Source organism: Triticum aestivum, chromosome 3A, assembly GCF_018294505.1.
Source record: "Triticum aestivum cultivar Chinese Spring chromosome 3A, IWGSC CS RefSeq v2.1, whole genome shotgun sequence".
NCBI classification, from domain to species: Eukaryota; Viridiplantae; Streptophyta; class Magnoliopsida; order Poales; family Poaceae; genus Triticum; species Triticum aestivum.
The window spans coordinates 43,432,760-43,504,848 of NC_057800.1; positions in this window are offsets into that span (position 1 = coordinate 43,432,760).

A 72,089-nucleotide genomic window follows, 5' to 3' on the forward strand; every position below is an offset into this window, starting at 1 on the left:
TCTTGGAGCGCAGGGCAACCTTGGACGGCACTATTCAGAAGCACGTTGAGCTCGCCGCCAACGCCGCTGCTCCTCACACGTCGGTTGGTGACCCAGCGCACTAGGGCGTGAGGATGTCATTGAACATTGATGGATCCATATGTATTTTTATCTTTCCGTCGAATCCATGTAGTAGTATATGATACTACAGTAATTATCTTACCTTTCGCATCAACTTCATAATTTTCGTACGTACTCCATGCATGAACATCGCCAGAACCAAACTTCTCATTACTCTAGGCAAAATCGTTATTTTCTATCTATTGGCCGCGCCATGGAGCAGAACCAAATTTTACAAGTTACGAGTTCAAAAGGGAAAGCCTGCCGTGTTCGCGTCGCACCCCACACGGTTGTTCCGGCACGCCGCTCAAGCGGGAATGCGTGCGGTGTTGCATTTTCACTTACAAGTGGGACCGCAGTTGAGCAAACCGACTATCGGCAAACCCCCACCCCACCCACCGCGCGATGGCTGAGAAAAGAGGACAGGTGGGAGAAGAGATGGCTGTAGCACAGACTCCAAGAAAATTGGTGTCGGATGAGACTCGTGTGGGTGGCGTGTGCCGTACTGCTAGACGTGAATCCTAGTTATGGCCCATGCCACCCCACTATATTGAGCCTATATCGAGGTACGTAGAACAAATTTCCTGCAGTCCATGCTCAGCCCTCTTCTATCTCTCTTCTCAGCCAGCCAGCGGACGCGCGGAGCCCATCATCTGTTAGCTCACATGCGGCCCCACATGTCAGTGAAAACGCAAGAGGACCCACTGAACCTGCACATCTTTCACCTCGACGTGCTGGCGATGAAAAACAAATCCAATAAAGATCTTCAGTGGCCGCTTTTGGAGTTACTCAAGAGTATAAGATTCTATTTACAGTTTAACCCAAGATGCACATCTCGTGGCTTGAACTACCACTCTATTTTCTTTCATGACACGACCTGGATGCTGGATGTCCCACGTGTCGGCAAAAGGAGGAAGAACCCGACCAAATCTTCGGTTCTGCTCTCGGATTAGACTAGTTGTGCTAACTAAATTTTTTTATTGTGTACTCCCTCCATTCCAAAATACTTGACTTCCATTTGTCTAAAAATGGATGTACCTATATACTAAGACATGTCTAGATACATATATATTTTGACAAATAGAAGGCATGTATTGTGCAACGGAGGGACTAGAATGGATGCAAGTTTTTGTATTGGGAAGAAGAGTACATCCATATATTGATAGAGCGCTATTTAGTAGATGTTCTACCTTTTAGCTAGTATAGAATAGAGGCTAGACATGAGACTAGATGCGAGGAAGCAACGTCTACTTCTTTACACTCGAAGAAGAAAGAAGCACGCAAGATCGAGCCTCCACAGATCAACAATGAATGCATCGAGAAGGCACTAATCCAACTTACAGGAGTAGTAAAATGAATTCTTGTGGTTCTTGTTTTCTTTGGTCTTGCTTTTCTAGTCAAAATTATCGTTGGAGTTCGTGCAAAACGGAGGTGCGTTTGGGGTCGTGTGTTGGAGTTGGCCTTACAAGTGGGACCGCAGTTAAGGAAACTGACTATCGGCAAACCCCCACCACGCCCGCCGCGTGATGGCTGAAGTTAGAGAAACCACGAGGTTGAAGAGATTGCTCTAGCATGGACTCCAAGAAATAATATGGTGCAGATGGATGTCATGGGGGTGGCGTGTGCCGTACTCCTGGACGTGAATGCTTGTTCTGGCCTATGCCACCTACTACTCCTACTACTTACTCCTACTATATAGTAGTACTACTATCGAGGATTCGAGGTGCTGGTTACGTACAGCGAACACATTAACATATGGCTACAGTAAAAACACCCGCCCGACGCGCGAATCATGTGAAGCTAGTACTCCGTCTAGGTGAATAAGTCGTATTAGAAGATGCATCATGACCTAGGTGCAAGCAGATTGGTGGAAAAGAAGAATATTTCTATCTTCTAAACACAACATTTAATCACATCAGTGAAGAGGATGCCTTATTAGCTACCCATGCAGGCCATCGTAATTCATAGCATGCAAAGTGCTTTTATTTCTTGCCTAATAACCGTATGGACGTGTTGCATGCATTGGTCCTTGCCCGAGCAAAAAAAGGGAGGAAAGGGGTTTCCACGGGAGACAACGCGGCAGAGGTGTAAGCGCTCGCTGGCGAACAAGGCAGGGCGGGCATCGAGATGGAAAGTTAATGAACGTCGCCTAAACATTTTGGGAAAATCTAATTTTCGTAAGGTGACTTACAAATAGTATACTACTATTGTTGATTGGCCTCATCCGATAACCTGTTGCAATGCATGTAAAATTATGTATTCGAAAAATATTTTTTTGCCTCGTCGCTCCACTCACTCAGAGAAGCGACTCGAAAGCCATTCATAAATTTAGTAAGTTTATCACAGGCATATCATTTTATTACATACAACAGGTCATCAACCCACATCGACAACGAGGATACATTATAAATACTAAAGTTTTCACCACACAACAAATAACAAGCCATGAAATGAACTTCAACTCAACCATTCCGCGGCGTTGGAAACGCTTGCTTTGAACCACAAGTGATTCTCTGGGATGGTCCATCCATTGTTGATCTGGAGACCAACGCAGGACTGATCATCCAGGCTGAAGCGGCCTACTATATCAGTACCAGGGTAGGGAACCGCCCAAATGTTTGAGGCATAGACACAGTTGCTTCTCATAATTGTGTCAACAACAGTTGGATCGCCTTTCACCATCATCGGATAGTTTTGTCCAAGGAAGAGCAAGTTTTCTCCAAGACTATCAATTCTGTACCAGGGAGAAGGAGTTGGCGCTAGCACACTAGTATCCATCCCGAATACCATGCAACGGGTGTTGGAATAGGTCCGGAGAGTGCGACCATGGGAGACTACACCTGCTTCCTTAGTAGTAACATCATCAGTGGGCTGTATACACACAAGAAGAGGTGATCCATCGGAATTAGTTGCCAGGCGCCACAGAGTATATGGGCGCTACTCTTCCTCATGCTCGTGATCATCACCATCATCATCTCCCCCTTGGTTATAAAAATCTTCAAGTATAGGTGGTGGGATATTCACAGGACCTTGGAAACACAAGAAGAAGGTTAATTAGTAAAGGGAAACTTGCTAACCCGCATGCATGTGGATGAAACAATTATAATTACGGTGGAAGACAAACATACCGAAACAAAGAGGATCCCATCCAAAAACAGTGCCACGAGTGGTGGCAGCAAAAACAAGGCCCTCGTATTGAATTGCATCACATTACTCATCCGTCTGCAGAAACTGATTTTTGAGCAATATCCATCGAGTGAAACCATCAAGGATGGCAACAAGCTTGTCGAAGATAGCAACAACTTCATAGTCGTTGTAATTCCAAGAGCGGTTGGGAACTCGACAAATTGCTATCTTCCATAGAAGACAGTCACCATGATCGTATTTGAACGTGCGTAGAATACTGGTGTGCTCAACCTCTGGGCAGTCTGAGATTTTTGGAAGTGGAACCCGGTGACGAGTGTACACATTTACAAGTTCCCACACGCAGTTGTACCCAATATAAACAACCCAATCTCCATTTGCGCCTGCCCAAGCCTTGCCCTCAAGCGATGGCATCTTAACATCACACGTATCATTATCAAGCGGCATCAACTTGCACAGGGCAAGGTCTCCGTCATCCCGGCGCCAGTCATCAGGGTCACGGCGAAGAAGATAGGGGATATCAAACCGCTCCTGGACCCTTGGGTTCCTCGCAATGATGTTATTAGTTGAGTCGAGAATGAGCTTGAACGAACCTGCCATGCTAGCCGAGGTGATGACGTCGCACCGATCAATGAGTTCCTCCACCACGTCATCTTTCAGATCGGGGCAGGAATAACGGGGTCGTTTCCGGCCTGTTCCCTCCATGGAGAAGACGATCGAACAATGGCAGAAGAAAGGGTGAAGGGCTGAAGGAAAATGGTGGAGGGAGAGGAAGAGCGCGCGACAGCAGTTCCAAATCGAGAAGGAAAGGCGAAGAGTCGGTGGACGGTTGCGAGTTTGCCACGGTTCACAAAGAGGCGCCCCGGCCTACACGTCCGTTCGGAAATACTCCTACTACTCGCCGTCGTCTTACTAATATGTTGGAATGGGACCACATGTCAACGAAACATGGTGTGTAATTTCTCGTCAAAATGCGATCTGGCCGCATTGGCCCGAGGTGCCGCATTAGTTATCGACCTTTATTTTTTTAATGGCGTGCCGATCAGTTTTGAAGCACGACTAACTGGTACTGTACGCAGAGAAAATATAAACTACTCTACCACTACCCCACCTCCAGCTCGTCAAGTGGGTTTCCCGCTTGGAAGCCGAAGCTTCGGTGGACCAGCCGGCATGGAAAGGGCCAACACGCGCGAGCAACATGCCCTATCGCACCTCTGGCAAGTCCGAGGCGAGGTGGAGGACGCCGGTGCCGGCGTTTAGCATGGACAGCAGATGGCAGTCGACATCGTCTAGTTAGCTAAGAGTAAGTTAGTACTTGTATGCTACTAGAGTGTTAGTGGGAGTAGATAGTTAACTTGGCTATGATGGTTGTCAACGTGGAAGTTCAGTACTCTATATGTGGATCAGACCTGTTACTTTGCTCTGAATGTTGAACTTTCCGTTTGAATGTATGGAATGGGCTGTTATTTTTTAAATGGGTTGTATTTGTCCTCCACTATTTAGAGGCTGACTTGTGGGCCTAGCAAGTTGACGCGTACACAATCAGGAGATGATTGTACGTGGAGAGGATGACAGCAGGGACCCGCCAAGGTCATGGCAGTACGCAAGCAAGTGCCTCCTTATTTCAAGCCAATAAAGAATGGCTCCTCCTAGTGGATTTCTGACATCTGGGTCCCATGCCATTGTCAACGTAGTCAATAAACGAGAGAATTGCATAACGAGCGGCTGACACCAGGGACCCAGCAGCTCGCCCAGTTATTTTTGTTTTGGCTTAATTTTATAAATGCCACTTCAAATCTGGTGTATCCGAGAAATGCCACTACAATTTCCAAACTTTGAAAAATGCCATTTCATGCCATTTCTAGTGGCATTTTTCAAAGTCTGGAGTGGCGTTTTTCAAAGTTTGCAAACTGCAGTGGCGTTTTTCAAAGTTTGCAAAAATTGCAGTGGCACTTTTCAAAATTTGGAAATTGCAGTGGCATTTTTATGAATCGCCATAATTGGAGTGGCATTTATCTAATTTGTTTTTGAGACGGAAGCAGGGTGTCAACTGGGCTGTGCGGGACACTCTGTCCTGTCTAGAAAACCTTTTCTTTTATGTTTACCACAGACCAGCCCAGTAGTTTTTTTTTCTTTCTAAAAATGGCTAGCCCAGTTTTTTTGTGATTTGTCAACTAAGTCGCTTTATCAGGCCTGTTGGGCTGCAAATCTTTCAAGACGAGGAGAGCTTCATTCGGCTGGCCGAGAAAATGGCCTATCAGTAATGAGAAACGGGTTGTACATTTTTAAAACACATCAAACCGGCAATTATTTTCAAATATCTTCTTTTCATTTCGAGATTTTAAATTGTATTGATTTTTATGCATGGACAATTTATTGGATTTTATATTGATATACATTTATTTTTAAAATCAGTCTGAATGTGACTCGAAATTTCGGGATTAAAAACAGTTCAGACCGCACCGACATATGCAAAATTTCGTATAATTTTTTAATCGTGGCCACAATATGGGATGTAATGCTAACATAAAGAATATGGGCTCCAAAAAAACCCGTAAGTATTAGCAAATGGGTTGTAAATTATTTGAAATAATGGCAGATGGGCTGTATGCTGTTTTCCACAGATTTGAGGCTTTCCACAGATGGCATGTATACTGTTGGATGTCCATCCAATGGCCGTCGTGCTTCTTCAATCTCTGCTCTTCTTGCTCCAGCCGCTCCAACAAGCGCCGGCGGGACTGCCTGCTCCCTCCTCCCCGCGGCCGGCTGTGCTGCCGCGCAGGCCTCACCGCCCCACCGTACTCCCATCGCTGGCCTAGCCATCCCTCTACTCACACACCTGCTGTTATTCTCCGGCGACGACAGATGAACCAGTAAACCCTCGTACAGTCGTACTCCCCTCCGCGTGGGAAACAAAGACAATGGCCGAGTCTTCCCTGCCTCCGTGTCGTTCCCTTCCTAGGCCTCGCCGTCGTCCACCACCCTGGTGCTCTCGGCGTGGCGTGGTCAGTGTGGTCAACGACCGACATGCATCTGAAGCGGACTGTACGTGGAGAGGCTGACAGCTGGGTCCATAGCCGCACGCAAGTAAATGCCTACTTATTTTGCGCAAAATAATGATTTCCTCCACCTGACATCTGGGACCCACCGAAATGGCCTATGTATTTCGCGAAAAAAATGTTACTGCCGATAACAGCTCAGACCCACCAGCTATATCTTCGCACGCAAGGAAGTGCCTCCTTATTACGCACAAAAAAATGAATACTCCCCCTGCTAGCTGGGACCCAGTATAGTGGGCCTACTAAGTTGACAGGGACGAAGGGCTTTGTAAACTTAGTCAATATGCGCGATTCTAGCTCGACTGACCGTACGATGTCCATCCAACGGCCATAGTGCTTCTTCAACCTCTGGTCTTCTTGCTCCAGCCGCCCAAACCAGCGCCGGTTGTGCCGCCTGCTCCTGCCTCCCGTGGCCGGTGTGCTGCCGTGGAGGCCTCACCGCCCCCATACTACTCCCACCGCTGGCCAGGCCATCCCTCCACTCCACTCACCCACACCCCCTGTTATTCTGCGGTGACGGCAGCGCAACCGAACCAGTGAACCCTCGTACTCCTCTCCGCGTGGGCATCCACTACCGCGTCTTCCTCGGCTCCGCGTCGTCCCCTTCCTAGGCCTCGCTGTCGTCCACCGCCGTGGTGCTGTCGGTGCACCGTGGTCAATGTGGTCAACGACCGAATTCCATCGGAAGAATACTGTACGTGGAGAGGCCGACAGCTGGGTCCATGGCAGCCGCAAGGAAGTGCCTCCTTATTACGTGGAAAATAATTATTCCTCCACCTGACAGCAGGGACCCACCGGACGCGCACCAGTATATCGCGAAAAAAAAAACGTTTTCCCCTGACTGCTGGGACCCACCCAACCGACCACCGTATTTCGCGAAAAAAACGTTCCCCCTTCTGTCAGCTCGGACCCACCGGAAGTGCCTCCTTATTACGCAAAAAAAATTGAATACCCCTGCTAGGTGGGACCCACCTTGGTGGGAGGCTGACTTCTGGGCCTACTAAGTTGACGGGGACGGAGGGCTTTGTTAACTTAGTCAATATGCACGATTCTAGCTCCAGTGATCGTACGATGTCCATCGAATGGCCGTAGTGCTTCTTCAACCTCTGGTCTTCTTGCTCGAGCCCCCAAACCAGCGCCAGTTGTGTCTGGTGCTCCTGCCTCCCGTGGCCGGCTGCGATGCGGCGGAGGCGTCACCGCCCCCTACTACTCCCAACGCTGGCCAGGCCATCCCTCTACTCACCCACACCCCCTGTTATTCTGCGGCGACGGCAGCCTCACACCGCAGCAAACCAGTGAACCCTCGTACACCTCTATGCGTGGGCATCCACTGCCGCGTCTTTCCCGGCTCCGCGTCGTCCCCTTCCTAGGCCTCGCTGTCGTCCACCGCCCTGGTGCTCTCAGCGCAGCGTGGTCAACATGGTCAAGGAACGGCTTCCATCAGACATGGACTATACATGGAGAGGCTGACAGCTGGGTCCACGGCCGCAGCAAGGAAGTGCCTCATTATTACGTGCAAAATAATCATTCCTCCACCTGACAGCGGGGACCCATCGGACGGGCCACCGTATTCCGCACCCCTGACTGCTGGGACCCACCAGCTACATCTTCGCACGCAAGGAAGTGCCTGACAGTCGGGACCCACCTGGTCGAAGCGTACGTAGCGTTGTCATTCTGGTCACGAACGTGTACGTACATATATACTGGTGGATGTAGAGACGCGCACGTGTCATAGTAGAGCCGGCCAGGGTGCAAGAAAGAAAATACGGCCATGTATGTGTACATACGGACGGGGTCTCGAACGCCTACTCGCGCATACATACGGCGAGGGCTTGTTGACATGGCTGGGTCGGAACGGAGAAACAGCGTCGTCGTCGTGTTCATGGGGAGGCAACGCAATGCGTCGTTATCATGGGGAGGTAACGGAATGTGTCGTGTTCATGGGGAGGCAACGGAATGCGTCGTGTTCATCGGGAGGGCTTGGATGGAACAGGCGATGGAAACGAGGCCTGGCGTACTGCAGAACGGAGGAAACGGCCTTGTGTTCGACCGGCCACGTTCGAAACGGGATCCTGATCATCAGGAGAGATCTGGCGTACCGCAAAACGGAGGAAACGGACCTCCTACGGTTGAAACGGGGGTCCTGTTGATCGGGAGGGGTGTGGCGTACCGCAAAACGGAGGAAACGGACCTCCTACGGTTGAAACGGGGGTCCTGTTGATCAGGAGGGGTGTGGCGTACCGCAAAATGGAGGAAACGGACTTGTGTTGGAGCACTACGGTCGAAATGGGGGTCCTGTTCATCGGGAGGGGTGTGGCGTACCGCAAAACAGGACTCCACGGGATACTGTTCATCTCCACCCTCGACCCCCTCCAGCCTCCACGAGCTACTGTTCATCCACCGTCGACCTCCTCCAGCCTCCACGGGCTCCTGTTCATCCAGCCTCCACCGTGCGCTACTCCACCAGCTACTGTTCAACCACCCCTCCATCGTCTACTGTTCATCCAGCCCTCCACACAACGGGGTCCTGTTCAACCACCCCTCCACGGGCACCCCTCCACCGTCTATTGTTCATCCAGCCCTCCACACCATGGGGTCCTGTTCATCCACCCCTCCACGGGCACCCCTCCACCGTCTACTGTTCATCTAGCCCTCCACACCACGGGGTCCTGTTCATCCAGAGGCAACACCACCGCTCACAGTTCATCCAAACCCCCTCGCAACACTCACTATTCATCCCATCGATCGGATTCAGTTAGCAGCAGTAGCGAAGGAATCGCTCGATCGGGTTCAGTTAACAGCCATCGATCGATCGCTCGGGTTTAGTAACGTGTAGCCTGCAGTGCAATCGCTCGGGTTCAGTTAGAGGCCAACGCCTCGCTCGGGTTCAGTTAGAGCCAACGCCTCGCACACACGCGTGTACGTGTACGAGAGAAACGCGCATCGCTCGGCCCTCGACCTCCCACCGTAACCGGGAACTCCCCGAAATTTTCCTCCCCCTCGCTTCTACCACGGTTTTTTCCATCATGGACGGCCCAAAGAATGTCATGCAGCTGCGTCTCTGGCTCGCCAAGGATGAAAAGCCCATTTTTTGTCATGATTTTTTGTCATAGAAGTAGGAGCCCACCACATCTATGATGATACCGGGTTTCGTCACAATTATGGTCACAGAAGTGTCATATGTATGACAGAAAAAAATTCGTTCGGCCCAAAATGTCATGGATGTGTCTTTTTTTGTAGTGTACCCCCGACCCGCAGTAGGTCTAAAATTTAAGAGGGGGGCAAAGTTTGTACTTTCCCCAAATTTGAAACAAGCGCGTCCCATCTTCTGTTCAAAAAATCCAAAAACAAGCGCGTCCCAGACCGAAACATGGATCCCCCCCACCCGTCCGATTCCCCATTCGTACTTCGTGGGCGCCAAAACTACCTCTCCACCTGCTACGAAACCCCGGCGTCCTCCATCCTCCACCGCATCCCACCCATCAACCGCCGCCCTCCTCCATCACGCCGGAGCCGATACCCCGACGTCGTCGTCCACGGCAACCTCAACCGCAACGCCCTCAGTGGCTAGTAGTTGAAGCCGAGGCCGAGCCGTCCGTACCCGAGCCAGTTCAACCACGCCATCCCGCGCCTCACCGCTGCCGCTCCAACTTCGCCACCCTCCACCGCACCGGAGCCGTTCCTGCTACGCTGTCCTTCGCCGCCTCGGATCTGCTTCCCCTCCGCCGACATACGGCCACGACAACACAGTCAACAATTTGGCCATGGGTTCTTCCAAGCATGCACCCTCCAGAACATCGGTTTCCCCGGTAAAAAGTAGAAAATCGGCGCGACGTGTGGAGAGAACATCGGTTTCCCCGGTAACAAGAAGAAAATCGGCGCGACATGTGGAGGTGACCACACCGGCAACCGAAAAAGGTACTCCTCTTCCCTTACTCGTGCAAATCTTACGTCTCTGCTTGCGTGGTATTCATCCCACAAAAGACACTAGTTGACCGCTTCTTCTTGATACTAGATGTTCCTAGTAACACGCGATGCACAAGGTTTTTCCTCATATACTATTTCACCTTAGCTAGAGGTCCGTCGCCCCCCCTGAATTTCAATTTCCGGCCAGTTGATTCCCAATTAACGGAAGCATTCCCCGACATAACAGGCGCTAGTACGCCTATTACATCGGGGAAGCAGCGCCTTGGTGTTTATCTTAGGGGCGTGTGCGGCCTAGAGCTACTGGCGCCCGATCTGGAGGTCGGCCGGGATTAAAGGGATGGCCTGGGGGCACTACCAAGCACGACGGTGGTGTGAGGTCGATGGGAGGGCGGGGCGGCGGAGGCAGGGGTCTGGGCCGGTGGTCGCTGGCGGTTCGAGAAAGATCGTCAACAGTGACTGGCGGGAGGTAGACGAAGGCCATCTGCCCGTTCCTTATAGATTGGACGGTTCATTAAAAAAATCAACTGACCTATTTATTTTCAGTCGACTGTTATCTTATATATGACCACATGTGGTGGTGTGCTGGAGGAGTACCTGCATTTCCTGTGCTCATATATTACAAAATCATACAGAGTAGAATCTAATTTTGTTTGCCATGCAATGTTGTAGAGCTATCATATGCCTCCTGTCATTTATTTTTCAGCCACCTGCTATCTGCTACTTTTATAGTGCACTAGTTCTGCACACACTTCACCCATACTCTCACTGTTGTGTTTTTATGCAAGGGTATTTCAGACCCTACCTTGACAGAAGCAGAAAAGAGAAGAGAGAATTCGCTCCAGCATGGTATGCGGCTAGGCCAGACACATTTCAAGGCTTTAAAGGGTGTAGTGTCAGCAGATGGAGACGGGGAACGTAGCTCTAGAGTTGATGACCACGATCGCAATGAACCACCATCCCAGGTGCTTGCTTTAACTTCACGGTGTCATATGTGGTTGCATGTTCCATATGGTGTCTAGCTTGTATTCGAAAGGCCGAAGTCGGTAAGATAAGGAAAGATATTTTTTACATGAACCACCATCCCATGAGCACCAGAAGACAAATAGCTAGTCAGGGCACTAGCCGAGCCAGTGACAAGCCCAGCAAAGATAGGCATCACCTGGAAGCCAACTAAAAAGCTGCGATGGTGGCGAAGCAGCCCGCCTCCCACCAGGCTCTCAGGTCCTAGATGTTCATGCTCACCACTCCAGCCGGATGTCTAGCTTGTATTGCTTCCAATTTGGTTAAATTGCATCTGCTTAGCTTACACATTATACCTTTGAATATGACATTCCTTTATGTTTTTGGTATATACTAGTACATCTGTGTAATAACCATGTTCTTACATCAAACTAATGTTCTTGTGTATCCCTCATCAATCACTTATGACGAGGTAGGCAGGCAAGGGGACTACTCCTCATTTAAAGAATGCAACATCAGCCTCCCGACATGATTCTCAAGAAACAGAAATGCTAGATGAAGATAGTGAACGTAGGTCTGTAGTTGATTACAACATTTCCCCCACACTAGCATCGCAGGTGCTTGCTCTAACTTGGCAGCGTGATATGTGGTTGCATGTTGCATATGGTGTCTAGATTGTAATTCTTCCAATCTGGTTAAACTGCATGTGCTAGTCTGCTTAGCTTATACATTATACCTGTTAATGTGACATGCCTTCCTGTTTTTAGTACATGGTACATCTGTCTATTAAGCATGTCCTTACATAAAACTATTGTTTTTTTGTATCCCGCATCAATCAACATGACGAGACACCTTTAGTATATGCAGTGCGATATTAGTTGCATCTTCCATATGATTTATAGCATGCGCTACTTCTAATTTGTTGAAATTCCATTTATGATGGGACGCTTTTAACTTGGTAGAGTCATATTGGTTGCATCTTTCATGTGGTGTCTAGCTTGCATTGCTTCTTATTTGCTGGAATGGTTTCTGCTTAGTTTACACAAACAGTTGTGAACATGCCATGCCATCCTGTTTTTCGTACATATTCCATCTTGGTATCATGTGTTTGCCTTACATCAAAGTAGTGATTGTCAGTATCATGCATGAATAAGTTCTTAAGAGAGAATTTTATTGGTTTTTCTTGTCGGTTTTACTTGACAATTCAAAATCAATAAAGCGGAAGGAAGTTAGCAAGGCAGCGGATAAAGGTGCTCCTTCCGAATGGAGGGCCTCTACAGTTTCTACTCCTCCACACCCCCAAGATGATTTCCAAGACAACACATGCATAGACACTCAACAAAGCTGTGTTTATGATGAGCACGTCTCCCCTAGTGCAGCATCACCGGTGCTCCCTCTAACTTGGCACTTTTATATGTGGTTGCATGTTATGTGTGATGTCTAGCTTGTATTGCTTCTAATTTTGTTGAATTCCATCTGCTTACTTTACACATTATACTTGAATAAGACACGTGTTCCTGTTTCTAGAACATACAATATCTGTCTATCACACCATGTTCTTACATCAAATTACTACTGTTGTGTAACCTGCAACAATCACTTATCAAAAGACACGTTTGACTTCGGAATGTGATATAGGTTACATCTCACATTGTTTTCTAGCTTCTACTACTAATTTGTTGAAATGGCACTTATGACGAGACAGTTTTAACTTGGTAGAGTGATATTCGTTGCATCTTTCATATGGTGTCTAGCTTCCATTGCTTCTAATTTGTTGAAATGCCTTCTCCTTAGTTTACACATCATAAGCTGTGAATATGCAATGCTGTGAATATGCAATGGCACTAATGACGAGAAACCTCTAACATGGTAGTGTGATGTTGTTTGCATCTTGCATATGATTTAGTGAAATGTCTTCTTCTTAGTTTACACATCATAGTTCTGGTTATCTCTTCTGTCCTGTTTATCATACATATTACATCCTCCTATCATGTGGTTGTCTAACATCAAAGTTCAGTTCGTCTGCATCACACATCAATTTGTTCTGAAGAACTAAATTGTTATTCGTTTTTCTTGTTGGCTTGACTTAACATGGCACAGAGAAAGAGGAAGAAACACAAAATGGCAGGGAATGAGAAGCGGATGAATCCTGCAGATTCTGCTGGTACTGATGGTGCAATAGAAGGTCAAAGTCCAGCGGAAAATTCTACAAACACGGCATCCCATGCTACACGAGTTGCAAAAAAATACAAACAGAAACAAATATCTGCCACTAAACAAGCAGAGACAGCCCTAGTTCTTGCAACACCTACCACAGTACTACCAGCTGCATGACTTACTCATGCGTCAACTAAGCTAGCAGCACGTTCCCAAGCTCCCTTGCCACCTGACACTACTTCCCAAGCACTCTTGACCCAAGACGAGTTGGCAATATCAGATGAACCTTGTGAGCTTCAACAGCAAGAACGTAGTTGCTGGAGTCAAGTTACAGTTGCATGCTTCTTTATATGTAGTCTCACAGTTTGATGTACACTAACACTTCCTATGTTTGTTGTTGGACTAGCACCTAGGCGCAAGAGGAAACAAACATCAGGGATAATGCTCGATAGGTTAACTTGTTGGGGAACGTAGTAATTTCAAAAAATTTCCTACGCACACGCAAGATCATGGTGATGCATAGCAACAAGAGGGGAGAGTGTTGTCTACGTACCCTCGTAGACCGACAGCGGAAGCGTTATAACAACGCGGTTGATGTAGTCGTACGTCTTCACGGCCCGACCGATCAAGCACCGAAACTACGGCACCTCTGAGTTCTAGCACACGTTCAGCTCGATGACGATCCCCGGACTCCGATCCAACAAAGTGTTGGGGATGAGTTCCGTCAGCACGATGGCGTGGTGACGATCTTGATGTTCTACCGTCGCAGGGCTTCGCCTAAGCACCGCTACGATATGACCGAGGTGGAATATGGTGGAGGGGGGCACCGCACACGGCTAAGGAACGATCACGAAGATCAACTTGTGTGTCTATGGGGTGCCCCCACCCCCGTATATAAAGGAGCAAGGGGGGGAGGCGGCTGGCCTAGGAGGAGGGCGCGCCAAGGGGGGAGTCCTACTCCCACCGAGAGTAGGACACCTCCTTCCCTTGTTGGAGTAGGAGAGAAGGAAAGAGGGGGAGAGGAACAAGGAAAAGGGGGCTGCACCCCTTGTCCAATTCGGACCAGAAGGGGGGCGCGCACCTCCTTCCTTTTGGCCTCTCTCCTCTATTCCCGTATGGCCCAATAAGGCCCATATACTCCCTGGCGAATTCCTGTAACTCTCCGGTACTCCGAAATATACCCGAATCACTCGGAACCTTTCCGATGTCCAAATATAGTCGTCCAATATATCGATCTTTACGTCTCGAACATTTTGAGACTCCTCATCATGTCCCCGATCTCATCCGGGACTCCGAACTCCTTCGGTACATCAAAACTCATAAACTCATAATATAACTGTCATCAAAACCTTAAGCGTGCGGACCCTACGGGTTCGAGAACAATGTAGACATGACCGAGACACGTCTCTGGTCAATAACCAATAGCGGAACCTGGATGCTCATATTGGCTCCCACATATTCTACAAAGATCTTTATCGGTCAGACCGCATAACAACATACGTTGTTCCCTTTGTCATCGGTATGTTACTTGCCCGAGACTCGATCGTCGGTATCTCAATACCTAGTTCAATCTCGTTACCGGCAAGTCTCTTTACTCGTTCCGTAATACATCATCTCGCAACTAAGTCATTAGGTGCAATGCTTGCAAGGCTTAAGTGATGTGCATTACCGAGAGGGCCCAGAGATACCTCTCCGACAATCGGAGTGACAAATCCTAATCTGGAAATACGCCAACCCAACATGTACCTTCGGAGACACCTGTAGAGCACCTTTATAATCACCCAGTTACGTTGTGACGTTTGGTAGCACACAAACTGTTCCTCCGGTAAACGGGAGTTGCATAATCTCATAGTCATAGGAACATGTATAAGTCATGAAGAAAACAATAGCATCATACTAAACGATCAAGTGCTAAGCTAACGGAATGGGTCAAGTCAATCACATCATTCTCCTAATGATGTGATCCCGTTAATCAAATGACAACTCTTTGTCCATGGCTAGGAAACATAACCATCTTTGATCAACGAGCTAGTCAAGTAGAGGCATACTAGTGACACTCTGTTTGTCTATGTATTCACACATGTATTATGTTTCCGGTTAATACAATTCTAGCATGAATAATAAACATTTATCCTGAAATAAGAAAATAAATAATAACTTTATTATTGCCTCTAGGGCATATTTCCTTCAGTCTCCCACTTGCACTAGAGTCAATAATCTAGTTCACATCACCATGTGATTTAACACCAATAGTTCACATCTTACGTGATTAGTTCACATCTCCATGTGACTAACACCCAAAGGGTTTACTAGAGTCAATAATCTAGTTCACATCGCTATGTGATTAGCATCCAAAGAGTGATCATGTTTTGCTTTTAGGAGAAATTTAGTCAACGGGCCTGCCAAATTCAGATCCGTATGTATTTTGCAAATTTCTATGTCAACAATGCTCTGCATGGAGCTACTCTAGCTAATTGCTTCCACTTTCTATATGTATCCAGATTGAGACTTAGAGTCATCTGGATCAGTCTCAAAACTTGTATCGACGTAACCCTTTACGACGAACCTTTTGTCACCTCCATAATCGAGAAACATATCCTTATTCCACTAAGGATAATTTTGACCGCTGTCTAGTGATCTACTCCTAGATCACTATTATACTCCCTTGCTAAATGCTGTGTAGGGTATACAATAGATCTAGTATACAGCATGGCATACTTTATAGAACCTATGGCCAAGGCATAGGGAATGACTTTCATTCTCTTTCTATCTTCTGCCGTGGTCGGGTTTTGAGTCTTACTCAATCTCACTCCTTGTAACACAGGCAAGAACTCTTTCTTTGACTGTTCCATTTTGAACTACTTCAAAATCTTGTCAAGGTATGTACTCATTGAAAAAACTTATCAAGCGTCTTGATCTATCTCTATAGATCTTTATGCTCAATATGTAAGCTGCTTCACTGAGGTCTTTCTTTGAAAAAACTCTTTTCAAATACTCCTTTATGCTTTGCAGAATAATTCTACATTATTTCCAATCAACAATATGTCATTCACATATACTTATCAGAAATGTTGTAGTGCTCCCACTCAATTTCTTGTAAATACAGGCTTCACCGCAAGTCTGTATAAAACTATATGCTTTGGTCAACTTATCAAAGCGTATATTCCAAATCTGAGATGCTTGCACCAGTCCATAGATGGATCGCTAGAGCTTGCACATTTTGTTAACACCTTTAGGATCGACAAAACCTTTTGGTTGCATCATATACAACTCTTCTTAAATTAATCCATTAAGGAATGCAGTTTTGTTTATCCATTTTCCAGATTTCATAAAATGCGGCAATTGCTAACATGATTCGGACAGACTTAAGCATAGATACGAGTGAGAAACTCTCATCGTAGTCAAGACTTTGAACTTGTCGAAAATCTTTTGTGACAATTCTAGCTTTGTAGATAGTAACACTACTATCAGCGTCCGTCTTCCTCTTGAAGATCCATTTAATCTTAATGGCTCGCTGATCATTAGGCAAGTCAATCAAAGTCCATACATTGTTCTCATATATGGATCTCATCTCAGATTTCATGGCCCCAAGCCATTTTGCGGAATCTGGGCTCATCATCTCTTCCTCATAGTTCGTAGATTCGTCATGGTCAAGTAACATGACCTCTAGAATAGGATTACCATACCACTCTGGTGCGTATCTCACTCTGGTTTACCTACGAGGTTCGGTAGTAACTTGATCTGAAGTTACATGATCATCATCATTAGCTTCCTCACTGATTGGTGTAGTAGTAAGAGGAACAAATTTCTATGATGAACTACTTTCCAATAAGGGAGGAGGTACAGTTACCTCATCAAGTTCTACTTTCCTCCCACTCACTTCTTTCAAGAGAAAACTCCTTCTCTAGAAAGGATCCATTCTTAGCAACGAATGTCTTGCCTTCGGATCTGTGATCGAAGGTGTACCCAACAGTCTCTTTTGGGTATCCTATGAAGATTTACTTCTCCGATTTGGGTTCGAGCTTATCATGTTGAAACTTTTTCACATAAGCATCGCAGTCCCAAACTTTAAGAAATGACAACTTTGGTTTCTTGCCAAACCACAGTTCTTACCGTGTCATCTCAACGGATTTAGATGGTGCCCTTTTAACGTGAATGCAGCTGCCTCTAATGCATAACCCCAAAATGATAGTGGTAAATCGGTAAGAGACATCATAGATTGCACTATATCCAATAAAGTACGGTTATGACGTTCGGACACACCATTATGTTCTGGTGTTCCAGGTGGCGTGATTAGTGAAACTATTTCACGTTGTTTTAACTGAAGGCCAAACTCGTAACTCAAATATTCTCCTCCATGATCAGATTGTAGAAACCTTATTTTCTTGTCACGATGATTTTCCACTTCACTCTGAAATTCTTTGAACTTTTCAAATGTTTCAGACTTATTTTTCATCAAGTAGATATACCCATATCTGCTCAAATCATCTGTGAAGGTCAGAAAATAACGATACCCGCCGCGAGCCTCAACACTCGTCGGATCGCATACATCTGTATGTATTGTTTCCAATAAGTCAGTAGCTCGCTCCATTCTTCCAGAGAACGGAGTTTTAGTCATCTTGCCCATGAGGCATGGTTCGCAAGCATCAAGTGATTCCAAAAGCCCATCAGCATGGAGTTTCTTCATGCGCTTTACACCAATATGACCTAAACGGCAGTGCCACAAATAAGTTTCACTATCATTATTAACTTTGCATCTTTTGGCTTCAATATTATGAATATGTGTATCACTACGATCAAGATCCAACGAACCATTTTCATTGGGTGTGTAACCATATAAGGTTTTATTCATGTAAACAGAACAACAATTATTCTCTAACTTAATTGAATAACCATATTGCAATAAACATGATCAAATCATATTCATGCTCAACGCAAACACCAAATAACACTTATTTAGGTTCAACACTAAACCCGAAAGTATAGGGAGTGTGCGATGATGATCATATCAATCTTGGAACTATTTCCAGCACACATCGTCACTTCACACTTAACTAGTTTCTGTTCATTCTGCAACTCCCGTTTCGAGTTACTACTCTTAGCAACTGAATTAGTATCAAATACTGAGGGGTTGCTATAAACACTAGTAAAGTACACATCAATAACATGTATATCAAATATACCTTTGTTCACTTTGCCATCCTTCTTATCCGCCAAATACTTGGGGTAGTTCCGTTTCCAGTGACCAGTCCCTTTGCAGTAGAAGCATTTAGTCTCAGGCTTAGGTCCAGACTTGGGCTTCTTCACTTGAGCAGCAATTTGCTTACCATTCTTCTTGAAGTACCCGTTTCTTCCCTTTGCCCTTTTCTTGAAACTAGTGGTCTTGTTAACCATCAACACTTGATGTTTTTCTTGATTTCTACCTTCGTCTATTTCAGCATCACGAAGAGCTTGGGAATAGTTTCCGTTATCCCTTGCATATTATAATTCATCACGAAGTTCAACTAACTTGGTGATGGTGACTAGAGAATTATGTCAATCACTATTTTATCTGGAAGATTAACTCCCACGTGATTCAAGCGATTGTAGTACCCAGACAATCTAAGCACATGCTCACTGCTTGAGCTATTCTCCTCCATCTTTTAGCTATAGAACTTGTTGGAGACTTCATATCTCTCAACTCGGGTATTTGCTTTAAATATTAACTTAAACTCCTGGAACATCTCATATGGTCCATGACGTTCAAAACATCTTTGAAGTCCCGATTCTAAGTCGTTAAGCATGGTGCACTAAACTATCAAGTAGTCATCATATTGAGCTAGTCAAACGTTCATAACGTCTGCATCTGCTCCTGCAATAGGTCTGTCACCTAGTGGTGCATCAAGGACATAATTCTTCTGTGCAACAATGAGGATAAACCTCAGATCACGGATCCAATCCGCATCATTGCTATTAACATCTTTCAACTTAGTTTTCTCTAGGAACACATATAAAACATAGGGAAGCAACAACGCGAGCTATTGATCTACAAGATAGATATGGTAATACTACCAGGACTAAGTTCATGATAAATTTAAGTTCAATTAATCATATTACTTAAGAACTCCCACTTAGATAGACATCCCTCTAATCCTCTAAGTGATCACGTGATCCAAGTCAACTAAACCATAACCGATCATCACGTGAAATGGAGTAGCTTTCAATGGTGAACATCACTATGTTGATCATATCTACTATATGATTCATGCTCGACCTTTCGGTCTCAGTGTTCCGAGGTCATATCTGCATATGCTAGGCTCGTCAAGTTTAACCTGAGTATTCTGCGTGTGCAAAACTGGCTTGCACCCGTTGTAGATAGACGTAGAGTTTATCACACCCGATCATCACGTGGTGTTTGGGCACGACGAACTTTGGCAACGGTGCATACTCAGGGAGAACACTTATACCTTGAAATTTAGTGAGAGATCATCTTATAATGCTACCGTCAAACAAAGCAAGATAAGATGCATAAAAGATAAACATCACATGCAATCAAAATATGTGACATGATATGGCCATGATCATCTTGTGCCTTTAATCTCCATCTCAAAAGTACCGTCATGATCTCTATCGTCACCGGCATGACACCATGATCTCCATCATCTTGATCTATATCAATGTGTCGTCACGTGGTCGTCTCGCCAACTATTGCTCTTGCAACTATTGCTATCGCATAGCGATAATGTAAAGCAATTATTTGGCGCTTGCATCTTATGCAATAGAGAGATAACCATAAGGCTTTTGCCAGTTGCTGATAACTTCAACAAAACATGATCATCTCATACAACAACTTATATCTCATCACGTCTTGACCATATCACATCACAACATGCCCTGCAAAAACAAGTTGGACGTCCTCTACTTTGTTGTTGCAAGTTTTACGTGGCTGCTACGGGCTTAGCAAGAACCGTTCTTACCTACGCATCAAAACCACAACGATAGTTTGTCAAGTTGGTGCTGTTTTAACCTTCGGAAGGACTGGGCATAGCCACACTCGGTTCAACTAAAGTTGGAGAAACTGACACCCGCCAGCCACCTGTGTGCAAAGCACGTCGCTAGAACCAGTCTCGCGTAAGCATATGCGTAATGTCGGTCCGGGCCGCTTCATCCAACAATACCGCCGAACCAAAGTATGACATGCTGGTAAGCAGTATGACTTATATCGCCCACAACTCACTTGTGTTCTACTCGTGCATATAACATCAACGCATAAAACCTGGCTCAGATGCCACTGTTGGGGAACGTAGTAATTTCAAAAAATTTCCTATGCACACGCAAGATCATGGTGATGCATAGCAACGAGAGGGGAGAGTGTTGTCTACGTACCCTCGTAGACCGACAGCGGAAGCGTTATAACAACGCAGTTGATGTAGTCGTACGTCTTCACGGCCCGACCGATCAAGCACCGAAACTACGGCACCTCCGAGTTCTAGCACACGTTCAGCTCGATGACGATCCCCGGACTCCGATCCAACAAAGTGTTGGGGATGAGTTCCGTCAGCACGACGGCGTGGTGACGATCTTGATGTTCTACCGTGCAGGGCTTCGCCTAAGCACCGCTACGATATGACCGAGGTGGAATATGGTGGAGGGGGGCACCGCACACGGCTAAGGAACGATCACGAAGATCAACTTGTGTGTCTATGTGGTGCCCCCACCCCCGTATATAAAGGAGCAAGGGGGGGAGGCGGCTGGCCTAGGAGGAGGGCGTGCCAAGGGGGGAGTCCTACTCCCACTGAGAGCAGGACACCTCCTTCCCTTGTTGGAGTAGGAGAGAAGGAAAGAGGGGGAGAGGAACAAGGAAAAGGGGGCTGCACCCCTTGTCCAATTCGGACCAGAAGGGGGGCGCGCGCCTCCTTCCTTTTGGCCTCTCTCCTCTATTCCCGTATGGCCCAATAAGGCCCATATACTCCCTGGCGAATTCCTGTAACTCTCCGGTACTCCGAAAAATACCGGAATCACTCGGAACCTTTCCGATGTCCGAATATAGTCGTCCAATATATCGATCTTTATGTCTCAACCATTTTGAGACTCCTCGTCATGTCCCCGATCTCATCCGGGACTCCGAACTCCTTCGGTACATCAAAACTCATAAACTCATGATATAACTGTCATCGAAACCTTAAGCGTGCGGACCCTACGGGTTCGAGAACTATGTAGACATGACCGAGATACGACTCTGGTCAATAACCAATAACGGAACCAGGATGCTCATATTGGCTCCCACATATTCTACAAAGATCGTTATCGGTCAGGCCGCATAACAACATACGTTGTTCCCTTTGTCATCGATATGTTACTTGCCCGAGATTCGATCGTAGGTATCTCAATACCTAGTTCAATATCGTTACCGGCAAGTCTCTTTACTCGTTCCGTAATGCATCATCTCGCAACTAACTCATTAGTTGCAATGCTTGCAAGGCTTAAGTGATGTGCATTATCGAGAGGGCCCAGAGATACCTCTCCGACAATCAGAGTGACAAATCCTAATCTCGAAATACGCCAACCCAACATGTACCTTCGGAAACACCTGTAGAGCACCTTTATAATCACCCAGTTACGTTGTGACGTTTGGTAGCACATAAAGTGTTCCTCCGGTAAACGGGAGTTGCATAATCTCATAGTCATAGGAACATGTATAAGTCATGAAGAAAACAATAGCAACATACTAAACGATCAAGTGCTAAGCTAACGGAATGGGTCAAGTCAATCACATCATTCTCCTAATGATGTGATCCCGTTAATCAAATGACAACTCTTTGTCCATGGCTAGGAAACATAACCATCTTTGATCAACGAGCTAGTCAAGTAGAGGCATACTAGTGACACTCTGTTTGTCTATGTATTCACACATGTATTATGTTTCCGGTTAATACAATTCTAGCATGAATAATAAACATTTATCATGAAATAAGGAAATAAATAATAACTTTATTATTGCCTCTAGGGCATATTTCCTTCATAACTAAATCTAGAGGAGGAAGAATGGAGATCCGTTTTGAGGCAGGTTTAAAAAGGCCACGTGATGCTACAGAGTCAGCCAAGTTAGTATCAGAGGCAGCGGTTGCTGTTAGGTGTCATGTACATATCGTCCCAACATGGATTTAGTACAGGAATGACAAAGATGAAACCTAGTTCAACACCTTCCTCGACCATTTATCTGTAAGTATGGTTATGTATGGAAACTAGTAATATCGTCTTGCTCTGTCCAATACTTTCTAGGTTGCTGATAATGAGACTCCCATAATTTTCAACAGATGAGGTTCAAGTTGGATAGCCAAGATGATGCAACCAGACAAGCTTCCACCCATGTTTTCAAGTCTGCTCCGCGACAGTATCGATATATGTCGTGGTTTTGTCACGGCAGATGTCCTCTTGAAAGGACTTAGTCGTGGAGCCATCGCAATGGGTTAACTTGAAGGGGTTAAAGCGGACAAAGGGACGCAAGAGAGTTTATACTAGTTCGGCCCCTTCGATGAAGGTAGAAGCCTACGTCTAGTTGTGATGGAATTGATGGGGTTTCGATGACCAGGGAGAGAATATGCTTCGCCTAGTCCTCGAGTTGTTGTCTGTCCTCCTGAACCGCCGCCCGGGTTGTCCTCTTATCTACATGGGTTGACGCCCAGCCGGTTTACAGAGTCCCGAGGCCGGCTCATAAACGTGTCTGTCTCGGTCTCTGTTCTTTCTACCTTACATTGCAAGTTACCTATTAATGCCGGTTTATAGCTACAGGCCTTAAACCGGTTCTGGGCCCTGGGCTTCAAGTATAACAATTACTGATGAAGTTAACCCGGCCTCTCCAGGCCGGTTTACGCCCAGTAGTAATATCCCCAACATTAGGCCCCAGATTGATTTGAACAGGTTCATGTCAATCCTTAGTAAAAAACTTCGTCTTCAACATCTTCTCATAATTTGGTAAACCGCCGTGACGTCATCTTCTCTGATCGTGGTGAACCGGCGTGACATCATCTATTTAAAAAACTGTGTATGACACATCTTCATTAATGGGTCAACAATCGAGGCGACAGCTGCACCCTACTTCCAAATTTTCGTTCCTGACACTTATCTCCTGCCTTTATAAACAGGACCGAAGGGTCATTTTCTCTTTCCCCCTCGTGCCTTCTTCGCGTCGTCTTCCTTGCGCCGCCCAGCTTCTGGAGCTCCGCCGCCACCGTCGACCGTCGTCTCTGCTCCGACCTTGGCCGCTACATCACCCTAAACGCACCAGAACACTGCGGCGCTCTTCCGCTTCTTTCTCAACTCCGGTAAGTTCTCCGCCCTTTCCGCCATAGATCTGTTCTAGGGTTCCCAGGTTCTTCTGTGTTTGTCATTCGTTCTTTGTTCGTATGATGATTCTGATAAACTCCTAAATATCTGCATTGTATAGTAGTAGCTTTTAACCTTTATTTCCACTTATGCATCCCAAAACAGTAGATCTTATCCGAACCTTCACCCATTGATCCAGTATTGTTTCTTAGGCTTTGAATATATTTCCCTTTTCTGACATGCCTCAGATCCAAAACTACAACATAATCTTGTGAAACCTGTTTTCATTCACTTACTCATCTGCAGTCTTGACTCTTCAATGCGTAGACTAGGCATTTAACTTTGTAAAGAAAATGACAATCCGGTATATACCATTAGTCCCCTTGTTGAACCGCCAAATCTTTTACTAGGGCACTGTTGCATTGTTGAACTCCGGTTTATCGATAGCTGACCCCGGTTTAACAAATATGCATCAGTATGTATCTGTCCAACATGATCTTGAACCGACAATTTTTATATTGTAGATCTTGCCATGGCCAAACAAGTTTATGAATGCAACTGGGTCCCTTCTCGAGTGACTGAAGGTCAACTGAACAATCTGGTCAAAACAGGTGCTTTAAGTAAGAAAGACGCCATTCACTGGAGGGTCCCTGGCCCGGAATTTCCTCCTACGCCCAAAGACAGAGAAGTTGTTGTTTTTGCTGATCATTTAAGCCGGGGCTTCAACCCTCCCGGTTCAAAAAATTTCCGGGATGTCCTAGCCAATTTCCAACTGCGTCCACAAGATATCGGTCCCAACTCCGTAACTAATATCTGTCACTTTCAAGTGTTCTGTGAGGTATACCTTCAGGAGGAACCTATAGTAGATTTATTCCAGGATTGCTTTCATCTAAACCGTCGTACTGAATTCACAGACGGACCCAACACAGAACTGGGGGGTATGGCGATTCAGAAAAGGAAAGAAGTCACCTTTCCTCATGCCAAACTACATAGCCACCCCAAAGAATGGAATCAGACATGGTTTTACTGCAAGGACACCTCTCCTCCTGAAGAAAATCCATTGCCGGGTTACCGTTCTAAACATCTGAGCAACACACACCCTTTTCCTTAGAGGCTAACTGAGAAAGAGAGAATCAAATATTCTCCTCAACTATCCAAGCTTAGGGCTTTCATGGCAAACGGGTTGACAGGGGTTGACTTCGCCCGTTGCTGGATACTTGGAGCGTATTGCCCTTAAGCCAGCACCCCGGTTTGATGTGCGAGTATACAGGAGATGTAAAAGATGCTCAGCAGCACATTGACATCCATCTTATAGACGATGAGGTTACTGAAGCTGTGAAGAAGATATTGAATGAACCGGAGAACGTCTGTGCTCAAACCGGCCTACTCCCCTTTTGCGCCATCAACAAACCGCCAGCGGTAAGAATCATACCGTCCGCATAGCTGAATTGCTTCTGTCTAAATACTATCCGAAAATGTTATAATTTTTGACAGGGCGATGATCCGTTCTGGAGCAAGAAACCTCCACAAGACAAACCAACGAAGCCAACCCGGCAAAAGACCAAAGCTGTGAAGAAGCCTGCTAACAGGAAGAGAACTACTGCATCCTCCGATCCACCGGCTGACGACGATGTGGGTAACCCGGATCTTGAGGTAGAACTTTACTTACTTGGTTTATTTTTCATACGCCTTATTGATGATGATCATTACCAGGACGACGCTGAAGTCAGTCACGCCGATGCTGTAGAGGTAATCGTCCTTTCCTCTGATTCAAACCCTTTGCCTTCACTAAAAATCCGTCAGGCAAACCGGAAAGTTAAATTTTCTCATCCTCTTGCTTATTTGGACCCAAACTTTCTTGTGAAGACACACAGCACGAGGCTCGCCGCACAACCCGGCACAGCGGCCAGGTAGTTACCTCCGCCGGTTTACCGAACAGTCCGGTTCGGAAACGCCGTTGAGAGGTCTCTAACTCTCTTGTCACTGCATGCCCTAAAGTGGGTTGTTTTCGTCAACCTCTTAATCCGTCTGATTCCAATTATCAGGGCACTTCTCATTCATCCTCTAGCGAGTCATCAGCCACAAAGCTTCCACCACTTAAGACGGTGCTTGGTTAAGTTGTTCACTTGCTTTATCTTTGACATATTACTTTAACATATGTTGTACTAATACTTCTTAATTTCTCTCAGAGCCAAGCCCAGACCAAGCAAGAAAGCTCGCCTGAACAAAACGGCAGAGGTAAATACAGCTGCTGAACTGGACAAAATACCAGATCATGAAGAGGCCAATCTTGATGATGTGCTAAATGACCCACCACCACAAGACCATGACTTTGTTGCTGAACAGGCAGAAGTTGACACCACGGGCCCTGTTGATCAGCCGACCAGCTCTATAGTGACTGATAAACTAGCAAGCCCAGCAAAAAACACTGACAAACTGGCTTCCCCAATCCGCGCCGTATTGAACCGAGTAATCCTGTTGCTTTGTCAAAGCATACTACAAAACATGAATTCTCTTTGGTTGGCAAAGGCAAATGGAGTACCGACAGCATACGCCGCTCTGAATGCTGAAGATCTCCATTCCGGCTATCTGAATCGGCTGTACACCAGCCGCGACTATGAAGCCGATCTAGTTAATATGATGAAGGAGAAATGTGAGGTAACTATTGGGGAACGTAGTAATTTCAAAAATTTCCTATGCACACGCAAGATCATGGTGATGCATAGCAGCGAGAGGGGAGAGTGTTGTCTACATAACCTCGTAGACCGAAAGCGGAAGCATTAGCACAACACGGTTGATGTAGTCGTACGCCTTCACAATCCGACCGAGCAAGCACCGAAAGTACGGCACCTCCGAGTTCAGCACACGTTCAGCCCGATGACGTCCCTCGAACTTCGATCCAGCCAAGTGTTGAGGGAGAGTTTTGTCAGCACGACGGTGTGGTGATGATGTTGATGTTCTATCGACGCAGGGCTTCGCCTAAGCACCGCTACAGTATTATCAAGGTGGACTATGGTGGAGGGGGCACCGCACACGGCTAAAAGATCAACTGGATCAATTGTTGTGTCTCTTGGGGTGCCCCCCGCCCTCATTTATAAAGGAGCAAGGGGGAGTGCGGCCGGCCAGGATGAGGGCGCGCCAGGAGGAGTCCTACTCCCCCCGGGAGTAGGATTCCCCCCCTTTCCTAGTTGGAATATGATTCGTGAGGGGGGAAAGAGGAGGAGAGAAGGAAGGGGGGCGCCCCCTCTCCTTGTCCTATACGGACTAGGGGGAGGGGCGCGCGGCCCAGCCCTGGCCACCTCTCCTCTCTTCCACTAAAGCCCACTAAGGCCCATTTACCTCCCGGGGGGTTCCGGTAACCTCCCGGTACTCCGATAAAATCCTGATTTCACCAGGAACACTTCCGATGTCCGAACATAGGCTTCCAATTTATCAATCTTCATGTCTCGACAATTTCGAGACTCCTCGTCATGTTCGTGATCACATCCGGGACTCCGAAAAACCTTCGGTACATCAAAACATATAAACTCATAATAAAACTGTCATCGTAACGTTAAGCGTGCGGACCCTACGGGTTTGAGAACTATGTAGACATGACCGAGACACGTCTCCGGTCAATAACCAATAATGGAACCTGGATGCTCATATTGGCTCCTACATATTCTACGAAGATCTTTATTGGTCAGACCACATAACAACATACGTTGTTCCCTTTGTCATCGGTATGTTACTTGCCCGAGATTCGATCGTCGGTATCTCAATACCTAGTTCAATCTCGTTACCGGCAAGTCTCTTTACTCGTTCTGTAATACATATTCCTGCAACTAACTCATTAGTTGCATTGCTTGCAAGGCTTAAGTGATGTGCATTACTGAGAGGGCCCAGAGATACCTCTCCGACAATCAGAGTGACAAATCCTAATCTCGAAATACGCCAACCCAACATGTACCTTCGGAAACACCTGTAGAGCACCTTTATAATCACCCAGTTACGTTGTGATGTTTGGTAGCACACAAAGTGTTCCTCCGGTAAACGTGAGTTGCATAATCTCATAGTCATAGGAACATGTATAAGTCATGAAGAAAACAATAGCAACATACTAAACGATCAAGTGCTAAGCTAACGGAATGGGTCAAGTCAATCACATCATTCTCCTAATGATGTGATCCCGTTAATCAAATGACAACTCTTTGTCCATGGCTAGGAAACATAACCATCTTTGATCAACGAGCTAGTCAAGTAGAGGCATACTAGTGACACTCTGTTTGTCTATGTATTCACACATGTATTATGTTTCCGGTTAATACAATTCTAGCATGAATAATAAACATTTATCATGAAATAAGGAAATAAATAATAACTTTATTATTGCCTCTAGGGCATATTTCCTTCATTAACTTCCTATATGCTTCCCTTCTTGTATTATTTAGTAGCTTTATCAATTCCAATAGCCCCCAAGTGACGGTTTTAAGATATCAACTTAAACCGGGACTTTAGTTAGTTTTTAATGTGATCCTCAATTCATATGAACTTCGCTGACGTAGCCCCCAAGGGCCGGTTCAAATTGACGAAGTTAAACCGGGACTTTTATAGAAAAATTTCCTGTAACAATAGTCTTTGAATAAATGGCCATTAGCCCCCAAGTGCCAAGTTGAATACTTGTATTGAGCTTGGGACTTTGTAGAAACTATGTGATGAAGAGCAAATATGCATTAGCCCCCAAGTACCAAGGGCATAACTTGTTATGTGGTTGGTACTTCAAATATGTACTATCATTTCATCATGTATCTATCTGTGTACAGGCCGAGCTGAGCAAGAGAGAAATTCAAACCGCCGATCTACTGGAGAATCTTAAGTCGCAATAGGAAGAAACCTCCAAGGCAAAGGAAGAATTGACCAGCACTTTGAGCGCTATGGAAAAACTTAAAGAGGGCTTCAAGAAAGAGCGGGCGGATTGGGCGTCAGAAAAATCCGCTTTAACTCAAAGGGCTGAAAAAGCAGAAGCCGCTTTGAAACCGGTGGTTGATGAATTGACCAGCGTGAAGCGACAAGTCCATGCCATGACTGCAGTTGTATTTGGTAAGTATTCTTGTTTTCCGAATTGTGCAGACTTTGTCATGTAACTGCCGGTTTACTAACTCTTGCAATGATACATGAACTCGCATTGGCCACTTGGGATCAGATGTGCGGAAAAAGTTAAAGGCTGCCTACACTTTGATAGAGCAACTGTACTCTGGTGCACAACGGATAATCTACACCGCTTCTCACAACAATCCGTCGCCCACCTTGATTAAAGATACCCTTGAAAGGTTGTCTATGCTCCCTGCCCGGGTTGAAGAACTAAAGAAATCTGCTGCTAGAACGGGTGCTTTGAATGCCCTAATCCGGGCAAAAGCATGGGTGACTGACTTTGATCCTGTTGAAGCGGCCCAAGGCTATCCCAGCTTGAAGGAGGACGGGACATAATTTGATGAAGAGGATCTCCGAACTATAAACCAGGAAGTGCGCCCGCTGGCTTGTCAATTGGTTGAAGAGGCAGATCTGTCCCACTACGAAGCTCAATATGATGACCAAAACAAGCGAGTTGTAGCACCAATTCCTGAAGCTGAGAACCTTATACCACCAATCCGTAAGCATACTTACGCTCCTGACATTGAACCATCGTTGCTGATTAGTGATGAAGCTGTGTTTCAAGCATTAACTGGAATCGACTGGGCAACTGTTGATTCCAGCTGCTGGGTAGGGAGGAAGAGGCTGAACCGGCGTGAGATGATGCGCAGCCGTCAGGTCAAGCCGGCGACAAAGCGTGAACTGGAGGCCGGTTTAAACCACAGCATGCTGTGACATGTAAAAAATAATGATTTTGTTTGGGCACTCGAACGCCTTGTAATAGGCTAGTTGATATACTTGGTCTTGGTATGCCTTCGTGCATATTTTAACTTCAACTGATGCCTCTTTGAATCATATACCTCCAAACTGTTTTCTGTAGCTAAGAAGCTTAAAACGCCCTCGTGGTTTACCCAGGCGGGTCATGATATCTATGTATGTGAAACCAAAGATAATAACTTAGGTTAAAACATATAACCAAATATGGAAATACATAATACCTGCCATCGTTAGGCATAATGTTGGCTGGCCAACCTTGAAGTGGGGTTGATAACCCAAACTTTGGAGGAGAAAACAGCTCCTGTTAATATGAGATCGATTTACCATGTAAACCGTTCCGGGTTATGAGAAACACCAGTTTACTCCATAATAGGATGGTAACAGAAAATCAAACCGGGCAGATAGTCTCCGGATTAAGATTTGACCATGTTCCGTCAATTTAGAATTGACAGTTGAACCGGTTTAATAATGTCGGTTTGAAAACGCAACAAAAGAAATGGTTTAAAAAAGAGAACAGAATTCAAGCAAAGGCAAAGATAAAACCATTGCAAATGAGGCTTTGAGCCGATCATGAGGCATTACCATGGTTGGACACGACCAAGCCCCCAAAAGGCGTAGCTATGGTTCTAGTCAGCCAGGTCCCCAAATGATGCGTTGGCATTACGCCGATCAAGAGGTGTAGCTATGGTTCGGGTTCGACCAAGCCCCCAAGTGATGCTGTGGCACTAGGTCGATCAAGAGGTGTGACTATGGTTCAGACGTGACCAAGTCCCCAAGTGATGCTGTGGCTTTGCGCCTATCAAAAGGTGTTGCTATGGTTCGGACATGACCAAGCCCCCAAGTGATATAATATAAAGCTTTTGAGAAGCTAACTCAAGGGGTAAACCGGGCGCCGCTTTAAAAACAGAAGCCCCGTGTAACCACACATGATGTAAAAATAACAGAGACCCCGCTTTAGCTGAGGTTCCGGTTTATTGTATTGATCATAATATATACATTGTCATAATATGTACATAAGCAGAGCCTATAGCTCAAGTATAGTAAGGCCAAAGATGAGCAATATTCCACGGCCGGCTGGTCTCCTCCTCTGATTTACGTGAGTCTTTGTGCTCTCGAACATCAATTAGGTAGTATGACCCGTTGTGTAGATTCTTGCTGACCACAAAAGGTCCTTCCCAAGGTGGGGATAACTTGTGCATATCCGTCTGATCCTGGATGAGCCGAAGCACCAAATCTCCTTCTTGAAAGGTTCTGGTTCTAACCCGGCGGCTGTGATAGCGACGTAGATCTTGCTGATAAATCACCGAACGGGCAGCCTCTATGTCACGCTCCTCATCCAACAGGTCAAGAGCTTCTTGCCGTGCTTTCTCGTTGTCCGCTTCAACATATGCCGCTACGCGAGGTGAGTCATGACGGATGTCACTAGGAAGAACTGCCTCCGCTCCATAAACCATGAAGAATGACATGTATCCTGCCGATCTGTTGGGTGTGGTGTTGATGCTCCATAACACAGAAGGTAGCTCTTCCACCCAACAACCCGGCGTCCGCTGCAAAGGAACCACGAGCCAGGGTTTGATGCCTCGCAAGATCTCCTGATTGGCCCTCTCTGCTTGACCATTGGACTGTGGGTGAGCCACTGACGGTACATGAAGCCGGATGTGCTCACGTTGACGGAACTCCTTCATGGCACCCTTGGACAGATTGGTACCATTGTCAGTGATAATGCCATGTGGAAAACCAAACCGGAAAATCACCTTTTTGATGAACTGAACCGCCGTGGCCGCATCACATTTGCTAACTGGTTCTGCCTCTATCCACTTTGTGAACTTGTCAACTGCCCCCAAAAGGTGGGTCTTCTTGTCCTTGGACCTTTTGAAAGGCCCAACCATATCCAGCACCTAAGTCGCAAACGGCCAAGTAATTGGAATCATCCTCAATTCTTGAGCCGGTACATGAGCGCGCCTTGAGAACTTCTGACAGCCATCACATCGTCTGACCAAATCCTCCACATCAGCATGAGCAGTGAGCCAATAGAAACCATGACGAAACGCCTTGGCCAACAAAGACTTTGAACCGGCATGGTGACCACAATCTCCTTCGTGGATTTCATGCAAAATTTCACAGCCTTCCTCAGGAGACACACAGCATCGAAACGCCCCTGTCACACTACAATGATGCATCTCTCCATTGATGATAGTCATAGACTTGGACTGTCGGGTTATCTGTCTGGCCAGAGTCTCATCCTCTGGTAACTCGCGCCGGTTCATGTACGCCAGGTAAGGAACTGTCCAATCTGGGATAACATGAAGAGCTGCCACCAATTGAGCTTCCGGATCAGGAATAGCCAAATCCTCTTCACCAGGGAGTTTGACGGACGGATTATGCAGAACATCCAAGAAGACATTAGGCGGGACCGGTTTACGTTGAGAACCCAATCGGCTCAAAGCGTCCGCCGCTTCGTTCTTCCGTTGGTCCACGTGATCCACCTGATAACCTTTAAGATGACCCGCAACAATATCCACCTCACGATGATATGCTGCCATGAGATGATCCTTGGAGTCCCAAGTGCCAGACACTTGTTGAGCCACCAGGTACGAGTCATCGAAGCACTTAACTCGGCTTAGATTCATCTCCTTAGCCATCCGAAGACCATGGAGTAAGGCTTCGTACTCAGCTGCATTGTTAGTACAAGGGAACATTAAGCGGAGAACATAACAAAACTTGTCATCTCGTGGGGAGGTTAATATGACTCCAGCCCTCGAGCCCTCCAATTGCCTGGACCCATCAAAATGAATAGTCCAATAAGTGTGATCCGGCTTCTCTTCCGGTGCTTGTTGTTCTGTCCAATCATTGATGAAATCCACAAGTGCCTGAGATTTGATCATCGTTCGAGGTATGTACTTCAACCCATGAGGCCCAATCTCTATAGCCCACTTGGCAATCCGGCCAGTTGCTTCCCTGCTCTGGAGTATATCTCCCAAAGGAGCAGAGCTGACCACTGTGATGGGATGACCTTGGAAGTACTGTTTAAGCTTCCGGCTTGCCATGAAAACTCCATACACCAACTTCTGCCAATGCGGGTACCTTTGCTTAGACTCAATAAGTACCTCACTTATATAGTAAACCAGACGTTGAACCGGATATTCCTTGCCTGCCTCCTTGCGCTCCACCACAATAGCCACGCTGACTGCTCGAGCATTAGCTTCCATGTATAATAGCAATGGTTCCTTGTCAACAGGAGCAGCAAGAATGGGCGGATTAGCTAGCTGCCGCTTTAAATCCTCAAACGCTTCATCAGCGGCAGATCTCCAGACGAAGTTATCTGTTTTCTTCAGCATCTGATACAAAGGAATCGCCTTCTCACCGAGGCGGCTGATAAACCGGCTCATTGCGGCAATCCGGTCTGCCAAGCGTTGAACGTCATTGATACACTTCGGCGTAGCCAAGGAGGTGATAGCTGTGATCTTTTCCGGATTAGCCTCAATGCCCCTATTAGACACCAGAAAGCCCAATAACTTGCCTGCCGGTACATCGAAAACGCATTTAGCCGGATTGAGCATCATCTTGTAAGTCTGCAGGTTATCAAAGGTTTCCTTCAAATCGTCAACCAGAGTCTCCTTCTTCCTTGACTTGACCACAATATCATCCACATAGGCATGAACATTGCGGCCGATTTGCTTATGAAGACAATTATGCACACACCGTTGATAAGTCGCCTGGGCACTCTTGAGCCCAAAGGGCATAGACACATAACAGAAGGCTCCAAAGGGAGTTATGAAGGCCATCTTATCCTGGTCCTTAACTGCCATTTTGAGCTGATGATAACCAGAATATGCATCCAAAAAACTCAACCGCTCACAACCCGCCGTAGCATCAATAATTTGATCAATACGGGGGAGGGCAAAAGGATCTGCTGGACAAGCATTGTTGAGATCTGTGTAATCCACACACATACACCATGTGCCATTCTTCTTAAGGACTAGCACTGGATTAGCCAACCATTCAGGATCGAAAACTTCAACGATAAATCCAGCTGCGAAGAGCCTGGCCACTTCCTCTCCAATAGCCTTGCGCCTTTCTTCATTGAACCGGCGGAGAAACTACTTCACCGGTTTATACTTAGGATCAAAATTAAGAGTGTGCTCAGCGAGTTCTCTCGGTACACCTGGCATGTCAGAAGGCTTCCACGCAAAGATGTCCCGATTCTCATGGATGAACTCAATGAGCGCGCTTTCCTATTTTGGATCCAAGTTTGCACTGATGCTGAACTGCTTGGACGAATCGCTAGGCACGAAGTCAACAAGCTTAGTCTCAGCAGCCGATTTAAACTTCAGGGCCAGATCATGCTCTGTAGTTGGCTTCTTTAATGAACTCATATCTGCCGGATCAACATTATCCTTATAAAATTTTAACTCTTCTGTGGCACAAACTGACTCAGCATAGGCCGCATCACTTTCTTCACACTCCAGAGTGATCTTGCGGCTTCCATGGACGGTTATGGTTCCTTTGTGACCCGGCATCTTGAGCTGCAGATAAACATAACAGGGTCGTGCCATAAATTTAGCATAAGTCGGCCGTCCAAACAGGGCATGATACGGACTTTGGATTTTTCACCACTTAAAAGGTCAATGTTTCCGATCTGGAATAGTTGTCATCTCCAAAAGCCACCTCCAGAGCTATCTTACCAACAGGATATGTCGATTTACCAGGTACTACACCATGGAACACAGTATTGGATGGTTTAAGGTTTTTATCGGTTAACCCCATGCGACGGGAAGTTTCATAGTAAAGGATATTGATACTGCTTCCTCCATCCATGAGTACCTTGGTGAACTTATAACCTCCCACCTGAGGTGCCACCACCAATGCCAGTTGACCCGGATTGTCAATCCGGAGTGGATGATCCTCTCTACTCCACACAATTGGCTGCTCAAACCAGCGCAAGTAACGGGGCACTGCCGGTTCAATGGAGTTCACGGCCCTCTTATAAAGCTTCCGGTCACGCTTGTCCAAACTAGTGGTGAAGACATGATACTGCCCACTGTTTAACTGCTTCGGGTTGCTCTGATAACCCGACTGCTGCTGCTGTTGCTGATTGTAGCCACCCTGGCTGCCCTGACTTGAGGAAAACTCACTTTGAAGGCAAGGCTAACAGTTAACTTGCCCAAACATTTCCAGTGGAAAACATATCTGATGAAGACTGGAGAGGCCTCATTAAACACTGGTCCGATCCGAAGTATCAGGTACATTGTATATATGTCATCAGATCACATGTTAAAGTCCTATTTACGCATGTGCCACACAAATCTATCTTCTTGTAGGTGAACTGTTCAAAGAACAAGGCCAACCGTACAAAAGTGAAATTCCAACAGACGACAGGATCTCGTAGCTATATTGCACACTGTGAGGCTCTTGTAATTAGCTGCTGTTTCACTCTTTTCGCTGTACCATATTATCAGATCTATATTGACTTGTTCCAAATGCAGAGGAAAGCCCGCAAGGACCAAAAAGTACCTAAACCAAATGTTGTGGAAATCTTCAAGGACTGTCACACCAGCAAGAAGAAGGGCATGACTACACCAGTCAAAGCCGCTGTTGTAAGTCCTTAATCCTCATGCCTTTTAACTACTACTTACTCTGACTTGTGCCTTGAACTGCATGGTTTGCAGCCAAAGTCTATCACTCTTTTCAATTTTATACACAATTGTCTTAGCGTATCATTGCACCTTACAAGGTTTAAAAGAGAGGAGTGATGTTCCTTTGATCTTGACCCGTAATCGAGTTTCGTGCTGGACTTGCCCACACAACATTACAATTGCCTGTTTGTCTGTTCTCAGTTGTTTTGTGATATGAATGATGTCATACTATTCTTACCGTATTATAAACTTCGTCTCTTTATCCTTAGCCCTCAATACAATGTGAAGAAATAGACAATACATTAGTGATGGTACATGGTCATATGTTTGGAACCTGGTTTTATTATGTACTTTGCAATAAAATACAACTAATATTTTACATGGGTTCACTAGAATAAGTTCTGTATATAGACCAAAGCTATTTTGTTTGGTTTTGCTGCCTCCTTAATATCTTTTGTTCTGGTACTACTAATGTAAAACCTCAACTTTTCAGCGAGCTACGGAAAAAATGGTGGAACCGCCACCTTCTGAAGGTGGCGAGGCAACTATAACCGCAATGTCAGCTCTTGCTGCAGTGGGTCAGTACCTGTCCATTAACAGTGCCAAAAGCACGTTCTTGCGTAATACTGGGTTGGTTGTTAAGGCAATATCGTCCAAACTGCCTCATGATCAAGATATGCAAGCTCAAAGCAATGTTGTATCTGCGCTCCAGACACAAGTCCATTCCCTAACAGAGACCCTTTGTGAAACAAGGAGAAACATTGCTCAATGTCGTCAAGATATGCATGGTTTTGAAACCAGACTATCAGACATTTGCTATGTTGTTCAGGAGCCTAGGGGAAATGAAGGTGAGGGTTATGGTGCTCCATCAGACAATACAGCATGAAAACATAATAGTCAGGTCAAATGAACTGAGCTTCTGAACTTCTGGTGGTGCATTTATCTGCTAGACTGTTAAGTTTTATGCCAACCTTCCTTTTGTTATATAGTTGTAATTTGTTTTGGTGCGATACAAAATTTATTCTTAACGTGCAGCCACCGGCTGAAGAAAACGGCAAGCCATTTTTGTATAGTGTAGGGTGTTCCCTATATTTGCATTGGTGGCGATCTTTGATGCTGAGTGGATGTAATCTGTGCAATCGCCTTAATAGCCTAGCGTTCGTTTCGGCCTTATTTATTTCCTAGTCTTCTTTTTCCCTGGTTTGCTGCTAGTGGCCGCAACTACCATGGGCCATATATGGGCCGTAGGATCCATGGGTCTCCTACGGGCCGTCGATAAATGGGCCTGTAATCGGTGGGCCTCGGGCCGTCGGATAAATGGGTCTACATGGGCCGTAATCGGGCGTAATTGGTATTGGCCCAGCATGGTAACAGGCCGTTAACAGGCCGTAGGACAGCAAAGGCTTAATTCTATCATAGGCATAACGGGTCGTTAATGGGCTAGAATATAGGACGGGCTGGAAACGGCGCAACGGGTTAACAGGCCAGAAACGGGCCGACTCTTGCCATGGGCCGAATTTGGCCCATTAGGGTAAGAGGCCAGTAACGGGCCGACTCTTGCCATGGGCCGAATTTGGCCCATTAGGGGAACAGGCCAGTAACGGGCTGACTCTTGCCATGGGCCGAATTTGGCCCATTAGGGGAACAGGCCAGTAACGGGCCGAAAGTAATCGAGGGCCGAAAAGGAGCCCAAGAACGTATGGGCCATCAATAGGCCGAAAGCTAACACGGGATGGAAATGGCCCATGTAAATCACAGGCCGTTAATGGGTATAAAGAAATTACTGTTCATTATGGGCTACAGTCACCGTGGGCCTGTAAAGGGCCGAAAGATACGAAGGCCTCATATGGGCCGAAAGACATCGTGGGCCATACATGGGCCGAAAGTGAAATGGGCTGGTATTATATTTGACGGCCCACATGACATTGTTGGGCCGATTTCCTTTAGGGCCTAACGGGCCGTGAGTTAACGGGCCGTAAAATGGGCTATTTGCGAAGAGACCGTTAACAAGCTTTTCATGGGCCAGCCCGTTAACTTTTGACCAAGTCAAACGGGCTGGCTTTGTAAGCTAAATGAGCCACTGTTTGGCCGTGCCATGTGTCGACATATCATAGGCGCCTATCTGACCCACTGACGAGCTGACACATGTTTCGTCCGGCCAATAAGAATTTTACACGTGGAAATTTCCCATTGGTCGGGGTTGTTAACGGGTTATCGGATCCAAAACCCGACCCAATAGCTTAACGGTATTCCGTTACGGTGGATGCCATGTGTCGGTCACCCTTGACGAAAGCACTTCTGTGACGCGCGATTTATCGTCATGGAAGTGGACACTTTCGTGATGACAATTTTGGTAATGTCATGGAACACTTCTACGACAGCACAGGTATGACTATCTTGATTCTGTCATAAATTCGTCATGGATGTACATGCATCACAAAAAACGCGACCTACTGTGACAAACACGTATCATCACGGAAGTGTATTTTTTTTGTAGTGTGACAACACAACTTTAAAAAGTAAAATAAGTCATACAAGCATCATAATACAAGCCAGGGGCCTCGAGGGCTCGAATACAAGTGCTCGGTCATAGACGAGTCAGCGGAAGAAACAAATATCTGAGTATAGACATAAGTTAAACAAGTTTGCCTTAAGAAGTCTAGCACAAACTGGGATACAGATCGAAAGAGGCGCATGCCTCCTGCCTGGGATCCTCCGAAACTACTCCTGGTCGTCGTCAGCCGCCTGCACGTAGTAGTAGGAACCTCCGGTGTAGTAGGAGTCGTCGTCGATGGTAGCGTCTGGCTCCTGGGCTCCAGCATCTGGTTGCGACAACCAGGAAGAAAGGAAAAGGGGGGAAAGGGGGAGAAAAGCAACCATGAGTACTCATCCAAAGTACTCGCAAGCAAGGATCTACACTACTTATGCATGGGTATCTATGTAAAGGGGCAATATCGGTGGACTGAACTACAGAATGCCAGAATAAGAGGGGGATAGCTAGTCCTGTTGAAGACTACGCTTCTGGCAGCCTCCATCTGGCAGCATGTAGAAGAGAGTAGATGGCAAGTTCACCAAGTAGCATCGCATAGCATAAACCTACCCGGCGATCCTTCCCTTGTCGCCCTGTTAGAGAGCGATCACCAGGTTGTATCTGACACTTGGAAGGGTGTGTTTTATTAAGTATCCGGTTCTAGTTGTCATCAGGTCAAGGTACAACTCCAAGTCGTCATGTTACCGAAGATCCCGGCTATTCGACTAGATAAAACTTCCCTGCAGGGGTGCACCACATTACCCGACATGCTCGATCCCGTTTGGCCGGACACACTTTCCTGGGTCATGCCCGGCCTTGAAAGATCAACACGTCGCATCCCTACCTAGGCACAACAGAGAGGTCAGCACGTCGGTCTAAATCCTATGGTGCAGGGGTCTGGGCCCATCGCCCATTGCACACCAGCACGTTGCGAACGCGGCCGAAAGCAGACCTAGCCTCCCTAATACAAGAGCAGGCGTTCCAGTCCAATCCGGCGTGCGCCGCTCATTCACTGACATCACGAAGGCTTCGGCTGATACCACGACGCCGGTTGCCCATATATTGTCCCACGTGACGGTTAGTGCGTATAAGGTCAACAACCCAACTCAGATCAAATACCAAGATCTCGTTAGGTGTGTTATTATGAAGTAACCGCGGACGCCGACCAGGACCAGTTCCACCTCTCTCCTAGGTGGTCTCAACCTGCCTTGTTGCTCCGCCACAAAGATCCACACAGAGGTCCAACAGGACAGATGTCCTTTCAGCCCCCAATCCGTGAATCACTCGCAGGTACTCTATGAGCTGACCCGACTTTAGTCACCACTTGAATAGTATATATGTATGTATAGTATATACCCGCGATCACCTCCCGAGTGATCACGGCCCAATAGTATAGCATGGCAGACGGACAAGAATGTAGGGCCACTGATGGAATACTAGCATCCTATACTAAGCATTTAGGATGGCAGGTAAAGGTATCAACAGTAGTAGCAAGGACAGGCTATGCATCAGGACAGGATAAACGGAAAGCAGTAACATGCTACACTACTCTAATACAAGTCGTAGAGAGAAGAATAGATGATATCTGGTGATCAAGGGGGGTGGGCTTGCCTGGTTGCTCTGGCAAGGAGGGGTCGTCAACAATGTAGTCGATCAGGGCACCAGCAGCAGCGTCAGTCTCGTAATCTACCGGACAGAAGAGGGGGAAGAAACAATGAATACAATGCAAACAAATGCATGACGATGCATGACATGACAAGTAACGGCGCTAGGTGTGCCCTAACGCGGTATTAGGTGATACCGACGAAGGGGGAAAACATCTGGGAAAGTATTCCCGGTGTTTCGCGTTTTGGTACAGATGAACCGGAGGGGGCAAGTTGTGCGTTTGCTATGCTAGGGATGCGTGACGAATGAACGGGCTACATATCTGGATTCGTCTCGTCATTTTGAGCAACTTTCATGTACAAAGTTTTTCCAACCAAGCTACGATTTATTTTACATTAATTTTTAAGGTTTTAAATCATTTTCTAAATTATTATTATTAAATTAATTCAAAATTAGTATCATTGCATCAGCATGACGTCAGCAGTCAACAGAGGTGTTGACTTGTCAAACTGACATGAGGGTCCCGCATGTCATTAACTGTTAACTTACTAACTAACTAGGTTAATTAGTTTGGTTAATAGATTAGTTAAGTTAGTTAATAGTAGTTAATTAGTTTAATTAATAATTAGGTTAATTAAATAATTAATTAATATTTTTTATTTTTATTATTTATTTAATTCTCTTTTTTTATAAAAATGTTCTAGGCGTGGGCCCCCCGTGTCATAGGCCCCAGGCGCCAAACCGGTGCGTGGGCAGACGAGTCTAGGCGCTGGGCGCCGGGTTAACGGGCGGAGCCCGACTGGGCGCCCGAGAGGCGCTGCAGCCAGCGAGCAGAGGGGGCAGGTGAGGTGCGACGTGCGGGGCCAGAGGCGGGAGGCGTGGCGGACGCAGCCGACGAGCAGCGCGCGGGCGGCAGAGGCCAGCGGTGGCGGGCGGCGAGCGTGGTGGCTGCAGCGGAGGAGCCGGCGGCAGCCGCAAGTCAAAGGGGCGCGGGCGCGTGTGCGTGCGGTCTGCGCGGCGACGACGGGCGTGATGACGAGGCCAAGCGGGGTTGAGAGCATAGAGAGGCCGGGGCTTGGGAGAGCTGCGCGAGGATTGGGTCGGGGCGCGACTAGTGCGGCAAGGCGGGGAGCGGGCCCACGCGCGAAGGGAGGGGAGCATGGCCGAGCGCGTGCGGAGCCGAGGCAGGGAAGCAGAGAGCAACAGCAGGGGCCGTCGAGGCCGCAGGCGAGCGCGGAGCCGCGCGGGTGCGGGACGGCGTGCATGGCGATGTCCGATGGGGGGGGAGGGGAGTACGAGGAGAGGGAGGTGCTCACGGCGAGGCCATAGGGAACTGGCAGCGGGCTCGAGGAAGAGTCGGGGAGGTCCGGTGAGGCCGTATCGGCGAGGGGGACGGGGAGCGCCGGCGACAGAGAGGACCGCGGCGGCGGCGTCCTGCGATGGGTCGCCTGGGGGGTCGAGCGGCGCGGTCGATCCCACAAGGAAGAGGTGCGGGAGGTTCGGGGATGGCAGCGGGGCACCGGGGCACCGACGAGGTGCGGCAGGGTGGCATGCGGCATCGGCGGAGTCGGGGGCGCGGTTGCCCCGATCCCGATCCAGACGGGGAAGGAAGGAGAGGAGCGAGGCGTGGGGGGAGTGGGGTGGACCGATCTAGGTCACGGGGAGTGGGGGTTATGAGGGCGCCGGCTGGGCCAGCCTGGCTAGCCTAGTGGACGGCTAGGCCACGGTCTAGAGAGGGGGGTCTCTTTGTTTTCTTTTGTTTTGTTTATTTTCTGTTTTTCCTTTTTCCTTTTTATTTATATTACTTTTTCTGTTTTAGGTTTGTTTCCTATTAATTTTAGTTTTAGTAAAATATACACGTAGCATCTAAATTAGTATTTCAACTTAGTCCATAGTCACAAAAGGTCTAGTCCTCAAATAAATTAGTTTGACATTTTATTAATTACCAAAAGGTATTTAAATAATTGTTTTTACAGCTATTTTATTCATCTTATAGTATTTAAACATTTTATAAAGGTGTGGCTTCCCCACCATAATTACCTATGCAATGTTTGGTTCACTCTAAACATTTTATTTTTAATATTTGAAAACTTTTATTGTTTGCTTGATTTTGAATTTGAATTTGAATCGATTTCGAACGAACACGAGATTAGCAACAGTAATCGAAGTGACGTGGCATCATTAGTAGAGAATTACTGTAGCTTAATTATCTAGGCGTCACAATTCTCCTCCACTGAAAGAAATCTCATCCTGAGATTTAAGAGGTGTAAGGGGGGGAGGTTCTGGTTATGAAATTCTAGCGAGTGTTCTCGGTCTTAGCTGCTCTCCTCGAAGTGGTCGATCCATAATGCTGATGTCTTCATACTTCAGCCTGAGGTCATCATGATGAAGTCGGCATCCTTTTTTCGAGAACCCCATCGTACTTACGAAAGAATAAAGGGTGGTTATTCCAGAAGAACGGACCTCTACAAAGTTGACTACCTAGTAGCTAACATCGGGGAAGGTGGCGGAAAGTAACTATCGAACTGAAACTTAAGAAAATTTCGAGAGCAAAGTAAGAAGGTACCATGAGAAGTTTAAGCGGGTAGGCAATCATTCGATGACTGAACAAAGTGTGAAAGGGGTCCAGAGCAACGAGAATAAGTATTGTGTCTGATACCAAAGTAGATTACTAGGAAGGTGGCATGAATTACATACGAAATCAAGCGCAAGGAATAACTTTGGCAACATGGGTGCACAGGTGAGTCAGGTTTCGATCTTGTGGAACTGTGGGTTTTGGGCCCACCATGTGGTTAAAAGTAGGAAGGGCGTTGACATCTTGCACAGTCATGATAGCAAGACATGTCAGAGTGTAGCCTATCAGTTATGTCGGCAACAATGTCGGTACCAAGGGCAAGGGATGAAGAGAACCATTTTCCTGCTCGTTGAACGAGGCAGACCATTAGACAAAGTTCTCGTCCATCAGTGGTTACCGGAATGTCATCAACAAAAGCAATAGGGTCTTACTGACAGAATTGCAAACCGAGGTGTTTACATAAGCAGGAGAATATTATTTCTTAGATCATAAAGATCACAAGAAGGTTAACCCAAACAATGGAAAGGAAAATGTGATCATCAGATTAAACAGAACAATGGAAAGGAAAATGTGTTTAAACACATAATTTAGGGGTATATCCTTCCCAAGGACAAGCAAAGCAAGATATCCATGACAGGATATAACGTAGAAAACCCTTTAGGAAAGGGGAGAGAATTTTCATTACATTACCCATACAACGGTGTTTGGATAATTGAGCAAGAAATATTTAGCATTGGGCTTCAAATGTTCTTGTTGAAAATCGGAGTACCACAGACATGCTTCGAGATAGCATTGACATTGTCTTCAAGCAAAGGTCAGACTCTGGATACACGAAGGATCCATCAGGAACGGCTTGTAGAATAAGTCTTACAATTTCCTCATGGAAGAAAGGACAACCTTGCTAAAAAGGAAATGGTAACAATAGGTCCTCCGGCCAGGTGTGCTAGGCATGACATCACCTTACCGGGTGAAATAAAGACCAATGTTATGACTCTTGGAAAATGTTCCAACCATCATATCTGAACGAGATTTAGACCTGATTTGGTGTCATGATACCTCGGACCCAGGATGCCTGAGAAATAAAAGGTGCAACGCAATTGACGAGATGATATTATAAGATTCTCGGCCAATGAACTATGGAAGCGAGTTCCAAAACAAGAGTTCATCATTATACCAAGGAGAGGACGATGTGGCTGGTGGACTCAGCAACAATTCAACAAGATTTCCAAAAGATGGATTTCCACAATTATGTACTCAAAGAGATAACATTTGTCAGATCAAATGATATACTGATGTATGCTCGAGGAAACATCCACCATTGAACATTGATCGAAAATGCACCTGGAAATGTTGATTGAGCAACCCGATCAGGGTTAGAATGGTGATACAATAACCAATAGTCTAAGGATGAACTATCGACCATTAACTTCAAAGAAATATGGTTGCTAGAAGTAATAAGGTCACACATCAGAGTTCACTTGTGTGTATTTCGGTAAGAAACAACACGGGGAACAAGAAACAATGGAGGTGGTGAGAAGTATCACTATACCAAGAATTCTTAAGAGGTGGTAAAATTTTCACAACATTCTTGACATAAAAGATGGTAATACTCAATGGTAAACAAGAACAAATGTTGGATAGCAAGGAACTCAAGGTATAACACAAAACTCGAACAAGTTTGTGTTTAACGGAAGGCAATAAAATGGTCGATGATAAAACAAATCATCAAGGGCAAGGATGTTATTTCTCATCATGAATTCAATTGATATGAAGGAAGGAGTCAAGATATTGATGATGATCACGGCAAATTTTTTCGAGAGGCTCCACGAAGAAGCAATCGAATAGCGACTGCATCAAGCAAAAGGACTGATGCAGGGATAGATTATTGGATCCATGGATACTACCCCAACTCGGAACCAAGCTTATTGTCCGTGTCAAAACCGGCGGATCTCGGGTAGGGGATCCCGAACTGTGCGTCAAGGTCGGATGGTATCAAGAGACAAGGGACACGATGTTTTTACCCAGGTTCGGGCCCTCTCGATGGAGGTAATACCCTACTCCTGCTTGATTAATATTGATGATATGGGTAGTACAAGAGTAGATCTACCATGAGATCAAGGAGGCTAAACCCTAGAAGCTAGCCTATGGTATGATTGTTGTATATGAAGTTGTCCTACGGACTAGAACCCTCAGGTTTATATAGACACCGGATAGGGTTAGGGTTACACAGAGTTGGTTACAATGATAGGAGATCTTGAATATCCGCATCGCCAAGCTTGCCTTCCACGCCAAGGAAAGTCCCATCCGGACATGGGACGAAGTCTTCAATCTTGTATCTTCATAGTCCTGGAGTCCGGCTGAAGGTATTGTCCGGCTACCCGAACACCCCCTAATCCAGGACTCCCTCAGTAGCCCCCGAACCAGGCTTCAATGACGACGAGTCCGGCGCGCATATTGTCTTGGGCATTGCAAGGCGGGTTCTTCTCCAAATCTGTGTACCTGTAGGAATAATGTCCGATTTTTGTAATGTAGCGCTCCTCGGCTTCCATGCCCAATAATGGACATCTTCCACATGTCAAACAAATGCGAAAAGCCGGGGTGTTTTTACATCCACACCCTTAGCCGCATAAATGAGCCGCCTATTTAACGGGATGGGGATTCAGATCCAAACCACATCTTCTCCTCTCCGCGAGTTATCATCAGAGTGCCTCCAGCAAAGGTCCATTCCAACATGGCCAGCCGTCGCAGCTCCTCCCCTCGCCCTCCGGTCCCAAACCCGGGGACTGGGAGAGTTGCACCATCCCTCATAGCGAGTTAGTGTCGCTTCAGGCCAAGGGATTTCTCCCTTAGGCATACATGGTCCCGGTCCGAGCCGGTCTCGCCACCTACAATGGCGGAAAACAAGCGGAGAGCACCCCCAATCCTTCTAAAGGAGAGCGGGTGTGCCTCGTCCCTATCTAATAAGGGGACTGGGATTTCCAATTCATCCATTTCTCCGCGGGCTTCTGGAGTTCTACGGCCTCCAGCTGCACAATCTCACACCCGCCTCCGTATTACATATTGCGGGTTTCGTCGCCCTTTGCGAGCTATTTTTAGGCGTTGAGGCTCATTTCATGCTGTGGAAGAGGTTATTCTGCCTGGTGCCCCGTTCTCAAGAGGGGTCTATATACCAAGTGGGCGGAGCCGAAGTATGGCGCATCGCCGGGACCGGATACCTATCCGGAACCCCAAAGAAGGCGTCCGAGGACTGGCCTTCGGAATGGTTTTACATAGATGACGTCCCGCTACCGGACCCTATCCGGGTCGGTCTCCCTGAGTTCAACAGTGCTCCATTGAAGAAACGCTTGAGCTGGCGTCCGCGGAGCTCTCAGAGAGAAAGCGACAGAGACGTCCTTTACCTGATGGGCCGGATAAGGCTATTGGCTCATTCCGGACTAACCATGATTGGAGTCATGGCCGCATGCATTATGTGGGGGGTGCAGCCGCTCCAATATAGAGGCCACCCCATGTGGGATTTTAACGGGGAGGATGACGCCACCCGCTACGGTCGTAAGGGGCCAGCCTCAGCTACCGCTCTAGTAAAGATCTTATCCTCTTTGTACAAGGGGGAAAAGGAGGAATTCCTCCGCGTCAACCCGCGGGGTGGATTTACTATGTACGACCCTCCAAGTTGGGTAAGTGAACAATTGCGCTTGCCCGTCCATTTTATACTCCCATGATCAGATATGTAGTCTAACGACTTTAATGCAGGAACTGCGACAGGAGGTAAAGGATATAAACAGCCGTCCTCCACAGCCCGAGGACCCAGAACGGTCCCTCGATCCGTACTCCGAAGAGGATCCGGACATATCAGTGGAGCTTATTGACGGGGTGTTCCATCAGCTAAGCAAGGATGATACCTTGGTGGCCATTACGGCTGATTACCCAGGGTTAATCCCGGCCTCCTAGGTGACAGAGACCGGAGCCTCATCCCTTTGAGAAGGATTCCGTTCTCACGTATATCAGTTTTTCTGACGACAACTGTGTTTCACAGGGGAGATTTCCGAGGCGGGAGGCCAAACCTGGGGCGGCTAGCCAACGAGGGGCCGCCGGGCCCCGTGGGGAAAAATGGAATGTGGTCCGGACTGAGATGCCGGCGCAAAGGTATAGTGCACCCTCTGTTTCCCTGGTGTTATTCCTTCAGGGCATGTTAACGTTCGTGCTATCTTCAGGATGAAGAGACCTCGCCAGACTACATCCGGAGAGTTTGCCAATCGCGCCTCCACCAACCAGGCTCCAACGTCTGGCCAGGAAGCGGAGGCGAGCACAAGGCGCGCACTGGACGCTCCTCTGACAGAGGATGCGGACAGGCTGTCTGCCACAAATTCTAAGGTGGAGAGTGCCATGAACCACAGGCGTCGCCGAACAGTTTTACGTGACGCTTGTTTCTCCCAAGAGGCTTTAGATGCCTTCAATTCGGGAGATGCGTACCTCCGTGCCGCTCAAAATGGTTTAGCCAGAGCCACGGAGCAGTATGTAAAAGACATAAGGGTAAGAAAATTTTGGTCAAATATATATATATACCAATAGCCCCCGAGACTTGAAACAGTTATAGTAACTGATTTAAGGATCATACATTATGCAGGTTCTTACAGAGAAGAATACCGTACTGTCCCAGGAGCTGGAAAAGTGCAGGGCCCAACTGGAGGCCACACTAGCCGCGGCAGGGGAGCCCAAAGAGACCCCCTCAGGTAAGATACACTTCGAAAGATTAGTATTGTGCGGTGTGGGTGCAAATCTGACAAATCATATTGCAGATGGCGCCGGACTCGATCCGGAAAAGCAACAACTCTTACGCCGGCTAAAGGCCGGTGAGAGTACGTTGACAAAGGTGAGGCGAGAGAAGAATGATCTTCAGCATGCCAACACCAGGCTGGACGTCGAACTTAAAGATGTTCGTGGCCAGCTATCGGACTCCACGAAGGAGAATCAGCGGCTTCGACGCGGCATATTTAGTAAGTGCTTGAACGAACTTTGAAAAAAGAGTTCGGCGAGGAAGTCGACTAACAGAGTAATGTCTGTAGGTATGCTCACAGGTCGTCCTGCAGAGGAGATGCCCGGTTCTACGGGTGACCTTCTTCCCGAACTCTTGCAACTGCACGAGCGAATTCGGCAGGCGATGCGAGGCGTTGCCCAAGCCTTATGGCCTGCCCACTCCATGCCCGAGGGCCTTGGAGAGCTTGCGGAGAAGCTGAAGGGAGCTCGGCGGCGCTTCCGGTTGTGGAAGATATCGGCCTGCCGACAAGGCGCTAGGGAGGCCTGGGCCATGGTGAAGACCCGTTTTACGAAGTCTGACCCAAACCACATGGCCGAGGTCGGACCAGTGGGGCCTGACGGGAAGGAGATCCCTGTAAGCTTAGTATACGGCCAAGTAGAGTTGGCCGCGAAGTATTCCCAGCAGGACTGTAAATTAGACAGCCTGTTAGATGGTATAGAAGAGGAATACAATCAGTCAGAATGACTATGTAATTTTGAATTGACATGTGTAATGCCTTCTAGCCGGATTGTAGATCGTTTGTCGTTGCCGACCTTTTCGCTTCAACCTCGGGACCTGACGGTCCGGAGTGTGTCCGAATACCATAGCGGTTATATAAGAACCGGGGTATGCGTGGAGACCAGGCGTAGGGGTCATTAGTGCTTTATCAGACAAGTGCCCAACTAGTTATGTTATATTACATGGTTAGTAAGAAACATCTTCCAGAGAGAATAGTTCCGTTAGGGGTTCCTTTCGCTGGGAGGCATGCCCTAAAGTGCATGTCCGGACTGCGTGAAAAGACGCAGAAAAAGCATCTGGGGGCGCATAAAATGAGTAAAAAGATCATCTTTTATTTCACCGACCGAATATTCCCTTAAGAACGCTAGCTTTCGGCTTCACCCAGTCTGAGGTACACATCCGGCTGACCCGGCAGTAACAATCGCAGAGGTGCTCCCTTTACCGCCTAGCCGAACAATCGGGAACGTAGGGGTAAGCACAGGAGCCAGGCAACCCAGCTTGGCCAAAACTTAAGTCATATCGATGCATATAATGGTGAAGAAAAAGGTACATGCGGAAGTTTGACACATGTGTTGGGCGTGAAGCCCGTATAAATAAGCTTCTGTTAAAGAAGCCCCCAGGTTTAATGAGCGCGAGTAGCGCGTCACTTGATGAGCCTTTAAGGGTTGTAGAAGAAAAGAGGGGAAGGAGAGAAATGTAAGACAGAAAAAATGCAAAAAATTGACAGAGGAAGGAGACGAACACAGAGTCCGGCGCTAGGCATAGAATCTTTGGAGACGGGTGGCGTTCCACGGGTTCGGCTCGAGTCGGTTATCCGACGCATCTCGCAGGCGGTACGCTCCACTAGTCAGGACTTGGTCAATTATGAATGGACCTTCCCACTTGGGCTTAAGTTTGTCCTTTTTCTTATCCGGCAGGCGTAGAACTAGTTCGCCAACGTTGTAATTTTTGGCCCATACTTCTCTGCTTTGATATCTTCGAGCCTGCTGTTGATAAAACGTGGAATGGTCTTTTGCCACATCACGCTCCTCCTCCAAGGCGTCCAAGTTGTCCTGCCGATCAAGCTCGGCTTCTCTTTCTTCGTACATGCGCACTCGAGGCGAGTCATGAATGATGTCGCAGGGCAGAACTGCCTCTTCGCCGTACACCATAAAGAATGGTGTGTATCCGGTGGTGCGATTCAGCGTGGTCCGCGGCCCCCAGAGTACGGAGTCGAGCTCCTCTACCCAGTGCGTGTTAGATTCCTTGAGGGATCGCACTAATCTGGGTTTAATGCCGCTCATGATAAGACCATTTGCACATTCGACCTGGCTGTTAGTTTGTGGGTGATAGACAGAAGCATAGTCGATCTTGATGCCCATGTTTTTGCACCAGAGTTTTACCTCGTCGGCGGTGAAGTTTGTGCCGTTATCAGTAATGATACTGTGGGGGACGCCGTAACGGTGTACAACCCCGGATATGAAGTCTATCACAGGTCCGGATTCGGCCGTTTTAACAGGCTTGGCTTCTATCCATTTGGTGAACTTGTCCACCATGACCAGTAAGTATTTTTTCTTATGGGTCCCACCTCTAAGGGGTCCGACCATGTCAAGCCCCCAGACCGCAAAAGGCCAGGTGATGGGGATAGCTTGGAGTGCGGTGGGTGGCATATGGCTTTGGTTGGCAAAAAGTTGGCAACCAACGCATCGCTGGACTAGGTCCTGAGCATCTGCCCGGGCCGTCGGCCAATAAAAGCCTGTACGGAAAGCCTTGCTAACAAGGGACCAAGCAGCAGCGTGATGACCACCGAGTCCGGCATGAATTTCAGCCAGAAGGTTCCGCCCTTCCTCTTCGGAGATGCACCTTTGAAGGACTCCGGTAGTGCTTTTCTTATAAAGCTCTCCCTCATGGACTTTATAGGCTTTAGATCGCCGCACTATGCAGCGGGCCTCATTTTGGTCTTCTGGGAGTTCCTGCCTGGTTAGGTAGGCTAGGAACGGTTCTGTCCACGGGGCGATAACCGCCATTATTGCGTGGGCTGAAGGTGTAATTTCATTGGCAGAGCCTCCAATTATGTCAGATTGTTCGGCTTCTTGTGGCGCGGCTGAGTCCGGGCTGTTATTTGTGTGTTCCCCCTCCCATGCTATGGATGGTTTGAACAGTCTTTCCAAAAATATGTTGGGGGGACTGCATCGCGTTTTGCTCCAATGCGTGCCAGGACGTCCGCTACTTGATTGTTTTCTCGGGCTATATGGTGAAACTCCAGCCCTTCGAACCAAGCTGACATTTTTAGGACAGCGTTGCGGTAAGCTGCCAGTTTTGGATCCTTGGCGTCGAAGTCTCCATTTATTTGGGATATCGCGAGGTTCGAATCCCCGCGTACCTCTAGGCGCTGGATACCCATGGATACTGTCATCCGGAGACCATGTAGGAGGGCCTCATATTCGGCTGCATTGTTGGAGTCCGTGTACATTATCTGGAGCACATATTGGACTGTGTCTCCTGTGGGGGACGTCAGGACGACGCCAGCACCCAGTCCGGCCAACATTTTGGAGCCGTCGAAATGCATAATCCAGTTTGAATATGTGCCGTACTCTTTAGGGAGCTCGGCCTCCGTCCATTCTGCGACGAAGTCAGCCAAAACTTGCGATTTAATAGCTTGCCGTGGTTTATAGGTTATATCGAATGGGAGGAGCTCAATGGCCCATTTTGCGATCCGGCCCGTTGCATCGCGGTTGTTGATAATATCATTAAGTGGTACTTCCGATGCTACTGTTATCGAACACTCTTGAAAGTAGTGTCGTAGCTTCCGGGATGCCATGAATACCGCGTACGCAATCTTTTGATAATGCGGGTACCGTGATTTGCATGGAGTGAGGACAGTGGACACGTAATAAACTGGCCTTTGAAGGGGAAATTTGTGTCCGTCCATTTCCCGCTCAACGACGAGCACTGTGCTAACAACTTGATGAGTTGCTGCAATGTACAATAGCATTGGTTCGCCGGTGTTCGGTGCGGCCAGGACTGGTTTGTTGCCAATATGGCTTTTATTTCATCGAGTCCGGTCGTGGCGGCATCCGTCCACTCGAAGTGTTCGCTGCGCCGAAGGAAGCGATAAAGGGGCAGTGCCTTTTCTCCCAAGCGGGAGATGAAGCGGCTTAAAGCCGCCACGCATCCGGTTAATTTTTGTATTTGTTCGAGGTCTTTTGGGATATCCAATTGTGACAAAGCTCGGATCTTGGCTGGATTTGCTTCAATTCCTCTGCCGGATACGATGAAGCCCAAGAGCTTTCCGGCTGGGACACCGAAAACGCATTTTTCCGGGTTGAGCTTGATGTCATATTTTCGGAGGTTATCGAATGTAAGCCTCAAGTCGTCTACTAGAGATTTGACATGTCTTGATTTGACGACCACATCATCCATGTACGCCTCCAATCTTGCCGATCTTGTTTGCCAGACATATCTGAATCATGCGCTGATATGTTGCGCCGACGTTTTTCAGCCCAAAGGGCATTGTGTTGAAGCAGAATGGGCCGTATGGTGTGATGAATGCCATTGCGGCTTGGTCTGATTCTGCCATCTTGATTTGATGGTAACCGGAGTATGCGTCGAGGAAACACAACAAAACGTGTCCTGCGGTGGCATCGATAATTTGATCGATACGGGGGAGGGGGAAGGGATCCTTTGGGCAAGCCTTGTTAAGGTCTTTAAAATCGACACACAGGCGCCAGGATTTGTCCTTCTTTGGTACCATCACCAGGTTTGCTAGCCAGTCCGGATGTTTTATATCTCTGATGAATCCGGCCTCCAGTAGCTTGGCTAGTTCCTCTCCCATAGCCTGTCTCTTGGGTTCGGAAAAACGCCGAAGGGCTTGTTTGACAGGTTTGAATCCTTTTAGGATATTTAAGCTGTGTTCGGCCAGCCTGCGTGGGATTCCTGGCATGTTTGAAGGGTGCCAGGCGAAAATGTCCCAGTTCTCTCGTAGTAACTCTCACAGTGCGGCGTCTACATCTGGGTTCAGTCGTGACCCGATGGAAGCTGTTTTATTGGGGTCCGTTGGATGGACCTGGAATTTGACTATTTCGTCCGCTGGTTTGAAGGATGTGGACTTGGATCTCTTGTCGAGTATCACATCATCCCTGTTAACCGTGGAGCGCAGCGCAGTCAGCTCCTCGGCCGCTAAGGCTTTGGATAGTGCCTCAAGGGCTAATGCGGCCGTCTTGTTTTCGGTGCGGAGTGCTATGTCCGGATCACTAGCGAGAGTGATAATTCCGTTCGGCCCGGGCATCTTAAGCTTCATGTACCCGTAATGGGGTATTGCTTGGAAGATTGTGAATGCTTCCCGCCCTAGCAGAGCGTGATATCCACTGTTGAACGGGGCCACCTGAAACGTGACCTCTTCGGACCTGTAATTATCCGGTGTGCCGAACACCACATCTAGTGTGATTTTTCGTGTGCAGCGCGCTTCCCGACTAGGGATTATTCCTCTAAAGGTTGTGCTGCTTCGCTCGATGCGGTTCCAGTCTATTCCCATTTTTTGAAGGGTTTCCTCATAAATGAGGTTCAATCCGCTGCCTCAATCCATGAGTACCTTGGTGAGGCGAAAGCCGTCCACTATTGGACTGAGGACCAATGCGGCCGGTGCTCTTGCTGTTCGGAATTTAGGTTCATCGCCTGCATTGAAGGTTATAGCTGTGTCGCTCCATGGGTTTATTGTTGCTACTTGATAGACTTCGGCGAGGCTGCGGAGTGCTCTTTTTCGCATATTGTTTGATGCGAAAGTCTCGAAGACTGTGAGAACGGTACTGGTGTCCTCTGGCTGGCTTTCTGCGGCCTCCAAAATTAAGAGGTCCTCGCCAATTTTGGCCACCTGCCGGAGTATCCAACATGCTCTGAGGCTGTGAGTTGGTGTGGCGTCCTCTGTACTATGAATTCTACAGGGTCCATCAAGCCACCTTTCCAGTACGGTTCCATGCCCTGTAGAGGGTTTTGGCTTTTTGGTGTTTAGCCCGGGTGTCTTACGATGATGCACCCTCTTAGTTCGGACGGGATTGTTATTCAAGGCCGGATTATCCCAAAATTTTATTTCGGATTTCCAGGCACTTTCCATCGCACAGTATTTTTGTACTATGGACGCCAAGTCAGCGAAGCGTGTAATATCATGACGACTTATGGCGTTAAGGATTCCCTCGTCCGTGCAATTACTGCAGAAAATTGAGATTGTGTCTCCCTCGCGGCAATCCTTTATCCTGTTCATAACCAGGAGGAATCTGGCCCAGTAATGATGTACTGTTTCCTCGGGCTTTTGCCTGATTTGGGAAAGATCGCTTATGTTCGGGCGGGCGGGTGGCGTTTAATCTGAAACCTCGCCCAATCTAAGATTCAGAGGCCGAAGAACTTCCGAACTCTGAAGTTCGGATTCTTGGATGTTGTCCAATGAATCTAGCCCGTTGCCTGATTCTAACCTCAGGTCTTGAGTCGCATCCTCCCCTCCGCGGGTATCCGGCTTGGAGGGGTCGGGAATTCAGACGTAACTAGTCCTTAGAATAGATGAAGGGTCGCCGCGCTGCGCCTCTACCATGGCGACGTGGTGGGTGGCCTGGGGAGAATTAATTTCTCTTAGATCGGGTTTAAGCCCAACCTGGTCGTAATCCGTGGCGACCCCCAGGGCGGCGATGCGATCCAAGAGCTTGTTTTACGGAAGAGAGCTCCATCGGATCTAGCTGCTCGACGAGTTCCGAGCTGACATGAAGGTTGCTTTTGATGACCCGAGAGGTCACCGTTGGCGCAACGGCCGAACAGGCGGTCATAAGAAAACCACCTAGCCGGAGAGTTTGGCCGACAGCCAAGGCTCCCTTGGCAATGGCTCCATCTTTAAAGACGGGAGGGGGCATCCTTCCTGATTGCGACGGCACAGTGGAACTCTCAATGAAAGCACCAATGTGGGTGTCAAAACCGGCGGATCTCGGGTAGGGGGTCCCGAACTGTGCGTCAAGGTCGGATGGTAATAGGAGACAAGGGACGCGATGTTTTTACCCAGGTTCGGGCCCTCTCGATGGAGGTAATACCCTACTCCTTCTTGATTAATACTGATGATATGGGTAGTACAAGAGTAGATCTACCACGAGATCAAGGAGGCTAAACCCTAGAAGCTAGCCTATGGTATGATTGTTGTATATGAAGTTGTCCTACGGACTAGAACCCTCCGGTTTATATAGACACCGGATAGGGTTAGGGTTACGCAAAGTCGGTTACAATGATAGGAGATCTTGAATATCTGCATCGCCAAGCTTTCCTTCCACGCCAAGGAAAGTCCCATCCGGACACGGGACGAAGTCTTCAATCTTGTATCTTCATAGTCCTGGAGTCCGGCTGAAGGTATTGTCCGGCTACCCGAACACCCCCTAATCCAGGACTCCCTCACTTATTGTTTGAGGTGGAACGATAAGACGAGGGAATCAATGTAAGCTTAGCTCATCGTAGAAGGTGGTGCTCCGTAAATAGGCAAGAGGTCGCATAGTTAAATTCCGCACGATAACGATATAGCACATCAGGCTAGGAATGACATGACGGAGTATTATATTTCCCAACAACAATGTACTAGGAGTACTGAATCACAGTGTTGATTCGATTCACTATGCAGTGTTCTCGGTTGACTAACAACCCAAAACCTGGGGGAAATCTGAAATCGGTGAGAAGCAATACTAGATGTAGACTCGTTGGAAGCGACACAGTTCTTCGGTATACTCGATATACCGAAGGGTAATACTCGAAGGAAGATCAAAATAGAGGTTGTGGAGATGTATTGATCTTCAGAAGACAAGTACTTTAACTTGTCCGAGAAATGGAATCAAGGAGAAAATATGGTCGGAACCACGATTGCAAAGGATCAATTCCCCGATACCAGATGATATTTTATCAAGTAAATAATCATTAGTACAAGAAGCTTCCATGATAGGATCTACATCATGTCCATGGGCATGAACACAAAGTTCAAGGTCGACTCACACTTCTCAAATGCATAATCTTTCATCCACTTCTCACTTTCCATGAAGTTGTAGCGTTGAAATTTTATCTGACGAAAAGCCGGTAGAGTATAACCTGCATAACTTTCGTGTTCACACAGATTATGGAATGCATAGGTTCAACACATCGGGGCATCTTAGGAACATATACCAGAAACTTCAGTAGCAAGTAATTCAAGCTTGGAAGCAGAGCATGGTTGACAAAAGCAGATGATACAACGTACCAAAGGCGCTATGTATCAGGGGAAGAACTCAAGGTTTTGAGAATATGCTAGATCGGTCGGATAATAATCCACAAAAGGATCTAGAAGACCGCAAGGAATCGGGTGTGAGCATCGATACTCAACCAGAAGAAGAAGGAATGCAAGGAGATCAGATTATAGAAATAACGGACTAATTCAGTCAAGTGCAAAGGAATTATGATTTCCAAATCAAGAGACCAGAAGCAAACGCTCTGATCAAGGATGGATAAGTTGAGTAGGCTTAGGGGTACAATCGACAGCAATTTGATTGGTCGAGAACTGGCTCATGTTCAAAAATGAAGTCTGAGCCGGAAGGATGAATTCTAATTGCGACTGATGATTGCGAGCATCCGCATCATATTGAATCAACGATCTCAAAATGATTGTGACAAAGGATGTCAATGAATAATGATAGGCATTTGGAATTAACCAGAATGCAGGCAGAAAAGAATTTCTAAAGCCATAGGCTGCAGAGGATTCTCGAAAGATCGAATAATATTTCAAAGAATTTTGTGAAACACCTGAACAACTAGGGAGAAACAAATCCTTGTCAAGTGTGAGGATTAATTTGTAGGTGTATTCAGGCGACAAGGAACTGCAAGGCAATAGGCACAAAGGATTTCGGAACAACGACGAGTATTTCGGGGTATCTTGTAATAACAAGACCAACTGGGGATGAATGTAAGAATGACAATTGCATGTAGTTATCCATAAGGGTTAACGGTGGAAGGGGATTTGCAAACGCGATGAACACAAGTTCTCGGGTTAACAGCGGAGAGTATCTTCAGGGTCTTCTGGTGCACCAAGTAATCATCTGGAGTGACGGGCTCTCTGATAGGAAGTAATTACGAGAACCTAGAGTTAGAGTTAGCAAAATCATTTAACCCGAATAGAAGAGAGATCAGAGTCCCAAAGTATAGACGAGGAGTAAAAGATCCTAATACCACCCAATGGTGACGTGGGCCCGTAAGACACATAGCCATGTTAGTAAAAGTTTTGCAATGTCTAGGCTCGACTTCGGCCAAGGAGTGTGGAAGGGGGATTCCTATAGGCAATCGGCTCTGATACCAACTTGTGACGCCCCCGATTCAATCGTACACTAATCATACACGCAAACGTGTATGATCAAGATCAGGGACTCATGGGAAGATATCACAACACAACTCTAAAAAGTAAAATAAGTCATACAAGCATCATAATACAAGCCAGGAGCCTCGAGGGCTCGAATACAAGTGCTCGATCATAAACGAGTCAGCGGAAGCAACAAATATCTGAGTACAGACATAAGTTAAACAAGTTTGCCTTAAGAAGCACTACAAAAAAAAGACACATCCGTGACATTTTGGGCCGAACGAATTTTTTTTCTGTCATACATATGACACTTCTATGACGATGATTGTGACAAAACCCGGTATCATCGTAGATGTGGTGGGCTCCTACTTCTATGAAAAAAAATCATGACAGAAAATGGGCTTTTCGTCCTGGGCGGGCCGGAGACGCAGCTGCATGACATTCTTTGGGCCGTCCATCACTAGTAGAAAACGGGCCTATTGTCCCGGTTCATAAGGGCCTTTTGTCCCGGTTCCAGAACCGGGACTAAAGGGTCGTTACTAATGCCCTGACCCTTTAGTCCCGGTTCTAACCAGAACCGGGACAGATGGGCCTCCACGTGGCCTGCACGCTGAGCCCAGGCAGGAGGGCCTTTGGTCCCGGTTGGTGGCTCCAACCGGGACCAATAGGCATCCACGCGTCAGCATTTCTGTGGCTGGGGTTTTTGTTTTTTTTGAAAGGGGGGTTGGGGTTTTGGGGGGTTAATTTAGGTATATATTGTGTTAGATAGCTAATTAATAGAGAGAAGTGTCCTCTCTTATGTCCGTGCTTGGTCGACGCTACGTACTACATACATATAGAGAGGACTGGACACGCTAGCTAGCTAGTAAGCAAACGAAGGAAACAGAAGATCGTCATGAACATATATGCATACAGAGAGAAGTGATATCGACGACCTCTCCTTCTCCGAGAGATTGGTCGAAAAACAAGTTCTCGTATATCTATCCAACACTACCGCCTACATATATACAATAATTATCTCTTACAAATATAATCTCCTAAATTACAGCAGCATGGTCCACATAGTATTCTCCGTCTTCAGCGATCACGTGGTCAAGAAAGAATGCCGCCAATTCCTCTTGAATTGCTCGCATGCGATCTGGTGCTAGGAGTTCATCCCGCATCCGGAACATCTAATTTGAAGAAGGGGGTCAATACATATATATATGAATGAATGAAACTCAACACAAATGATGGTAATAAAATAAAATTGTGAATATTGTTATTTACGCACTTCATATTGTTCGGCAGAGTAGCCCCCCCGCTCACAGGTCGTGTGGCGGATGGACTCACAGACGTAGTATCCACAGAAATCATTCCCTTGTTCCTGCCACAACCATTTTACAAGAAATAGAGGTCAATCAAACTGATAAGCAAGAATGCCAAATGGTATTGATGCGCGGAACATGCTACTATAGTACTTACTTTCGGGTGTCTAAATTGCAGCTCCTTCAGGAGTCCTGGAGATTTTCTGGTGAATTTTCTCCAAACCTTGCCAGACAAAGAAAACAATTACTTGATATCAGGAAATGAACAAAGTTGCTGATATGGTGGATAATGATTGATTTAACTTACTTCTCGAGGATTTCAGTCATGTCCGCATACTCCTGGGGATCTTTTCGTTTAGAGTCTAAGACAGTTACTACTCCCTGCTCAAGCCTAATCTCTAGGAGAATATAGTGGTACGTGCGCACGCATGCATAACTCATCAATTACATTACTATAACCTGGACTAATATATAAGGGAAACCGAATATGCACAAGACAGTAACACTCACTTGAAGTTGTAAGGAAATAGTATTATATCTTTGTTTTCATTTATTTTGAATGATCGTAGCAAGTTGGCCTCAGTATCTTCGGGACGATGTTCAACCTCAGTTGCATCTATGAGATATGTGTTAACGAACCCAATATCACCGATTTGTCTTTTCTTCAATTCGGCGATCTTCAATCTGCATAATATAATGAGGATAATTATAAATACATGCAATGAAAGAGCTGAGCTATATAGAGAGACTTAATGATAGAAGTAGTAGTACTTACAGACAGTAGCAGGTGACCGTTGCTTTATCGAGGGCCAATTGATTGAAAAACTGATAGAACTCCTCAAATGGAATAGGCAACAGTTCAATTCCAACGAGGTCATGCTTTGGTTTAACTCTCGCATACAAAGTACTCCTCCCCCCAGACTCTCTGCAGATTTTCAAGTACCAATCATGCAATCTTCGCATCATCGTTGATAGAGATTTTTCATCTTTGACAAGAGGCTTCCCGTACTCGTATCTGTGTATCTGCACCTCCATGGGATCATAATGTACATCGTCGGGCAGGTAATCGTCAAGATTGCTATAACCGGGCACCATCCTCGGATCGACGATGTCGCTAGGCACCTTGAGCGCGGGGCACGATTGCTTCGCTTGTTCGCCAAGCTGGGCATTTGTTTCCCAGCTGCTCGTCGTTCTTTCATCCTTTGATCACTGACTGTACTTCCCGACCGCTCCGCTTCGGCCCATGTCTTTGCAATAATGCGCTCATATTTGCCTTTCGGCGGAGTCTTGGGTGGTTTTGCCAGGGCAGCCAGAGTGCGCTTCACTTTCACCGGATCTACCTTCTCCTCCAGAGGTGGATGTCTCTTTGCTTTCAACCCTTGAAACCAGTCATCCACTTCGGTTCGCGCGATCTTCGCGTTCTCCTCCGGGGTCCTCTCGTATGGTAACTTCTCTGGAGTCTTCAGAGAAGGACCGAATCTGTATGTCCTCCCGCCTCTGGCTATACTACTAGACGCCGGCCGAATAGACGGAGCGGCTGTCTTCTTTACTTGCTTACGAGGCGGAGGAGGACTACGACACGCCGGAGCAGCTGCCGGAGCGGCGGCGGGTCTCTTCCGCCCTTGCTGACGAGGCGGAGGAGGAGGCTGGCTGCTCGGGCGCGCCGGTGCAGGCGGAGAAGGAGGCGGAGTGCCGCCACGCGCCGGAGAAGGAGCCGGCCGAGGGCCCTGATCGTCACTCGCCGGAGGAGGAGGAGGAGGAGGAGGAGGCGGAGGCGTCCAGTTCGGAAGGTTGCTGAGCTCCTTGTGCCATAGGCATGGAGTCTTCAGAGAAGAACCCAGCCGAGTCTCCCCTTCTCCGGTAGGGTGGTCAAGCGGGAGGTCCTCAAATCCCTTCGTTATTTCATCCACCATCACCTTAGCATATCCTTCTGGAATCGGCCGGTAGTGAAAAGTTGCGCCAGGTTCATTAGGAAAAACAGAGCCAACAGCCGCCTTGACCTTCATATTCATCCATTGCGTCATAAGGTGGCAATTTTGAGCCTCCGTGATAGCATCCACGGGATAGCTGGCAGGAGCCGTCAAGACAAGCTCCGGCTGAAGCAGCTCGGTGGAAGCCACGCTGCTTCTCCGCTGAGATGGTGGGGTAGCTTCAGGGGAAGCTTCGGCAAGTTGTTTGCTGCGATTTGCTTCTCGTTCCTCTATCGCTTGTACCCTTGCGTGCAGCGCCTGCAGTTCGGTCTGCTGCACTTTTTTCCTCCTCTCGTGGCTTTTGTAACCGCCTGCGTCCGGAAACCCAGCCTTCCACGGAATGGAGCCTGGCGTGCCTCGTGTCCGTCCAGGGTGCTCAGGATTTCCGAGGGCCTTTGTGAGCTCGTCGTTCTCTCTATCTGCAAGGAACGTCCTTTTCTGCGCTGCATCGATATAGTACCGAAGCTTCTTCAAGGGTATGTCAAGTTGCTCGTCCGTCCAAATGGACTTCCCTATTACAGGGTCCAAGGTTCCGCCAGCCCCGAAGAACCAGGTCCGGCAACGGTCTGGCCAGTTCATTGTCTCTGGTTCGATCCCTTTTTCAACCAGATCATTCTCAGCCTTGGCCCACTTAGGCTGGGCTACGAGGTAGCCACCTAACCCCGTGCGATGGTGAAGCTTCTTCTTCGCAGCATTTTTCTTGTTTGTCGCCGACATCTTCTTACTCTTTTCCGATGTCTTGTTGGCCACAAATGCGGGCCAGTGATCTCTGATCTTCTCATATCTGCCCTTGAATTCTGGTGTCTCTTTTTTATCGACAAACCTATTCAGCTCTTTCTTCCACCTCCTGAATAGGTCTGCCATCCTCTTAAGAGCAAAAGACTTGATTAATTGCTCTTTAACTGACTTCTCTGGATCATCCTCTGGCGGTAGGGTGAAATTTGACTTTACCTCAGTCCAAAGATCATTTTTCTGCATATCATTGACGTAAGACACCTCAAGGTCTTCTGTAGCCGGCTTTAACCATTGCTGGATGCTGATCGAGATCTTGTCCCTAACCAGAACCCCGCACTGAGCAACAAATGCGTTCTTTGTTCGGATGGGTTCAATCGGTTGGCCATCGGGCGCGATTGCTATGATCTCAAACCTTTCATCCGAGCTCAACTTTTTCTTCGGGCCTCGTCTCTTTACCTCGGTTGTGCTTGATCCGAAGGGCTAGAAAAAAGAACAAAGACTTAATTAATATGTGTACATACCAAAACAATGAATGCATTAATTAGCTAGTCAGCATAGGCTTAACTAATATATATACCTGGCCAGACTCGGTTCGGTCACCGGAGCCGTCATCACGGTCTCCTTCTTGCACCGGCATTGGGTCACCGGAGCCGTCCTCATGTTCTCCTTCTTGCACCGGCATTAGGTCACCGGAGCCAGCTTCTTCACCCTCTCCTTCCAGACCATCGGTGTTGTTGAGAAACAACGAGACGGGGTATATATATCGACCGCCCCTCATGTCGAAGTTATCTGAGGGGTATATCGACCCCCCCTCGTGTTGAAGTTATCGGGAGAGGGAATAGAGGAGAAGATCGAAGAAAAAAAGAAGAAAAAAAGAGGAGAAGAAGAAAGGAATAGAGGAGAAGAAGACAAAAATAGAAATTTCTATTTTTTTCTTCTTCTCCTCTATTCCTTTCTTCTTCTCCTCTTCTTTTTCTTCTTTTTTCCTCTTCTTATTTATTTCTCCTCTTCTTCCTCTCCTCTTCTTCTTTCTTCCCCTTCTTATTTTCTTCTTTCCTATCCTTCTTTTTCTTCTAAATTTTAGCATATTCTAAATTTTCTTCTAACTTTCTATATATGAACAAAAAAATTTCTATGAACAAAAAACTTTATATATATGAACAAAATTTCTATGAACAAAAAAAATTAAACTAACCACATACACATATACATTATACATACACATATACATACACATACACATATACATTATACATACACATATACAATATACATACACATATGAAAAAAATTAAACTAAAAAAATTAAGGGCAGGGGCGGCGGCACCGAAGAGCAGGGGCGGCGCGCGGCGGCTGCGTAGGGCAGGGGCGGCGTGCGGCGGCCGCGCAGGCAGGGGCGGCAGCGAAGGGTAGGGGCGGCGGCGCGATGGCAGCGCGCAGCGGCGGCAGCGGCCAGTACAGGGGGAGGAGCAGGGGAACAGGGCGGCGCTCACCGCGAGGTGGCGTCGGCGACGAGGAAGGCTCGGGGACGGCGGAGGCGCGCGCGCTCGGGGGCGAGGGCAGGGGTGCGTGGGCTCGGGGACGACGTCGGCGACGGCGACGGCGAGGCACGGGCGACAGCGACGGCGCGGTCGGGGGCGATGGCAGGGGCGGCGGACGGCGTCGGGGCAGCCTGGCGACGTCGATGTGCTCGACGTCGTCGGGGGCAACTGCGAGGGAAATGTGAAAATTTCCTAAGTCTTTGCTTATATAGCAAAGCCAGTGGTCCCGGTTCGTGGCACAAACCGGGACCAATGCCCCCCCTTAGTCCCGGTTGGTGCCAGCAACCGGGACCAAAGGCCTCTTTTCAGCAGCCCAAAGGGCGGGAAGCGGCGGCCTTTGGTCCCGATTGGTGGCACCAACCGGGACTAAAGGTGGGCATTGGTCCCGGTTTCTGCCACGAACCGGGACCAATGCCACCCTTTGGTCCCGGTTCGTCCCACCAACCGGGACCAATGGCCTTGTGCTGCTTCGCGCCCAAAAGTTTAGTCCCGCCTCACTAGTTGAGAGGGCTCGGGAGTGGTTTATAAGCGCTGCTGCGCCCACCCTCTCGAGCTCCTCTCAACTGCAGGCTTTCGGGCCTAATCTGCCACTGCAATGCCTGTGGGCCTACTGGGCCTGCTGCGGGCCTGAATCCTGGCCCATGGTTGGGTTTCTAGTCGTATTCAGGCCGTGGTGGCCCAGTAGGTGGCATTTTTTGCTATTAGTTTTCATTTCTACTTAGAACTAAATACTTATAGTTTTGTAGTGATTTCTTTTTTATTTTATGTCACAAAAATTATAAACTTTCTGTTAGTGCAATTAGTTTTAAAATTAGAATAGTTTAAATTTGAATTTTTTAAAATTTGTGTGAATCACTAGTTTCTGAATAACTTTACTATAAAAATTGATTTTTGAGTCATTCTTTTTCCTGCTATTTAATATTACTGTGTTTTATCATTATACTCAATTTGGTAATTTTAGTTAGTCATAACAAATATTATAGGCATTTTTTTCTTTTTTGCTATTTATTTTTTCATTTCTACATAGAACTAAATACTTATAGTTTTTTAGTGATTTTTTTTCTTTTAGGTCACAAAAATTATAAACTTTTCTGTTAGTGAACATAGATGCACCTATAGAGAAAATTAAACCTAAATTCATAATCAATTTCTATGAATTTCACCTATATTGAACATAGATGCACCTATAGAGAAAATTATAAACTTTTCTTTTATGAATGGTCCAATTTCCTGTATAGGGGCATCTATTTTCACTTTGAGAGGAGCTCAACAACGCAGAGAGGGACGTGCTTATAAACAGGTGTGGGCGCCCTTCGGTTGGCAAGGTGGGACTAAACTCTGGGTGCAACGGGGCCGACCCTTTAGTCCCGGTTTGTGGCACAAACCGGGACTAATGGTCATGGGCCAGGGGCGAGCCCTATTTTTTTCCAGTTTTTTTGTTTTGTTTTCTGCATTATTTATTTCCTTTTGTTTTTTGCTTGATTTTTTAATTCTTTTTGCTTTTAGTTTTAGAAAAATTATAAACTTTCTGTTAGTGCCATTAGTTTTCAAATTTGAAAACACTTTTTTAGTTTTTTTGTTTTCTTTGTTGCTTTATTTATTTTATTTTGTTTCTACTTACAACAAAATACTTATTTTTGCTATTTTTATTTTTTTTCCAGTTTTTTGTTTTGTTTTCTGTATTATTTATTTTCTTTTGTTTTTTGCTTTATTTTTTAATTCTTTTTGCTTTTAGGTCAGCAAAATTATAAACTTTCTGTTAGTGCCATTAGTTTTAGAAAAATTATAAACTTTCTCTTAGTGCCATTAGTTTTCAAATTTGAATAGTTAAAATTTGAATTCTTTGAAATTTGTGTGAATCACAAGTTTGTGATTAACTTTACTAAAAAATGAACATGGATGCACCTATAGAGAAAATTCGACCTAAATTCATAGTTTTCAAATGAACTCTGAAAAAGTTGGCATAGCATACTCGTCTGTTACAAATTTGGCATGGTATCATCATAATAGTTGCGGGAGAAAGTCTTCACTTTTTCTTCGCTTGTGTCATTTGCTTATTGCGCCGTAACCATGGATAATCTTTAGCGTTTATCAGGATGCTTGGGTCAGCCTTGACATTGAAGGGAGGAATTTCATGAAACTTTTCATAATCTTCAGACATGTCTGTCTTGCCCTCCACTCCCAGGATGTCCCTTTTTCCTGAAAGAACTATGTGGCGCTTTGGCTCATCGTATGATGTATTCGCTTCCTTATCTTTTCTTTTTCTCGGTCTGGTAGACATGTCCCTCACATAGATAACCTGTGCCACATCATTGGCTAGGACGAACGGTTCGTCAGTGTACCCAAGATTTTTCAGATCCACTGTTGTCATTCCATACTGTGGGTCTACATGTACACTACAAGAAATATGTCAACTTATGACCTTCTGTCAGTGACCCTTGAAGAATTGGTCATAAATTTATGACCATTTTAGACCAATTGGTCAAAAGCTCTTCAGGGGGCTCCAAACCCTAAACCATTGCGACCATTTTGGTCAGAAAGGTCGTAATTTCCTTACACGAAATGGTCACAAAGCAAACAGTGCTAGTCTGCTGCCTTATTTCTAGTTGTTAATGACCAGGCGCCATCTCATCAGTTCTGCCTATGTGTCATGTCCATGTGGCAGTTTTTGCCCTAGGTTGTGAAGCAACCTATATTTCTATCATTCCCAAAATTCCCAAAAAAATCTCATAAATTCTTTGGGGCATATCTTCATCAAATATGTAAAAATCCTTCCTTGCCTAGTTCAAAACTAATTCAACAATATTCATTTTCCTATTCTGTTCACAACAACACTTTATGAAGGAAGTGCTATTTATATATTCTTGATTGCCCTTGGAATTTTTGGGCACTCTTTCCTATCCAAATCATTACCGCTTGACAAAATTCAGCTCCATTTGCCTAGCAAATCTTCCTCGGCAAATTTTCAAAGTTTTTGTCCACCTAGAAGCATTGTGAAGGAAGTACCTTTTTTATATCTCTAAATGACATGAAATGTATACAGGTCCTTCATATGCCCAAATTATCACCCTCCTCCAAATTGCAGCTCAGACAAATCATCTATGTGAGCCCAGGTTCAATTTATATTTTATGGCCAAATTGGCACGTTGCAAAGAAAGTGTTATATAGACCCCTCCTATTACCCTCAAACTTTTCGGGCACTCTTCCATACCCAAATCATTGCCACATGGTAATATTCAGCTCAATTTTCCTAGTAAATCTTTCTCGGGAAATTTCCAAAGTTTCTACCTCGAGAGAAGCTTTGTGAAGTAAGTACTAGCTAGGCTTACCCAAATGATCTGAAAATTGACCAGCGCATGACCATACCAAAGTAACTTACCTACACCAATTTTGAGCTCATTTCATTCATCCAATATCTCTCACTAGTTTTCCCAAGTTTCTGTCCATAGAAGATCATTGTGAAGGAACTACTAATTTGGCATGTCCAAATGGTATCAATTTTCTACAATGCTTTCCTATGCCCAGATAACCATCCTCCACAAAATTTCAGCTCACTCCATTCATTATTTTGAGCCCAGCTTCAACATTCATATTTTTGTCCAGCGTGGTACTTTGCAAAGCAAGTACCACCTAGGATCCTCCTTTTGAGCTAAAAATTTGTGAAGACATTCTCCTTAGTAGATGATAATCCTCAGCCAAAACTCACGCCCATTGGCCATGTGCATCTCCCGTACCGCAAATCAAACACTTGGATGCTAATTCATGTTTGAGCATCGATCGGTCTCCTCGTGAGAATCTTATGTTGTGATTTTCTTCCCAGCACCAACCTGGGGAGTGCCAAACCCACTAGACATGCCTAGGCCGCCCAGAACACATGGCAACATTACGGTCATGCGGTGACCACGCGACGGGCATGCGAGTTTACGCACTCTAGAGTTGGGGCCCTCGGCCACCGCCCAAACCTCGACGTATCGCCACCAAACCATGTATTTATGATTAAATAGGTCCTTATGTAACTAGAAATGATTTTTGGAAAAAATAAATAGCAAACTATGAGGCAGCTGCAGTTCAAATTTGACCCGCTTCCAGCTGAATCGGCGGAAATTTGTCTTTTTCACGAGAGGTGGATCAAAAATTTTTACACCCAACCATTTTGTCAATTGTGAATTAAATATGGCCTACTATTTTATAAAAATAATTTGGTCCAATTTTGCAACAATTATTTGGTAGTTCCTTCACAAAAAAACCTCCTTTCGGGCACTCGAAAAATGGAAAATGGTTCTTTCGTCCAACGAAAATGAAAACTTCCTTAGGCAACATTGTTTGCCATTCCAATATGCACCCTTGTGCACAATATGAGATCATTTGAACAAACTATGCCATGAATGTGGCCATAAGATTGATCATTTGGCTTGAAAGCCATTGATCTCCACACGTGATAGCTCGTTTCTGAGAACACTTTTTTAAAATAATTGCCATATTACAAGTTTGTTATTTTTCCTGGGAACTTGGCCACAAATAATGACACAATGCGAAGGTTTCCCAATTTTTTGATTTTTTTGAATTTTTTATGCAAGTTTCAAAATGTGGTCAAAACGGCGAGAATGACTGTTCCTAGCTAGTGGTTGAATCTTGGGATTTTTTGATGTTTCTCTGATTAAATAGGTACTTATGTAACTAGAAATGATTTTTGGAAAAAATAAATAGCAAACTATGAGGCAGCTGCAGTTCAAATTTGACCCGCTTCCAGCTGAATCGACGGAAATTTGTCTTCTTCACGAGAGGAGGATCAAAACTTTTTACACCCAACCATTTTGTCAATTGTGCATTAAATATGTCCTAATATTTTATAAGAATGATTTGGTCCAATTTTGCAACAAATATATGGTAGGTCCTTCACAAAAAAACCTCATTTCGGGCACTCGGAAAATGGAAAATGTATTTTCTGTGCAAAGAAAATGAAAACTCCCTTAGGCAACATTATTTGGAATTCCAAGATGCACGATTGTGCACAATATGAGATCATTTGAACAAACTATGCCATGAATGTGACCATGAGATTGAGCGTTTGGGTTGAAATCCATGAATCTTCACACATGATAGCTCATTTATGAGAACACTTTTCTAAAATAATTACCGTCTTACAAGTTTATTATTTTTCCTGGTAACTTGGTCACATATAATGACGCAATGCGAAGGTTTTCCAATTTTTTGATTTTTTTTGAATTTTTTATGCCCGTTTCAAAATGCGGTCAAACGGCGGGCTTGACCGTTCCTAGCTAGTGGTTGAATCTTGAATTTTTTTTTTGATGTTTCTCTGATTAAATATATACTTATGTACCTAGAAATGATTTTTGGAAAAAATAAAGAGCAAACTACGAGGCAGCTACAGTTCAAATTTGACCCGCTTCCAACTGAATCGACGACAATTTGTCTTTTTCACCAGAGGTAGATCAAAACGTTTTTCACCCAACCATTTTGTCAATTGTGCATTATATATGGCCTAGTATTTTATAAAAATGATTTGGTCCAATTTTGCAACAATTATTTGGTAGTTCCTTCACAAAAAAACCTCCTTTCGGGCACTCAGAAAATGAAAAATGGTTTTTTCGTCCAAATAAAATGAAAACTTCCTTAGGCAACATTGTTTGCCATTCCAATATGCACCCTTCTGCACAATATGAGATCATTTGAACAAACTATGCCACGAATGTGGCCATAAGATTGATCATTTGGCTTGAAAGCCATGAATCTTTAGAGATGATAGCTCATTTTTGAGAACACTTTTTAAAATAATTGCCGTATGACAAGTTTGTTATTTTTCCTGGGAACTTGGCCACATATAATGACACAATGCGAAGGTTTCCCAATTTTTTGTTTTTTTTTGAATTTTTTATGCCCGTTTCAAAATGCGGTCAAAACGGCGGGCTTGACCGTTCCTAGCTAGTGGTTGAATCTTGGAAAACTTTTGGTGTTTCTCTGATTAAATAGATACTTATGTACCTAGAAATGATTTTTGGAAAAAATAAATAGCAAACTATGAGGCAGCTGCAGTTCAAATTTGACCCGCTTCCAGCTGAATCGGCGGAAATTTGTCTTTTTCACGAGAGGTGGATCAAAACTTTTTACACCCAACCATTTGGTCAATTGTGCATTAAATATGGCCTAGTATTTTAGAAAACTGATTTGGTCCAATTTTGCAACAATTATTTGGGAGGTCCTTCACAAAAAAACCTCCTTTCGGGCACTCGAAAAATGGAAAATGGATTTTATGTCCAACGAAAATGAAAACTTCCTTAGGCAACATTGTTTGCCATTCCAATATGCACCCTTGTGCACAATATGAGATCATTTGAACAAACTATGCCATGAATGTGGCCATAAGATTGATCATTTGTCTTGAAAGCCATTGATCTCCACACATGATATCTCGTTTCTGAGAACACTTTTTTAAAATAATTGCCGTATTACAAGTTTGTTATTTTTCCTATGAACTTGGCCACATATGATGACACAATGCGAAGGTTTCCCAATTTTTTGATTTTTTTTTGAATTTTTTATGCCCGTTTCAAAATGCGGTCAAAACGGCGGAAATGACCGTTCCTAGCTAGTGGTTGAATATTGGAATTTTTTTGGTGTTTCTCTGATTAAATAGATACTTATGTACCTATAAATGATTTTTGGAAAAAATAAACAGCAAACTACAAGGTAGCTGTAGTTCAAATTTGACCCGCTTCCAACTGAATCGGCGGAAATTTATCTTTTTCACGATAGGTGGATCAAAAAAATTTCCACCCAACCATTTTGTCAATTGTGCATTAAATATGGCCTAGTATTTTATAAAAATGATTTGGTCCAATTTTGCAACAATTATTTGGGAGGTCCTTCACAAAAAAACCTCCTTTCGGGCACTTGAAAAATGGAAAATGGATTTTTCGTCCAAAGAAAACGAAAACTTCCTTAGGCAACATTGTCTGTCATTCCAATATGCACCCTTGTGCACAGTATGAAATAATTTGAAGGAACTATGCCATTCCAAAATGCACCCTTGTGCAAAAAACACAAGAGAAACAAATAGAAAAACACAACTACATAAGCTTGAAAAAGTATTTGATGTGCTCCACATGTGCTATGATTGTGAATTATAAAATTGATGTGCTCCAAATTTGCAACAAATATTTGCTAGGTTCTTTATAAAAATATCATTTTGGACACTCGAAAAATGATTCTCTTACAAAAAACTCATATCTTAGAACACTTTTTTAATGTTATTAACAATATTCAAAGTTTGTTATTTTTACAGAAAAGTAATTCACACTTGGTGACACAATGGGAAGGTTTTTTATTTCCATATTTTTATAAATTTCTTAGGTAGTCAAATAACAGACATGATTCAAAATCTTGTTTTCAATCGATTATGACCAATTTAAATGGTCTTAACATCATCAAAGGGGATACTCTGTTCTGATTGGTCTAAAATCAGCTCACGCGGATCATGGCTTAAGCACCGTCGGATGCGCCCGGATTCAACGGTAGCCCACACCCCCCTCGTCGCTCTCACCCCCTCCCGAATCACCCCGTATCCCTATCATCCTCGTCCACCCACGAAACCCTATCCCCCTTCTCCCAATCGCCGCCGCCCAGATCCAATCCAAGTCAGAGCCCCCGGCCTCCATCTCCATTCCTGCGCGCGTCGGCCACCTCCCTCCGGCGGAGCACGACCCCCACCCCCCAATCGCCGCTGCTCCACCCTCTCCCGCAACCCTCGATCCCAGATCCCCATCTCCAAGTCACCCTCTCCCTCCCTTAGATCTCGATCCGCCGTCGCCCACCATCGACGACCCTCACCATAGACGAGATCGATCTCCTCCCTCCCTCCCGTTCTCCCCTAGCCTTATCCACTCTGAGCCAACCAACCACTCCGTCCTTGGGATTTTGTCGCGCGGCGCCTCGTCTCGCCGGCCCGGCGACCACAGGTAGGCAGTCCACGGCCAGGATGGCGGCGTGCCCCGCCACGACCACGTACGCGCAAGTCGGTGGCGCTGCCGTGCCAGATGGCGAACGCCGACGACCCGGCAGGCAGCGCGGCCGGCGCGGGGGGCCGGGGGATGGACATCGGCTGGCCCACCGACGTCCGCCACGTCGCGCACGTCACCTTCGACCGCCGCCAGGGCTTCCTCGGCCTCCCCGTCGAGTTCGAGCTCCAGATCCCCTGCCCAGCGCCCAGCGCCAGGTTACTCACCAACCAACTCTGCTCCTTCTAGATTACTGCTTGCCTGCTGAACCGTGTGCCCCAGCGAGGACGAGGATTCAGTTCAGATTTCAAATGCGTGTGCTTCCTTTCCGGCTGGCAGCGCGAGCATCTTTGGGGTGTCGCCGGAGTCGATGCAGTGCGGCTACGACGACAGGGGGAACTCGGTGCCCAAGATCCTCCTGCTCATGAAGGAGCGGCTCTACTCCCAGGATGGCCTCAAGGCAGCGCACTGCACAAGCAAAGCCATTACTCTGTTCCTCTTTGCTAGCTGAAACTTCGTCTAATTTGGGACCCTTCTGAATTTGTCAGGAACATGAACTGTTCATAGTTCCTAATTTAAGCCTGCGATCTGTGATGTCTAGCCATTTCGTTTTGTAGTTTAGATCTGATAAGCAATTGCAGTACGAGGATCGTGCTTTTCATGAGACATGGGTGCACTTCTTTGCCACTTGTGTGAAATCTCAGATCTAGTTAGGCCATTATCATGCTTTACATAGTCATTTAGTGGTCCAATGTTGCATTGCATCTCCGGACATGCATTATTGACGAGGGTGTATTTGGTCTGGGGCTCCATTAAAAAGGGAAGCATAAATATTCTATCTGCCACCAAATTCTTTGTGGCTTTCTGTACTGCAAACATAGGACTGGGATGTTATTTGTGTGAGCAATTAGAAGGAAGCAATAAAACATGCTGTCTTGTGTACATTTCACCATCCGTCGACCATTTTTTTATATCATCATCTTATTAACGTGACCAAAACTTACTCTTGTTCTTGCCCTTGCAGATCGAGGATATTGTCTGAGCGGCCAGGCGAGCCTGCTACAGAGCTTTGCCCATGGCGGCAACTGCGTGATTGAAATTAGCTTCAGTTTTGCTATGATGTGTAATTGTGTTTCTAATGTGCATTATAAGTGTGGTTTCTAATGTGCTTATGCGAGATTAATGCATCAACCTGACATGTTACAAACCTTGAGCCAGAACCTATGACATCTCCTTTTAAATGCTAATCATTGTTGTTAAAATGCTACTGTTTGATTTCATACAAGTATGTGCCCCCAACTGTTGTATAGTTGTATCCACATTTGTTTTGTACAAGTATATGACGAGCTGATGAACCAACTACATACCCTGATATACAACGACTGATTGTTTCCAAATGAACTAGTCCGTTATAATTTTCTAAAACACTAATACTCAATGATTACAAGCAGAAGTAGTCCCTGTTTTTGCGTTACTCACTTTTCTTGAAAGTTGCATACACGTTTTTTTAATTCAGATGTGTGTACCACTGGATATGCACTCGTAGTACAGCACAGATTAGTAAACACTTGGTCAGGATTATGTTATCCTTGTTATCCTTTTTTAATTCAGAGGTGTTTTCACTTTTTGGTGCTGAGAATAGTAGCAAGTAGCGTCACCTGAGATGGAATTCTTGCTTCAAGGGTGAAAGCTTGTCATTTTCTGCAAAATGCTAACACGAGTGCTACTTGAATCCTTAGAGTTGGTTTTTATTTCAGTACATCTAGTATCAAATATGATATTTGTGTGACACCCCAAATTTTTGACCTTGTTTTATTAATTAAAATTTTGCCAGGAAATTAAAACTTTTATTTTCTGGGCTCCCTTTTTATTTTTGAACTTTTTCTCCCTTGTTATTATGGAGTTTTTCCCCAAAATGAAAACTTTGCAAAATATGTTATTGGACTTGTTTAACCTCTCAAGAAAAACTCTTCTTTTATTAGTAGAACTAATTACATAATTAATTTGCCTGATCTTTATTTTCTTGAAAATTGGTGTTCAAGGTTACATGACCATATTTGAACTACAACCATTTGATAAATTCACTTAAAGTTCCAACCAAAATTTGGAGATGTCATGTGATGTTTTTAAATCACTTTTATGCAAAAATATCTTTTATTCATGTAATATTTTGAGCTCTGCATGAATTTTTCTTCTCTGGTCCAGAGTGCAATTTTGCACTACAACTCATTTAAATATTTCTTTCTAGCCTCCACCAAAATTATGGGATGTTGATAGTAGCTTATGATTCAACTTTATGCAAAAAAAACCAATGATGTTATTTGAAGTTTTTGAGTGAATCAACCTCATTTTCATTCTGTTCCAACAAGTCCAACCCATTTTTGGATTTTATTTCATTTATTCTATTCCCCAAAACATTTCTGTCAATTATTTTAAGCCTAGGTGATTTTCAAAGCAAGTACCTAATTTCCTTTGAGTTTTGATCTCAAACCAACTCCTCTGGATAGTCCTTAGCACCCACAACCTAGAACCATCAAGATCCACTCTTCTTCATTTTAAAATTTTTAAGTTTCAGCCTCTGCAAGTTTGGACCAGATTTGTAAAATTTGGTGAAATTCATATCTTCTCTTCTCCAAAAATTCTACCAAAATTCAGGCAGCCTCCAGGTGCAATGAGAGGCCACCCCACCAAAATTCAGATCAAGGAAAGTTCTCCACATGCCAAAATCATTCTGTCGAACACCTGGCCGGCACTGTTTCCCTGCATTTTCAGAAAAATTCAGAGTTTC